Below are 72,089 nucleotides of genomic sequence, written 5' to 3' on the forward strand. Positions count from 1 at the left end.
ATTTCTAAATCTAGAAGAATATTATTGTGACATGGGGGTTCAAGCATGGGTGCAGTTAGGTCGGGAGCTGATTCCACTATAAAAGGATCTAACTGTGACTTCAAAAGTCTGTTCATATTTCCACTACTTAAAGTAAATACTTCCTCTACCCTTATCCCCGTAAACGAGGAAATGGCATATGTCAAACAGTGCTCTTCCTCTGCGGGGGTATCCTTGTTAGTTAACTCCGCTGACTTATTTTGCACTGCTCTATCAGCCGGTTTGAGTCAATCACATTCATTCAAATTCGATAACGCCCCAAATCGGTTTTCTAGGTTAATTTCCCATTCACTAGGTTGGGGGATCCTACCCCACTTGTGTGATACCAGGTTCGACTTTGTTTTTAGAATGCTCGGGTTCCCTATTTTACTGCTATGATAGAAAAAATCCAAAGTTAATGGAACGATGTCTGTGCTCCTACGTTGTGGTGGAAGAAGATTCCTCGGAACCTCGGGGAGTACTTCCGGGTTTAAAAAATGTAGGACTACACAGTCACCTCTGAATTTTTTGACACCGTTCCCTATCCAATCCACCCTTCTTGCCATAGTGATTTCTTCTGCTAGTTGTTGTTTACCCCAAGGGGATATCACCATGTTATTGGATAGCCAGTGAAAAGCTTTACTGATCAAAGCAGCTGTGGGTTCTGCTTGGCCAGACTTTAAGGGAGGTACATTGGCCAGAACCAAAACTAAGGAGGAGGCCTCTACTACAAGTTGGACCGGGCCTTTCTCAGTGCCTGTGCTCATGAATTTGGGTGGTTGAATTTCGATGTTAATTCCCTGGTTATTATCGGATGCACAGTGAGGGGGCATTTGGGGGATTGGGGCCGTTTTTTCCCTACTTTCTATCCCAGCGCCTGGTACATTTACTATTGGATCTACTAAAGGCTGGGGTTGTTATATTGCCCACCATTTCCACTAACTGGTTTATGATACCCCCAAGCCTAGAAACCTCTGCTGTTAGATGATCGATTTTATCTATCAGGGGTTTAACAATATTTTTGATCTTAGAATCAATCATGCTCACAAGTGTTTTAATTTGCTCTTCCTCCAAGGACACCTTCTCACCAGGCTCCCCAGTTGTATCTTTTACGGGCATAGTTTTAGGAGGGGAGACAATCCTTTTCCTACTGGAGCGCAGCCCACTACGTTTGTTCAAGCCCTTTCTACAAGCTCTAACTGCTCTAGTTACTGGAACAGACACAGGGGAGGGTGGGAGTGATTTTTCTTGGGTCATGTTGGATTGTTCTAGGGAATCATTTACCAAGTTAATAGCAGTGGAAATAGTTTGGTCAGGGTTGTCTTCCTGAGTAAATACATTATCAAGGGAGTCATTACGATGTACCTGTATCGGAGCTTCAACCTGGTTTGGTTCTAGTAGGGAGTTCTCTATAGGGATTATGGGGGTGGAACTCAAACCCAGGGATATTCTTCTAGACTTATTGATTGTACTGACTACCTGCACTAGGTAGTTGTCTATGGTATTGGTAGCAGAGGAAGACTTCTGTTTAGACATATTGCGCTCGATAAATTGGTGCCACAGTTATACAAAAAAGCTCAGACAGCGCCAAGACAAGCACTTAACAATATAGCACAGCACCAGCAATACGCAAGAGAAACAACAACAAAAAGTCTTACGGTCAGAGTACCGCGAGGAAGCAGCAAAAGCAACGGATAAAAATCCTGGCCCAGTCCAGTCCCGGTCAGTCTCGGACTGTCTCAGACTGTCCGCCCTTTGTCCGGGCTCCGTCCCGGCCTCCGTCCCGCACACGCGTCCCGCTCACGCGTATTGGGTCCACCTATAATACAGGGAACGAGCTTAAGGGGAGGAGACACGGGAAGAGGCGGCAGGTGTGCGGGATGTTGAAACGCACTGCCTGTTGGGCCTCGCAGTCCCGGTCTCCAGCTAATGTCCAAAGTTCCAAGGTTCCAAAGGCAGGTCTCCTCCAACACGAAAGAACAAAGCAGCAGAAGTCAAAACCGACTGCGAGCGGCTCCCGCGGAGCGGGGGCTGCGAGTCGTGTTTTAAAGGGCAGTAGCAGTGAGAACAGAGGGGAGGAGACACGAAAAGAGGCGGCAGGTGTGCGGGATGTTGAAACGCACTGCCTGTTGGGCCTCCCAGTCCCGGTCTCCAGCTAATGTCCAAAGTTCCAAGGTTCCAAAGGCAGGTCTCCTCCAACACGAAAGAACAAAGCAGCAGAAGTCAAAACCGACTGCGAGCGGCTCCCACGGAGCGGGGGCCTCGAGTCGTGTTTTAAAGGGCAGTAGCAGTGAGAACAGAGGGGAGGAGACACGGGAAGAGGCGGCAGGTGTGCGAGATGTTGAAACGCACTGCCTGTTGGGCCTCGCAGTCCCGGTCTCCAGCTAATGTCCAAAGTTCCAAGGTTCCAAAGGCAGGTCTCCTCCAACACGAAAGAACAAAGCAGCAGAAGTCAAAACCGACTGCGAGCAGCTCCCGCAGAGCGGGGGCCGCGAGTCGTGTTTTAAAGGGCAGTAGCAGTGAGAACAGAGGGGAGGAGACACCGGAAGAGGCGGTAGGTGTGCGGGATGTTGAAACGCACTGCCTGTTGGGCCTCGCAGTCCCGGTCTCCAGCTAATGTCCAAAGTTCCAAGGTTCCAAAGGCAGGTCTCCTCCAACACGAAAGAACAAAGCAGCAGAAGTCAAAACCGACTGCGAGCGGCTCCCGCGGAGCGGGGGCCGCGAGTCGTGTTTTAAAGGGCAGTAGCAGTGAGAACAGAGGGGAGGAGACACGGGAAGAGGCGGCAGGTGTGCGGGATGTTGAAACGCACTGCCTGTTGGGCCTCGCAGTCCCGGTCTCCAGCTAATGTCCAAAGTTCCAAGGTTCCAAAGGCAGGTCTCCTCCAACACGAAAGAACAAAGCAGCAGAAGTCAAAACCGACTGCGAGCGGCTCCCGCGGAGCGGGGGCCGCGAGTCGTGTTTTAAAGGGCAGTAGCAGTGAGAACAGAGGGGAGGAGACACGGGAAGAGGCGGCAGGTGTGCGGGATGTTGAAACGCACTGCCTGTTGGGCCTCGCAGTCCCGGTCTCCAGCTAATGTCCAAAGTTCCAAGGTTCCAAAGGCAGGTCTCCTCCAACACGAAAGAACAAAGCAGCAGAAGTCAAAACCGACTGCGAGCGGCTCCCGCGGAGCGGGGGCTGCGAGTCGTGTTTTAAAGGGCAGTAGCAGTGAGAACAGAGGGGAGGAGACACGGGAAGAGGCGGCAGGTGTGCGGGATGTTGAAACACACTGCCTGTTGGGCCTCCCAGTCCCGGTCTCCAGCTAATGTCCAAAGTTCCAAGGTTCCAAAGGCAGGTCTCCTACAACACGAAAGAACAAAGCAGCAGAAGTCAAAACCGACTGCGAGCGGCTCCCGCGGAGCGGGGGCCGCGAGTTGTGTTTTAAAGGGCAGTAGCAGTGAGAACAGAGGGGAGGAGACACGGGAAGAGGCGGCAGGTGTGCGGGATGTTGAAACGCACTGCCTGTTGGGCCTCGCAGTCCCGGTCTCCAGCTAATGTCCAAAGTTCCAAGGTTCCAAAGGCAGGTCTCCTCCAACACGAAAGAACAAAGCAGCAGAAGTCAAAACCGACTGCGAGCGGCTCCCGCGGAGCGGGGGCCGCGAGTCGGGTTTTAAAGGGCAGTAGCAGTGAGAACATAGGGGAGGAGACACGGGAAGAGGCGGCAGGTGAAACCGACTGCGAGCTGCACAACTATTGCATTTAACCACAGTAATGCACTCCATATTATTCTTTTTTTAAATACATGAATGTCCTTTGAAGTTTGAATATATAAAAAAAATAGCCACCATTTTGAGTCATGGTGATGCACTTAACAGTCACAAACACACTAACAGGCACATGCATCAAGGTAAATTGCATTCGCAAACGGTGCGAATTGCAAAATTCGGCCGTTTGCGAATGCAATTTCCTTTTTTGGGATGCATCATGTTTTTAAATTTTTTCGCAATTTAAGGAATCGCAATTATGTTGCGATTTCTTAAATTGCGATTGCATTTAAGAAATCGCAATTTGTGATTTCTTAAATGCAATGCATTAACATTTTTTTTGCGAGTTCGCAAATTGGAATACGTAAATTACCATGAAGTTGAACTTCATGGTAATTTGCGAAAACTTCCAAAAAGGCACAAAAGTGCATTTTTGAAAGTTTCATTTTACATGCACACACATGCCCTTGTTCTTAAAGTTAAATTTCAGGGGTGCAGGGGGGGGGGTCCTTTGGACACCCCCCCTGCACCCTTGATATTGCATTCTCATTTTGCGATTCCTTAATTGCGAATCGCAAAATGAGAATGCCTTCGCATTCATTCCTATGGGCCTCTAGGCCCATAGGAATCAATGAACAGGGATTCCTTAATTGCGATTCGCAAATTGTGAATCGCAATTAAGGAAACTTAAGGAATCGCAAATAAAATTGCGAATTCTTGATGCATTGCCGTTTGCAAATTCTTAATTGCGATTCCTTAATTTTCGCAATTAAGAATTCGAAAACGGGAAGATTGATGCATGTGGCCATATGTGTCCTTTTAAAATGGCACAGCCATGGGCAACGTATGAAGGCCAATGGCAGTGTCCGTCTCCGCTGTTGACGGTGTACACGGCTGATCGAAAAAAGCTCACTTGCCTCCTAACACTGCAGCCATCAAGACCTCCTTCACTAATGCTGCTGTTTATGACCTCTGGGAGCAACAATGCCAGGTCGAGCTGGTGACAGGGCCTATGCATTCTCGCCAGAAGGAGCTGGAGTTGCTGCTAAAGGAGGTCCTTTCCCTGTATATTAAACAGTGATTGTTATGTTAAACAGTGATTCATAGAGTGCTCAGCTACTCAACAAAGTTTCACGGCGCTGTGACAAAAAAGCTATATGCAAGAACAGTGTACCCAGAACTAAGACTGAGCGGAAGCAGATTAACTTAGCTGTTGAAACATACAAGTTTTTCATTGTTTTCTAAACTCCAAGAGGGAGGTAGATTGTCTCAAAAAGAGAGGCAAAGTATTCCAAGCACGAGCTACTTGTACCTGAAAGGACCGTCCTCCGCAACGTGCTCTAAAGAACCTTGGAGTCAAGATCAGATGTTGATGTGCTGACCTGAGCGATCTGCGCGGGATGTAGTAAAGAACTCTTTTACGCAAATAGTGAGCCCCAAACCCATGCAAAGCTTTAACAGCAAGGGTTAGAGCTTTAAAGAGAATCCTGCACCGGACCGGGAGCCAGTGAGGATTCCTCAAATGAAGAGAAATCCGTTCTCTGGCTCCTAGCTTCAGGACCGCTCTTGCTGCAGAATTCTGCACAACCTGCAGTCTATTCAGTAAGCCCTCAGGTATGCCAAGATACAAAACATTCACATAATCCAAACGAGAGGTAATAAGGGCCTGCACCACCGTCTTTCTATATATCGTTGGCAAGAGATAGAGAAATTTCCAAATCATTTTCAGCAAGCCAAAACAAATACCCGTCACCGCCTGGACTTGTGTTTTCATAGATAGCCTGTCATCCATTCTCATCCCCAGATTTTTGACCACATTGACAGCAATCAAAGGTGGCAACATTTCGCCGGGCCACCAATGTTTCCAAGAGTCCAGCGGAGGGGTGCCAAAGAAGATGATCTCTGATTTCTCCGGATTACATTTAAGTTGGTGCAATTGAAACCAGAGAAATACTTCAGTTAAGCAGTCTCTGATCTTCTGACCTCTAAAATCATCACCCTTCCCACAGGTGAACAACAACTGCGTGTCGTCCGCATAAGATAAAATCTTTGCATCCCCTGCCTCTGCCAACTTTGCAAGGGGGGGATGTGTACAGATTAAATATTACAGGGCTCAAAATAGAGCCTTGGGGGACCCCCACATTAAGGGGCGGGATCCTAGCCGAAAAAGGTGGCGACCAAATCTCCTGTTTTCTGTCCTTTAAAAAGGAGGCAAACCATTTCAGCACTGTGCCACCAAAACAGCACACAGGGGTCAAAACGTCGACTTTTTTTAGGAAACCTACTCATTTTCAACTATGTATTATTAAAGTGTTCTAGTATATGGGATAGGATGTTATATATGTTTACCATTGTGCTGGGTAACAATTAGTTGTACCTTTCATGGGCACATGAATATAATAATGATGATACAGCATATAAATCAAGTATGAAAATGAGGATGTGATTAAATAACATTCCTCTTTACAACTGTGGCACGTGTATTTTATATGAAACCTTTTGTATATATCTCCCTGTACAAAAGTTATACAGTCTGGGACCCCTATATATGTAACACTGAGGGAATCCCCAGCGTAGGGATTCCCCCGAAATGGCTTCACTGCGGGTGCCCACCCCGCTTATTTTATTATTTATATGACGGGTGCCACCCCGTTTATAGGAGCCTTAGCGGGTGCCCACCCCGCTTCTACTTTTATTTTGTTGACCGAGGGAACCTACCCCTCAAATTCTGTCACTGAATGCCGCCGGGGCCTGCCTGGTTGTGGGCGGGCTGCCGGACGGAAGCGGAAATGACACTGCGTCCAACCGGAGGTTGTGGGCAGTTGGTGCGGGGCTCCCGTGAGCTGATGGGAGCCCCGAGGTGTACAACCCGGGAGGACGGGAGCCCACCCCGCCTCCCGGAGCATGGCAGCTGATTCCCGGGTCCCGAGAGGGGGCCCGGGTGAAGAGGAAGGCGGGGCTCTCGAACGGAGAGAGAGCCCCGCCCGCATCGCCGCCCGGAGGAGCCCCTGCCCGAGGAAAAGAAGCCCGGTGAGTGAGAAGGGCTGGGGGGCTTCGTAGGGGCTAATGTTGGTCCCGGAGAATGGCACAATGGCAGGGGTGTATTTAAGGTGGCCGTGGGCCACCCCAACGATTTGTTAACGATTTCCTGAGCCTGAGTGGCTCCAACAGGGGGGACTTAACAGAAGTGCCGAGCGGACACGCCGTGAGGGGAACGGCTCCAGCTGTGCATAGCCCATCTGCCACCTGAGAGCTCCGCCGAGCGCCGTGAGGGAAACGGCTCCTGCTGCCTGCTGCTACTATTACCCGTAAGCTCCGCCGAGCGCCGTGAGGGCAACGGCTGGGTTAAACTACCACTCCCAGCTGCCCCAGCTTTCGGCGCGGGAGTGAGGTCAGCGGTGCGACCGGAGGCGCTTTAAGGATAGGGAGCGCCTCCCGCCCCGCGGGACACGCGCGGGAACGCGCCGGGAGAAGCCCGGGACAAGGGCGGGACCGTCTGTGGCCATCCGGGGCAGGAGGAGGCAGGGCAGTGCCCCTTCCCTAACCTCTGCCTAAGAAGACTACCATCGGCTAAAAACTGTAAGAGGAATTTGTTACTTACTTTGTGACTGGGGGTGTTCTGGACAAAGGCTGGGGCTTGGCTGCTAGATTTTGCGTACTAGTAAAAGTCGCCTGTATAAAGGTCCTATGAGGAAACGTAAATTAATGGAGGGGGGAGCGGTGCTGGTAACCCCCCGAAACTCCGTAAACGAAAGAAAGCAGCAAAGGGGACAAGCCAGACAGCTGGAATTAGCGTAATTGATCGTATCAACAATCTTGTGGATGAGTGCAGGGAGATCCTTGTGGCTGATCAAGGTCATACTAGTGAGGATGCCCCGAGTAACAAGGGAGGGGGTTATACAAAAGCAGTAAATGATTCTGTTGAACCCCCAACAATTCCAGATATGTTTAGGGCAAAAAGAAAACTAAAGAGCGACATGGTTAACCTCATTGGGCGCTGTTCAACTACACCTAACGAGACTCCTAGTAATGAGTGCCCGATTATTCATCTTGACCCAGAAAGTGAGAATTTGCCATCGCCCCCCGCCCCCCAGGTACTTCTTGGTAATAGGTTTGCGGTCCTGGCTGATATTCACAATGAGCTCCCTGCCTCTTTAATTACTAACAACAGTAGGAACCAGGCAATGTCTGTGGAAGTTAGTGCTCTAACTAACCTTGTTATCCTCTTGCGGGACGAAATAGAGTCATTGAAGTCATTGATTATTAATCTAACTTCTATGGTCAATGATAAACGCGAGGGTCTAATAAAGACCACGCCTAATGTGACACCTAAAGCACAAAATTTCTTCCCCATAAAACCTCATGAAGGCAAGGCACATCTAACTAAGGCCATGGTTAAGCATAGCGACTTGACCACGGTGCATGCTACTGTTCCTAGCTCCGGCCGCCTACCCCTGAAAGATAGTCATGAAGGGCCGTTTACACAAAGCACTAGAGGAGAGAGGAGTGGACAAGAGTTAAAACAGAAACTCACTGGTCTAGCAGGTCGGCAAAAAAATCCAACTGGGGTAACTGTGGGTTCGACAATTGCAGAGGCCAACACTCCAGGGAACAAAGGGTACACCTTTTCTAACAAAGCTCACTCCCAAAGGAACAAAATATATATGACCAATGTTCCTAAACTCGAAAAAACGATATTTGGTAATAGCGAGCACCCAGATTCCCTAACTAATAAAGCCATTCACTGGCTGCGCCACGTTAGAGGCTGCCGCTCGGTGATTAGGGAGGATATCTTAGAGGTAAAAAGGATCAGTTCCCCAAATGCCATATGTGACTCTATAGAGTTAACTTTGAAATCTGCATTTCTTGCTGACAACCTCTTTACACTGGAGTTTAGGACCAGTGCCCCATCTCAATCACAGATCCAGCTAAGGAAAACATGCCCCCATATTCTGATGGCCACTTCTAACACCATGGGAAGAGTAAACGTGAGGAATTTCTCTGGGTTAGATAGTAATGATTGACAAGCACTGGTCCCACTGTTAGCAGATAGTGGACATTTGGTGGCCCTGAATGGTGAAGAATACATGGATGCACCAGAGATAACAGTAGTAGCAGGGGGTGAACTGTCGGGTGCTGCCCTCTCCTTGAGTCCCAATCTAGAGGTTGATACCAGGAGTGGGGTTAGTTCTATAATTAATTTGTATCAAGGAAGGTCATGCGAATTAGATCAAGGGCAGTCTACTAACACCTCTGTAACTACTCCCTTAAGACCTTTTGACAGTATCAAGGATGGCATGGGCAAGCTAGTCTCATGAAACATTGCTGGGTTGCGTTCTAAACAGGAATCCCAGGACTGGCTAAGCTTTGTTAATAGTTTTGACATGTGTATCTTCCAGGAGACGTGGCTATGTGAACCATCTTTTGCCCAGGGATACTTAAATTACTTTGTGCCAGCATCTAACGGTGCCAAGGGGAGACCTATGGGTGGCCTGACCATCTGGGTCCGGCAGTGTCTTTCGCTCACTGTTAAGGTGGTAGACACCAGAAATAGAGATATTCAACTTATTAGAGTAGACTCAGGTACTCTGGGACAGCTCGATATCTACAATGTCTATGCGAGGGGGAACAGGGGTGGGAGGTCAGAAGTTTTAGCGGCTTTGGGTTCCCTCCTTGAAACCCACTCTCAGGACAATAACATTGTGATTGCTGGTGATTTAAACCGAACCTTCGAACCCCTAGCTATTGGCGATGATTTCCTTGGGGATGAAGAGGATAGGCAATGGGGTGTCCCCAAATTAGATCTGAAACCTGTTTCTCGCTGGTCCGAGGATGTCATTTGTTTAAATGCCATATGCTACGAAAGGTGTCTAAGAGCACTAAATGGGAGGACTCTGAGTGATAAGGCTGGGGCAAGCACTTTCGACAATGGGCGTCATAGGAGTAGAATTGATTATGTTTTATGTAGCATGACGCTCTGGACCCTGGTTTGTGACATGAAGGTTAAATGGAGGATCGAAAGTGATCATAATCCATTGTGCATAGAGCATAAATGGTGGACACATGCTAATGCGATCTCAAACATCGAGGGGGCTAGTCTCCCTTCGATTGTCCCTACAAATGACATGCGCAGGTTAAGATGGGCACATGTTGTGACCAACCAACAGGCCATTGCTAATATCAACGCTGAAGCAGATAAAGCAATAATGGCCATCGAGCAAATTAATCTGTCTAACCCAGGAACAAGCAATGTGACTGTAATTCATGATACCCTCTTTTCTGCTTTTCCCCCTCCGGTTTCCCAGCCATTTCGGGATGGAGACCGACTTGGAGCGGTTAGACTGAATAGAAAGATGGCGGCCCCTGGAACCCCCGATCGGAGGCCCAGCTCCAGCCAGAGGGCACCGGCCAAGTGTCGTCCCAAAACCAGCAAGGCAATGAAAGAGCACACTCGAGTGCAGCGCAGGATAACAGTCCTCAGCATGGGGGGGAAGTTCCCAGTCGAAGATCTCTATGGAAGACAAATCGAAAGTGAAAGTCAACCGGACCGGTCGTCCCTGTCCCCTCGGGTCGATGTTGTTCAACTACAACTCGGGCACCATGCCATCTCCACAGCCGGGCATCACGGAGACGTAGGCCACAATCTTCGGAGCACCACAACACCAGTTCCCGGGGTCCGATACGGGATCTGAATGCAGATTTCGCCTCACCCGTGGTTCGGCTTCGCGAGGACATCAATGAGGGGCAGGATAAACGACAGGATAGATGCGGGAGGTTACGAGGGTCTAGGGAGCCCTAACCTCACGCGGCCATCTTGGTTGCGCACGAAGCTCCTCCCCCAACAATATTACTGTTAACAATATTTTGTTTACAAACTTTTTGTACTTACCATTTTAAGTATAGGAGCATGATATTGTGTAAGCAATATTTTCGACACAATCTTTTTATCAACGATATTGTTTACCACAGTATTGTGTCAGTGATCCATTTTTGTCCCTGTACGTTTTCATCAGTCAAACCATTGCAGGAAATGAGGACGATTCAGCTAGGATCCTACATCTAGCAGTTAATATTGAGCAGGATCCGGATCTTATTTACACTCCCAGCTGAGCCAAACACAAAGAAGTCACTTACAGGGCCATCAGCCCTCCTTTTGTTAGAATCTGATCCTGAGTGGGAGCTAGCTAGAGCGTAATACTAAGGTGACAGTGGAACAGAGGGAAACAAAGGTACTTAGCTTGTTATCGCTTCACAAGTGCTTAAGAGAAAGTATGATTTGGAGGCAGATTTTTGGCTTTGTTCAACGCTATGAATAGCCTGTATAAATGTCAGCTGTATCTTACTGTATAAGTATTGACATTAATAATAATGTAAATTATTCTAATTATGTGTTTATTTAATTTCTCTCAGAGCGATACTCATCCCAATGTAAAGTGTCAAAAGCTCTTTACATCTAACACACATTATAGAGACAATGGATCATACAAGTGCATAAATCAATGTACAGGAAATGTTACATAACCCAATGAAGGGCTCCCGGTGTAGCAATCAAATATCATCCATATGGGAGGCATTATATGTTAAGAGTGCTCGGTCTGCATAAACACAAAGGCAAAATTTTAAATAACTCAGTGTTGGGTTAGTATGTACTAATATGGCCTTCTTGCTGTTCAAAGAAACCCTTTTAAGAACTTTAGAATAACAAAATATTGAGAAAAACATTAAGGTTCTAAACCTATTGTCAGACAGCCGTTTAGAGGGCCAAGGGGCATAATGGGATTACTGGGCCGAACTCCGGGTGCTGAGGCCTTTTACTCTTTACGCCTCAGGCCACCCTACTATGGATCCTGAGCAACTGGGCCAAGTACCTCTTCTCAAATTCACTCTCAGTGGTAGCAATTGTTGAGCAGTCCAATGCTCCGGGGGGGGGAGGGGTCCAGATTAGTGAACGTGACTCATAAATCAAAGAGCGCACAGCACTGTCAATAAACTAATGTTCATTGAAATACTTATTGTTATATTAAAAAGCACCTTTTTACTTCTAACTACACTTGAAAGGAGTATTACGACACTCATGAGCAAATACACAATCCCCATGAAGTCGGGGGCTCTAGTGTTTCACTGGCAAATCCCTGCCCCACCTGCTCTAGGGAGTGCTCACTAGTAGGTTGTACTCAAGAGTCCACTCCGACTCTTACAAAGTAGTTGAAAGTGTCTTTGGCATTGCAGTGTCTTTAGCAGCGAGTCCCCCGGGGCCCGGTAGGCCCGTAATAAGTCTGGCCCGCTCCAGCACAGAGGAAACATTCATCCTTCAGCATCCCCGGCCGTCATACATCATGGTGGGCTTGTGCGGAGGATGGCTGTGGGCCATTCGAATCCCGCCCACTATTTAAATCGCCCTCACAGGGCGAAAATGTGCACAGCGCCAAAGGGGTTAATCTGAGTGAGCCTGTAGGCTTTACTCCAGTGGCACAACTGCTGATCACTACTCAGTATGCTGCCATCACCATGCCCATGTTTCTTCACTCTTGGTGAAAGCAGTAGCATTCCACCAATATGAGGGTAGTGCTTTGGGCACCCCACCTGTCCAATAAGACTGCAATCCGTGAGACAGGCCTACGTAGTGGCGCACACGCATGATCCATATTTGACTATGAGAACAAAAATAATCATTAGAGATCCAGACAATACAGTTGGGCACTCAAGGCAGGGGTGCACATCTATTACCATGCAGAGGACCTTTCCGTCCCAATACATATGCTTTCCAATGTGCATGTACCTCATTGATACTGCTTCATAGCTCGCTGTGCTATATTACAAGGATTGTAACTTATGAACAGGAATTAACAAAATGAAATTTGGGACAAAAGCTGGAGTCCATTGAACTAGCTACATAAAATACAAATCTGAGATCTACATAGCTGCTACGTTTTCAGTGTATATATAAGTGACATTTTCAGGATTTCGGTGCACTCAAGTGTGACATTTCAAGGCTTATGTGCAACATTGTGAGTGACACGTTGAGTACACCAAAATATGTATGTTCTAGTAATGAGAAAAACAAAAGGGAATTCCTTTTGGGTAATATAAATACATAAAAACTGCCTTGAAACAGCTACATAGATTCGGAAGTGAGTATGACATCTAGGGTACCTAGTTTACTACTGTTGGTGGATAGTCCTAGGTCATGATTTAAAAGTGAGATGTAACCAAAAATCATCCTATTTCTTCAGGTAATGCTAACACTGGAGGAGACTGGACCATTTGGAATTTCCTATATTGCAGGAAACTTCAGTGATTTTTGTTTCAGATTTACCATATCTATAAATTGGAGTATTCTTCATAATTACCCACATCTAATTCAGGCCCATAGACTGGTAGGAAACATGACATCAAGTATCCATGATTCTCAGATTACAGATCAGAAAATTTCTGACAACTTCTCTCTCTCCTCTTCACCCTTCGGCAATTCTTCTCTTTCTATCTATGTTTTCCTCCTCTACATTTCACTTTCCATGCTCTACTTCTAATCTTTTTCCCCTCCTCTCATTCTCTTTCCTCTCCATCTTCCCTCTCGTTTTATCCCCATTTATCTTTTGTTTCCTCTCTCTGCTCCTACTCTACACTTCTTCTTTTTGATATTCTGCTCTTTCCTCTTCTGTTTTCTCTCCATCTCCTTTAGGTTCTCTCATCCCATTATGTCCCATTTCTCTTTCCCTTCTTTTGGTTCCCCTATACTGCAAAACCCTGTCTAAACTTTCAGGTGAAACACTTAGAAACAGAAGAAGCGTTCAAGATCAATGATGACAAAAAGATTTAAAGTGCACAAGTGACCTTTGACCAATTAAGAAAGCAATTATTTATACTTGATTATTAGGTGCAAAAGAGACTAACCCCCAGATTTATCAAAGTCATGTTTTGCGAGTCCTTAATAGCGAATTTTAAGGAATCGCTATTAAAGACTCGCAAAACGGGATGCATGTAGAAATCGCAATATTTTTCGCGATTTCTACTGCTTCCTTATTTGCGATTCGCTAATTGCTAATCGCAAATAAGGAATGGCTTTCCCATTCATTCCTATGGGCCTAGAGGCCCATAGGAATGAATGGGGAGTCATTCCTTATTTGCGATTAGCAATTAGCGAATCGCAAATCAGGAAGCAATTTCAAGGGTGCCAGGGTGTCCAAAGGACACCCTCTTGCACCCCTTAAATGGTAATGTCCACTGGTGTTGCGCACACACAAGTCCCAAGGACATGTGTGTGTGTAACATACAACTTAAAAAAATGCACTAAAGTGCATTTTTCTAAGTTTTTGCTATTTACCGTGTAGTTAGACTTTGCGGTAAATAGCGGCCCCAGATTGCGAATTCGCAATTTCAAAATGGTTCATGAATTGCATTTAAGGAATCTCAAAATCCTTACATGCAAATAATCGCAATTTAGCGATTTCTAGAATTGCGATTTTTGCATTTGGGATGATGCATCCCAAATGCAAAAATAGCGCTCGTCTGGCCCTTTGCGAGCCGATTTTGGTTTGATGAATCTGGCTGTTACCTCCGTAAGCAGGTGTGCCTGTGGGAAGATGCACAGCCGAGGTTAGGTGGTTAGTTTTGGCTGCCCGAGTCTCAGACTCAATATCCACTGCTGACTCTGTCTGCTTTGACTGTTGATACAAGCTGAAGCCTTCCAGGACTGGCCTTTTAAGGTGCTCGTTATTAGTGCAGCTCTCATTGCTGCTCTCATCAGAGACGTTGCCTTTATCTGTGCTTGGTGGGACTGGGTGTCCCGATACAATCTTGAGGCTGTGTTACTGCCCGGTCCAGGATCGAACTGTTCTGGGGCTGGAACAGGTGAACTGGAGGCGCCGGAAGATGAGGATTTGGCCCGGAGTTTGTTTCCTTTCTATTTTTATGTGAAACCATAGAGGGCGTGGGGACCACACCTTCACTGTGAAAGTTTTAAAATTAATTATGAAGTGAACAACAACATGGCTGGGGCCCATGCCGCTGCTCACCATAGCAATGAGGGGCCTCTCCTGACCCGGCTCATAGTGGCCACATTTCCTCGAATACCAGTGTATAGTGTCCTGGCTGCTTTGTTTGCTATAATACACAGAGGAACCTGCAGCGCCTCGTGGACCATAGGTGCTACTGAATGCATGATATCAGCATCTTAGTGTGGTGTTGCGGAGGGTGAGGAGGAGTGCTATGTGGACTCCTTAAGTGCGCATGTATGTGTGGCCGGCCGTCTCAGGCTAATCAAAACACATTCACACTTATGTTTCTCAATATTGAACAGCTGGGTTAGAGAAATCCTTCAGAGTCCCTAACCTGAGCGGAGCGTCTTTCCAGCCTGCTCGGCCATTCCAGCCTGCTCGGCCATTCCCCGTGCTGCAGAGACAGTGTCTGCTGGGACAACAAGGAAGTCCCAGCACTGAGGCGCGACCCGGATGGCAGCCAGAAGCAGGTAAGTTTAACTTTTTAATTTTTATTATGTTTTTTATTATTATTTTATACAGTCCCTTGCCCCCCTCCCCAGCGCACCCTCCTGCGCTCCCCCTGTGCCTGAACCCCCCCCCCACCTCACCACTTTTTAGGTTGCACTGCTCGCTCTGCTAGGCATGCTGTAGTAGGGTATGCTGTGGAAGCCTCGTCCACCTTCCGCCCATATTTGTCATTGGCTCTGTGTCATTGTCCTTCTTAAATGCTGGCTTCTGATTGGTACATATAGGCTTTTTAGTCCCTCCTTGGTACCGCCTTGCCTCCATTTGTTACCGCCCATAAGGCCTGGACCTTTTACTGGTCATGCTACACAGTCTGCTTTATCATGGCTCAGAGCACTATTTTGTTTATTTTTTTACAGTGCTGTCCGCTTTCACTTTAGCAGCCGCACTTGTTTATTTAATTAATTTGCAGTGTGGTCCGCTCACTTTAGCGGCCGCGCTTGGTTATTTAATTAATTCGCTGTTTTCTTCTGCGTGTACTTTGTTTTGACACCTTCACTTCAAAATGGCCTCTTTTGTGTTGTTCTGTCTTACTCGCTCTCTGCCTCAGAAACACATACTCCTATAAAATCCTAAGTACAACCCGCACATAAGTGACCTTCGCTCTGTGTCTGGAGAGAGGCCGGGTACTGGATGTGCCTGAATTAAGGTCACTCTGTGTCCCAAACAGCAACACTGCACAGGCTCTGCCTCTGCAGCTTCCACAGCCCAAACCCCCAGCCTCAAAGTTCAGATGAGGGGCACAGGCGGGTCTAGAGCCAGGCACATCACATGAGGCTTGGTTCTGTTGTGGTGAAAGGTAGGTACTTTTACCTAAACAAGCATTTGCAATGCAATAGGTCTTGTCTTTACATGAGTTTGAGCTATTGACATTGCAAATGACAATGCCTTTTATTTTTGTTTTCACTTTTAAAATATAAATAAAAGGCATTGTCATTTACAATGCCAATAGCTTAAATTTGCGTAAATGCGAGACCTATTGCATTAGATATTTTTTTTTTATAGCAGCCAAAAATATCTGAACTATGTTACTACAACGCAATGATTTGTGGAAGGAATTGTGAGGGCTGTGTGGCTTACATTGGGCCATCTTGAGCCATGTGTGTGCTGACTCCAGAGAGGGGCGTGCTCTGCATGTCACTGTATAGAACAGCAGTTCCCAAACTGCGCCGCGGCACCCCAGTGCGCCAGTAAAACTAACCAGGGGCGCCAGGAGCAGATGCCCATGTAGTGTCAAAAATGAGACGATTTTCAAATTAGGAAGTGGCAGGCGTTTCAATCTTTTATAAACATGCACGATTATTAGGAGCACAGAATGGAGTCCGGAACTAAGCGAAGCAGATTCTAAAAAGAAGAGAAGGGATTAACAGAAGAAACATCTTGCAAGACTCGCACTCCTGGGACTGCAGGATACACAGTGGCTGGAAGCTGTCAGGCTGGTGTAGCTTGGCAGTGGGTTCAAGGTGCGGACTGCTGATGAGTCCCCACTCGGGGGTGGGAGTGCAGGACTGCCATTTGATGATTGGCTGGGCATGCATGTGCTGACCACCTCGCTGGCCTCACAGTACCACTCACCTTGCTGCCAGCGACTGCACATGGATACATGGCAAGTGTATACTGTTAGCTGCCCCATATGAAAGGGAGCTTCCAGTTTCGACAAGCTGTATGTAAAATGTAGTGAAATCAGGCTTTGGTGTGGTAATAATGCAGACATGCATGTGTTTAGCCTGTCAGTTTTGGCTCCTCTTAAAGCAGCATAGAGGGTTAATGTGCCTGGTGCATAGCACAATGTGTAATATGCACATAAGAACACAGATTTTATTTTGTGTTGCAAGATCAGTGCATTTGTCCAAGAAATCCTCCTGTTACTTCAATTTCATAAGCAGTAGTCATCTTTATGTAGCGCAATGAGCTGTAAACTTGCATCAGTGAGCTGCTTTCACACTTCAAGGTGCATTTAGAATGTTTTTGCTTTTCCCCCTCTTTGTTTTGTTGTTCTGTGGTTGCTAAAAAGCATTGGCATCATGTAGTTGTCGCTATTGCGACCCCTGGCTTGCCCATTGCTACCCCTAGCATTGCTCTTGCGGCTCCTGGTCATAAACGCTTTGAAAACTGTGGAAAATGATTGTTATTTTAACATATTCCCCACAGTTAGTTTCAAAAACATCAGCTCGCTATATTTCTTTCAAGAATACCCCATGCTTTGTTAAAAGAAATTAAATACGTTTATTTATTCGTGCTCTTTAACTCTACTGAAATATTTTTTAAACGTGTTTTTAACATTTTGGGACATTAGGTATTTTTCTTTCTTATGTTTTAATAATGCATTTTTTATTATTCCTCCCCATCACGATGGAAGATAAGTATTGGCCTCTTCTGCTACCAGGGTACCAAAGACACTTTGTTTCCGGTTTCTGATGGACTTTGCCTGGTTTTGCACGACTTATAAAGTTGTGTTCATCCAAGGCTGTGCCTACTCCCACTAAGGATGAGTAACATTGCTCAAAACCAAACACCAATCAAAACATTAATGCAAATAGGCAGAGATTATCAATGCATTTACATCCACATACATAGCCATCTACCATGTTCGTCCATGCACACATTCAAAAACGCACCCACTTCGAACATCCATACTCAGAACCATGAACAGTGAGAGACATATCTAGAACATTTATACACAAGCCCACAAAATAACACATTGTGATTATAATACCTTCATCTGCTTCATCCTAATTATTTTCAGGGTGAAAAACTGTAGTATTCCTGAGGCCGGGTTTACACCCCTGCCACCCGCCAAAACGCAGTAACATAATGGGGAGCCACGGCCAACGGCAAATAGGTTAAGGGAGCCACGGGATGAAAAAGTTTGGGAACCCCTGGTATAGAAGACAGCCATGGAAGAGTCATGTGTTTGGCACTTCATTCTTATGTGGAGGGGAGCCTTCCAAAAAACCAAGGGATTGGATGGGGATTGAACCTCAATTATTCCGTCACACAGGAGACCTCCAAGGAGAGGCCAATGATTGAATGGGTATTTCCACTTTACTCTTTCTCTCCTTTGATTCCCACTGTAGAGGAGTTAAAGCTCAGACTTGCATCTTCCTGGTACTGGGTTTTTATCAAAGCGTCAGTCTGCCCAATTATTCATGTCTGCCCAATCGAACATTTGTGTGTGCCCCGTGTTCATGGGTGGTTGGATGAATATTGATCTGTTTACAGAGATGTCTACTGATCTGTTTTCATGGCAGCGTGTATGCATCCGTCTTTGGTCCTGCGTACATTCGTGCCTTTCTATGATGGGCTGTGTGCATGTATGTTGTGTGTCTGCACAGTACAGTAGCCAAACCTTTTGACTTTGCCAGGGTTTTTTTTATAGACTGGAGGCCAGATTGCCCCCTTCTAATTCGGTCACCACTGCTAATGGGTGGAAGGTGCACTAGGAGGGATGACAATCAGTAAATGGCCATGATGACCAGTGTGCATGGGGGCGAGGGTGCTCTACTGACAGCCAGTGTGATCTGTGTCCGGCAAAAGGGGAGATGATGGCACTCTGCAGCCAGTGACACGTGTTCATTCCGTCTGCACGAACTGCCGCGCAGTAAGTTACTGTTCTTGTCTCACGTCTTCCTGCTTGGTATCTTGACAGTTCCCACCCCCAGCCCAGTGTGACGTCATTTAAATTCGATTTCGTAACAGCTAGTTTGCTGCTTCTTTCTTCCATGACTCTCTTTTGTGGCCTTTGTACAGACTGACCTGTGACCTTTTTGCCTCCCTGCAGCGGGTTGAGAGGAAGGAGCTCTATTGTTGACAAATGCAACGTTATGTAGCGCCTAGTGCCATCCTTGTGAGGTGTCTAAACTCCTACCGTATTATTAAGTTATGGGAACAGGTTGCAAACATCTTTTTGAGGGAGTGGGGCTGATTGAGTCGACAGGGTGCTGTTTTATGACTGAAAGTTCTGGAAAGGGTTTTAGCAGCCATAGACCACGGCAATCCTTTAACAAGCATTTGCAATGCAATAGGTCTCGCATTTACGCGAGTTTAAGCTATTGGCATTGTAAATGACAATGCATTTTATTTATGTTTTGGTTTTGTCATTTACAATGGCAATAGCTTGCACTCGCGTAAATTCGAGACCTATGGCATTGCAAATGCTTGTTGTATGTGGTGGCTGCCACTGGATGTGAGTGATAGAAACGCAGTTTACGGGTTTCAGTAAACTGGAGCTTTGAGCAGCTCTGCAATATAGATCTTTTCAGCAAGTGTATTAAACACCAAAGTTATCTTACTGTTATTGTTCCTTGAAAATTGATGGGCACCTGCAGCAGGTGCATTAACCGTGTGAGATATTTTAAAATGCAGCTTGTTTATGATAAACTAACCCATTATAGATTTACTGTCACATCTGTCCTTGTTGCGATTTCTTTGTGGCAGAGTTTTATTTTTTAAAGAATAACTGTGTGACTCACTCGTATTCCACTGCCTTTTTATGCGGCATCATGACCCCCATTTTATCGGATCTCGAAGAATTGTTTCCCATTTTAAGCCCAGAGCCACAACCTGCTCACTTTGCAACGCTGCTCTCTTGTCGCTTTGCAGAGTCACTGCGACATAAACTCTGTACCCTGCGATTCCATGGGTTTCTAATCTGTATGTTCTGGTGAAGCTCCCCACGCACTGCGTGGGTGAAAGGAAGCACTTATAGAGCCGTCACTGGGAGATGAGGACGTAGGAGATTTTCGCACTGTTCTTGGCTGCACGATCTCAGAGCACGGCGCGCTGGGATCCCGTGTAGTCACACCCCCTGCTCGTCTCCCCTCCCTCCCCTCAGCCTGGTTTGTTTTCGGTTTCTTTTCGCGCGGGCACCCTGGCCCCTGCAGCTGCCGCTGCGCCCGGTGCATGGAGGAGAGAGCGCGCCGCCGGGCTGCGCGGAGCCAGGACCCGGCGGAGGGGCGCACCCGGGCCAGGGCCCGGGACTCCAGTGGCCCCTCGTCCCGGGAGGCGGGTCGGAGCCCGCGGGAAGGCCACGCAGGAGTTAGGGACTCGAGTGACCCCTTCTCGAAGAAAGGAAACCGGGGCAGGAGTCCCAGGAAAGGCAGCGCCCGAGGGAGGGAGCCGAGTGACCCCGTCCCCGCCGGGGGAGGCAGGGGCCCAGAGGAGGGCCGCCCCAGGGACTCGAGCGATCCCCACCCCAGGGCAGGGGACAGAGGCCCGGGGGAGAGCCGCCCCGCGGCCCGGCACCCGGTCGGTTCATTCAGGGAGGTCGGTCGGACCGGGGCTCGTAATGAGCCCTCGTCCCGGGTCAGTGGCAGTGTCCCGGGGGCCGGCCGCGCCGGGGCCCTCGGCGACCCACCCTTCAGGGAAGGATGGAGGGCCCCTGTTGGAGGCCGTGCAGAGACCACCGGCGAACCCCTCTCCAAGGCAGGAGGCTATGCTGGGGCCCCCACTGAGTCCCTCTTTAGAGAGGGAGCCAGAACCCCCAGGGATGGGAGCCGGGCCCCTGAAAGTGGGCGTCCAGGGGCACCCTCTGATCCCTTGCCTGGGGAGGGAAGCCGGACCCCCGGGGTAGGGCATAGAGTAAGTCGGCCTATGGAGCCCCCCGAACATTTCCATGGGGAGGGCGAGCGACCACCCGGTGCTGGCCCAGCTGGAGAGAGAGGGGACAGTCCCCCAGGACCGCAACTGGATGTGAGTTCAGATCGTTTTGATCCCCTCTTAGTGCTTTACTCCCCAAAGGTGCCGTTGCCTTTTCCTGAGGTACGTGCCTTCAACAACTTGGCTGAATACGAAAGTTTTCAGCGCCGGGGTGGGGTACCCAGGGCCCGGGCAACAGGGACTGTCAAGACGCGCAAAGGCAAGAAACCTCCTCCGGATCCTGAGCGAGTCCAGCGCCTCAAGAACCTGATTGTCTGCGAGGACACGAAGCCCCGGCCCCCCAGGAAGGGACACCGGGGCCCCAAGAATGTGCTCACCAGGATGCCATGTGAGTGTTTGTTCTGTTAGTATGTGGGAGCACTTAATCTCCCTTCAGTGTATTTTCTTTTCTTATTATAGGTGCATTCTGACGTCAGAACGTGCCTATAATAAGAAAATGACCCACCTAGTCGTTTGTAATTACCTGTTACAGGCGACTCGTGACGTCACTGTGCTCAAGGGGCACAGCGACCTTCACTCAGCAAGGAAGTTGGTGTGCGCGAGCCTAAGCAGTTTGTATGTGTAGAATCAGTTTTTGCCCGAGACAGCATATGCTTCTGTTGCTTGTGAGACATTTGTTAGGTTAAAAGGGGCTTGGAACTTACCCATTGCTTACCTTTGGTTGACTTCAGCGTCACTCATTTGCTGGCTGCTGTTAGGTCAGTGCAAGCCAGCTTCACTTTCTCTTCATGTATTTCTGTAGCATGGACCAATTACTGCTTCCTTTCCTTGTGAGTGTCCTTCTACTGCTCACGCTTTCTGGCCCGGGCTACTTTTTTCTTCTAATTGCAGCATTCATTAAGAGTGCATGTGTTTTAGGTTGTCTCTCTCCTTACCTAGCTGTTGCCATACCTGCTCCTTTCCCGTGTTTGTTCACTTCCACCCTTCCATGCTCAATCCTGTTTCTCTCCGTGTTGTTGCATGCTCAATCCTGTTTCTCTCCGTGTTGTTGCATGCTCAATCCTGTTTCTCTCCGTGTTGCTGCATGCTCAATCCTGTTTCTCTCCGTGTTGCTGCATGCTCAATCCTGTTTCTCTCCGTGTTGTTGCATGCTCAATCCTGTTTCTCTCTGTTGTTGCATGCTCAATCCTGTTTCTCTCTGTGTTGTTGCGTGCACTGTCCAGTTTCTCTCCGTGTTGCGTGCTCTGTCCAGTTTCTCTGTGTTGTTGCATGCTCAATCCTGTTTCTCTCTGTGTTGTTGCGTGCACTGTCCAGTTTCTCTCCGTGTTGCGTGCTCTGTCCAGTTTCTCTGTGTTGTTGCATGCTTAATCCTGTTTCTCTGTGTTGTTGCATGCTTAATCCTGTTTCTCTCTGTCAATGGCGAGCCAGATTTTATCAGGTCTAGCTATTTTTTAGCCCCTGCTAGTCCTTCTGGCAGTGAACCTAAGCTGGAAAGGAACATGTGTTATGTTCTTTCAGAAAGTGAATGAGCAATAAAGATGCCATACAATCTTGTTTTTATCTTGAAACACTTGCTATCTGTTCAAGGAAAGAAGTCAAATGTCAGTTTGTCTTTTTACTAATTGCTGCTTTGAAATTGGTATTTATTTTTCTTTCTCTTACTACAGTTTGGGCTTTTTGTCAAGTGTGCTGTCTGAAGATGTCAGTTTTTTTTTCTAACATAACATTTAAATAGCCTGTAAGTTAATAATACAAATATTTTAAACTATATTAGGAAAGCACATTTATTTTGTAATTAAGAAGTGTGACGCAAAAAAAGATTTAAATAGGAGCAAAACAATTCAGAACACTTTACTTGGTGATGCACAAATAACATATTTGCAGAAACCTGATTTCCAAATATTATTGTTTGTAATCTATATAATTTTATCAGTAAAACTGCATGCTAGTGGGAAATTTTGTTATCATTTCAATGTAAAATCTTCTGATTGCAAATGGCGGTGTGCTACCACTTCATGCTTTAGATACGTATTTAGTAAACGTTATCAATTTTAACCCCTTGTGGGCTCATGACGAGACCAGGCCGTCAGGAGTCACAGTTGAGCTGTGCTCATTACTGCCTGGTCTCGTCATAACGAGACCGCTCCGCCCATGCGCGGTTAATTCCCTGCATGTGCGGGCGAATGCATCAGTGGGCGGGGTCGTGACGAGACCAGGCCATCATGAGCACAGCACCACCGTGACTCATGACTGCCTGGTCTCATCACGAGCGGCGCCACACTCACCCCCTGCTCCTCCCGCACCGTGGGGGAATTAGCCCCTCAGCAAAGGGGTTAAACGTGATTTGAGAAACATTCCTGCCCCGCCGTGATAACAATGCTGTTAATGAACTAAGAGGCAAGTCAGGGGTCATGTGTATCCTAAAGTGGCTAGATTCATATTGTATACGGTGCAGAAATGTAGTCTATTAAATCAAATATGTTTTTTGTACAGAAGGCATGCTGAACGTGCATGTTTGAAGGTGCTCTCATATGTGATAATGAAGAAAATGGCAGCTTAGTGAATTAAAATATTTCCCCAAGACCACATCATTTGAAACCAGTTTATGAGCATTACAATTAGGCTGAGTAGATCATAAACATTTTACTAGACCCCCCCCCCTCCCTCACGATACATATCCGCCACAACTGGGGAGGCTGGGAATCTATTATTAGTCAGGTCACAAGTCATTGCCCCCTAGGTAAGCAGGTCACCCGCCGGTCTATCATCCCATCTCACCCTTTTCATATAGATTTCCTCCACCTGGCCCATTCTGTCCTCTCACAGCCAGTCAACCGCCGGAGGTGAGGGTCTTGGGATCCGATATCAAAAGGAAGGAGTAACGGGCTATTGCTGCTCTAGAAGAGCAGGAGGTCCAAACACGACGTGCCCAAATGTTATGTCTAAACAAGATTGTCGTGTTGTTCCTAGGGAACAGAAGAGAATGACAGTCTGTGATGCAGATGATTTATGGCAGGGTAACCAGGCGGTAGCCCTGGGAATCCATTTTGTTGGCTTTAGTGCCCTCACACACCCTTTCGTGTGTCATGCTTCATCATTTGGGCCTGCTCCTCGTTGGGTCGGCGGTGCAATACCCAACGGGCAACACCTCATAGAGGGGCTCTTTGGCGGAGATCTTTTTCCAACAGCCGTATAGATGAAGTGCGGGTGTGGGGCCAGAACAATAGGGTAGACGTGATGTTGTGTGTTAAAATAACGCTAGTGGTACCAGGAATACTTTATTCAGAAGGGCCACTGCTCTAGTTAAAAGCAATTATTCTAGAGGAGAGTGGTGGAAAATGATGTTTCCAACTGTCATCTAGATTTTGTGTAGTCCGGTCAACATGTTTCTCGCTACTGTGCAATTTGTCTAGCGATTCTTCAGGACCCGGTTGACTATTAGCAAATATCTAATGGTGTAAAACTGTCTACGCTAGTACCCTAGAGTGTGGTGCTTCTATTCTCTAGTAGGCTACCACGTTGGTGGGTAAGGGTAAAATTAATATTATATTACCCTTCTTCTAGTTGTGATTGTCAGTACCTGTTGAAGGAAGAGGGAGAACATATCACAAAACAGATTGGTAACAGGTGCATCAGTGACTGTATTACTTGTGCGTTTAGCATGCCGGTGAAAACTCAGGCGTGTCACTGCACAAGTGTATCAAACCCTCTCACTTGTGAATATTTGGTGAGAGTGTCATGTGAACATCTATTAAAAAATTTTAGAATAAAATATGAACACACATTCGGTATTCGTAGCTCGCAGTTATTCAAACAACTCACCTAAAGTTAAAAACAATCAGACAACAACAGTGTCCAGCGGGTAAAGCTCCAGGGAGTTCTTCCACCACAAGGCTGTATAGAGGAAAAAGCGTAGTGCCTTATGACTTGTATACATATGTCACATGTCTTGGTAATGTTTGTAATCTACTATAAAAGTTTTGTCTTTGATACATATCTTAGATATGTGTACATATATTCTCCTTTTCGGTTCACTGTGGGCTATGCTATTCTAAAGAAATCTCTATTCTATACTCCCGATATAAGGGGATGTTTATTCTCAAGATTTAGTGTAGTGTTCTTTTAGTGGACATGCAGAGATAGCTCAGTCTCACGTTGGTTGATACTAAATAACCACATTGTCATTAATGATACAGTGTTTTTTCGTGCTAGACCCATAGTCGTTGTGTTTCCTAAACTTATTCATGGTGTGCAAAGGCAGGAGTCTATCGCTGAAAAAAGTTGTTCGCATTCAGTTAGGGGCTGTAAAACTTAAGTAGAACCCAAACACGTGGCCCCTAGTGTGTATGCTTGCTTGTTGTGTCATAAACGCTCCTAAATATTAAATGGCAACGTTATTTATTGGTAATACATATTGTGTCTGCTATGAGACCATTACTGCTGTTTGCCCCACGTTTTTTCGGGTGTGTTAGGCAGGAGTGAGGGAATTCGCCCGCATTCAGTCTAATCAAAGCGCATTGTGTTTACTATCGCTGTGTGCGCATTTCTAGTTCACGATATTTTTGTAAAATGGCAGCAAAGGTTTGCAACGGAGTCCCTGCCAAACAGGCTTTTGAGCGGATTAGAGTGTTATAGAAGCGTTACAGTTATTACGGTACTGCGCGCTTGAAACAATTCTTCGTGTGTTTGACGGGAGGGGCCGGGGGTGGGGGGGGGGGCATTTATTTATGGTTGTAGAGGGATGCTAGAGTAATTTCGAAACTGTGTGCCAGAAGTGATTCTGAGGAGGCGGCTACAGCTATTCCAATACTGCGCGCTTAAAACAACTCTAAATGTATTTAAAGGGTGGGCTATTCTGTTACGGTTGTTATGAGGCGCTAGAATTATGTTAAAACTGCGGGCTGGACGGGACTTCGAGTAGAAGGCTACACGAGTTTTGTTACCTAACTACATCTCACTTACATGGTATTGCCTGGGCTTCGCTGAATGCACCTACCCTTTGCCGCTGGAACCGGGTGGAGGAAGTGGGGGGGGTTAGTTCCGGTTATAAGGGTTGAGTCCTTGCTCTGGTTGGATAATTACAATGGGGGCCATCTTGTAGTGGCTAAAGCTTTTACATATTGTGATGTATATAGCCTGTCGCTCTATTTGTATTATGTAAGTGTTTTATACGTGTAGGTTGTGAGCCCTAGGCTTAAATCAAATGATTTGTTAGAAGTCGGTAGATAAACCCGATTTTTATTTTATTTTTTCTCCTCAACTCACGTTTGCATTTGAAGTTGCCCGTGTCGGGCGCTAGTTGTCTCATATTTAAATTATTAAAAAAGGGGAGTTATACTTTGTGGTTGAGTCTTTGCGTGTCTGATGCCGTACTATGGTACCATTGTGGACAGTATTCATAGGTCCTGGGAGGCAACATATCGATCATGCTGAGTTTGTTAGGATAATCACCAGTTAAGGCACTAGATTTGCCGGTGAGGGGCGCTAGCTATTTCAATTCAAGCTTTGGAAGTAATTATACTTAATGGTGGGGCATAAGATTGATTGATGCCATGCTGAGGTGGCATTATGGATAGTGTTATAGGTCATGACAGGCAGTAATTCAGCCATCTTACGCTCGTGGGTTCATTAGATTGATTGTTCTTTAAGGCACAATATACTATGGGTTCTAAGTTCCTCTTGGGGGCCTCGTGAGGAGTAATGACTTATGTAATTATCTATGCAGTATACATATGCAGATTAGGGCGGATGTAATCCTTTAATTGATTTAAAGACTAGCCCAAGGAATATCTTCGTTTAGACCATTCTTGTCAGAAGATAATCTATGAATCCAACGCTGGTCTTGGGATCCACCATCTAATAGTGATGCACCTTTTGGCCAGTGTGATCCCAAGGATTGCAACTTTTCTACTGAATTTCCTGTTTTTCTTAGTAGGCACCAACCCCAGTAGGCAGTATTTTAGCTCACCAGGGATCGCCCAGCCTGTGGCCCTATTCAAGTGTCCCATGACACTGCTGTACCACATGTAATACGTAAATGCCGAGGTAGCGGCTGCTGTTCATTTTCCATGGTAAACCAACTTCAGGGAGTCGTGTGATCTCCACCCCCTTCAGCTGCCTCCCAGGACACAATACAGACTTCAGTTGATTCACATGCAATCCAGAGAGCTCCCTGAATTCCCTCATCACATTCAAAAGGCTCGTAGTCTATATGTCTGGTTGACATAAATAAACCATAGCGTCATCTGCATATAATGACACAACATAGCTCGTCAGTCCCACCTGAATTTCGCCACCTGTCTGTCTGTACGCCACCGGCTCCATCGCCACCGCAAACAGGAAGGGGGTTTGGGGGCACCTGTTCCCAGTACCCGGCTGTAAATGGATCACCTCAGGCACCCGCTCGTACCTGCACCAGTGGCTCCATGTATAGCAACTTAATCTAAGCGACAAATTTGGGACCCAGCCCGCTCGGTCTAACACATGCCACATAAATTTCCAGATGACCGAATCAAACGCCATTCCTATGTCTAAAAAGGTGAGTGTATTGGTCACGTTTTAGACAAGGCACATGGAGTATGTGATACAGTCGGCACAAGTTGCAAAGGAGTATAGGTTGTTTTTTCACTTCCCTGCTTACTCTGCACGCACTGCCTGTTTCTGCAGCAGCGCACTCTCCAAGTTTGCCAACTTTTCCTCCTGCGGTGTCAGGTCCCATTCTAGCGTTTGTCGGATGCTTATAGTTGTTGCCATACCTATTCCCCTGTGCACCACCTTCATTGCGCCCGACTCTGTCGCTCTATGTTGGGTGCTCTCCCTGATGTGAGCGCAGTAGTCAGTCCAAACTTCTGCAGTCGTCCCCCTGTAGATCGGGTCAGTAAGGGCCTCCGCCTTCATTCACCATAATGGGACTCGGAATACCTGTCTGTCTAAAGAGCATGTCAGAAGTAGAGCTAAGTGGTCAAAAATGTATCTGGCTAAGTAGGTAGTGTCCGTCACTGTATCGCTTCTGTCTGCGTGAGGAAGTAGTCCAGCCTACTGTGCTTGTCCGCACCTGGTTTGTACCAAGAGTAGACACAGATTTTGGGCCCTCCAGATGTCTATTAACCCCGTTGTCTTCATTATCTGCTTCAGGGTTTCCGTGATATTAGGCTTAGTACCCAGCTGCGGGGTGGGGTGAAGGGGGGAGCCTATCTACTTCACCATCTAGCACACAGTTACAATTCCCGGCCACAATCATCCCAGCAGGCAGAAATCTCTGTGCCGCCGCTAGCACTTCCCCAAAAAAAGCTCTGTCACCTATATTGGGAGCTTAGACATTCACCAAGCAGAGATCATGTGCGGCTAGGGTCCCATGCAGAATATCATACCTCCCTTTTGAGTCCACACATACCTATGATTTGTGGAAGGGGACTCCTGGGGCCACACATAAGTGTCCCTCTTGCGAAACCAGGGGAAGAGGTGGTATAAATATGCCCTATCTACTTCCGCCGCATTGTTGGGACACAGTCACCCGATAAATGCGTTTCCTGTAGGAACACAATCGATATCCGATAGCGTTTCAGGTAAGTGTATATTCTATGGTGCTTCTTGGGCCTGGTCTCCCCTCGAACGTTCAATGTGATCAATTCTAGTATGCGTCCTGATGTAGAATGAAACTTTACCGTGGCTATGGAAGCCTTACAAACATACAGCTACAAGCACTCCTCCCTCACCATACTAGGTGTCTTGCCTGTACAGTTATGGGACTGTTCGGAGAGGTAACATAACAATTCTCAGTAAGTTACGCATGTAAGTTTAGTCTTACGCTTGTGAGTAACTTTACTACTTATGGCTGTAAAGTTACATAAAAGTGTAAACTTGCATGTCTCCACCCTCTGAAAATGAGTGAAAAGAACAGCAAGATCTTGGGTCGAACTGGGAGTGATCCCCTAATGAAAAGAATGTTATAGGCACAGAAAAATTCAAGGCCTGTGAGTTTTCAAACCAGCTGACCAATGTGCTATATCTGCTGTGACGTCTGTTGCAGACTATCTATGCTGTAAGAAACAAACCTCTGTACTGGGCTTATGGAAAAGTGGGGGCTCTATTAAAACAGGCATGGTTTGGAGGTCATTTTTAGGTCTCGACTAGACTGTGCATGTGCTGACTCGAAGAGAATTGTTGTATTCAATATGTGGGCTTCAGCCAGCCCATAGACTTCCCATTTGCTGGCTCCATTGTCGCTCTCATGTTCTTTCTCCCCATTTGTCCAGTATTTAGCCCTCACTGAGAGCATTGGCCAAGTGCCGCTATCTATCCAATGCTCCTATTTTAGGACTGTTTTAGGAACTACTTTTTTCGTTGTTTAAGAGCATTTCACACGAGCGCTCGTGTTTTCACTCTCTCTGCTTCTGTAAACAGGCTCCTAAATCTTGTTCATATCTAGTCACATTTGCTGTACATAAATGTCAGACGCCGTTTTCCGAGGGTGCCTCTTTACTTTTCTTTCTTTAACTTCAAAGTGAGAGGATTTTTTTTTTTAATGTCCTGTGTTTCTTGCCCGCTCCCAAACCCCCTCCCGCTTTGCTGCTTTACACGCCATCATATTGGGGAATCTATTTGGCTGCCTTCTCAAGTGCAAGGAGTAAGAAATCCAAACTACAGCATGCGGAATAAACAGCTGCTTCGTGGCGCATTTCCAGGCCGAGCAGAATAGCGCTTACTATAATAACGTTCAAGTCCTGTTAATCATGTTCAAAGTGTTCCAAATATTGAGCCAGTGACAAAAAGTGAACGCAGCTGAACTGCATAATTGTAGTTGTGCAGGTAATTGGGGATTTAAAATCGAGCATGTGACTCTAGGAGTTGCATCCCGTTCGCTGTGAGCTGGCACATCTGTGGGTCTAGCATCCGGTATCAGCGCAGACGGTGTGGCGCCAGGGCTTGACTATACAGATCATTTAGAACTATGGGAAGTAAAACATTACTCTTACAAGCATGCATTTCAAGCATAATGATTGTTTTCGGAACCTCAACAGAATGTTAATGTCCTTCTTTTTTTTTTTTTTTTTTTTTTTTTTTTTTTTCCCGGACGCTAAAATTGTACATTTGCCACATATCCAAGCACTCTAGATTTAGAAGGCAAATAAAGTGAGTCACAGGCAATTTAAGCGGCTTTCCCAGGATCACACGGTCGGTATGTCGAAACGTGGGTTAGCCCTCTGATTTCTGCAATAAAACCGTTCAAAGCACAGACTGAATTTACAGCAATGTAGTGGGAAAAAATATACCTGTGTTTTAAATCAAAATACATGAAGCTTGATTTAGTTCCAAAAAAACCTCTTGGTTTTGCTAGAGATGTTTCACAACAGTTAAGCTGGAAAGAAAGCAAGCATCTGCATCACCAATTGGCGAGCATTTGATACTTTTTTCTTTCTTTTTGTTTGGTGAACATTTGCAATAGCTGTTTAATATATGTAACGTTATTAAACAGAAACTGTCTGAGGGTGATGTGCGTATATATACAAACTACCCATCACAAAAATAAAGGTTACATGAAATGAAAGCTGTGATTGGACTACCAGCCCTGACACTGCATTTAACTACTTTCTATGCAGATGTTTGCACGTGCTAGAAAAAAAACCGCTCTTTCTGACAAAATGGAAAACCTTTGCCTGAAGTGGGTAGACCTACTGCCCCACGCTGTAGGCTGTGGTGGACAGGAGCAAGCTGTGGGTGACTCCTCAACAGCCCAGTAATCAAAAATAGTTGACCGAAAGCCCCTTTGTGGAACGTACATGATGTGTGTATTTGTAGTATGCATGCGCTGTCTTGAAGAGACTGTTGTATTCAATATGTTGGATTCAGCCCGTACATAGGCTTCCCATTTGCTGGCTCCATTGTCGCTCGAATATTCTTTCTTCCCATTTGTCGATCGCATGCATGCATCATGCCTTTTGTGTTTAGCCCTCCCCAAGAGCATGGACCAAGTACTAGTATCCATCCACTGCTCCCATTTTAGGACCTACTTCATTTTTTGAGCACTTCATATAAGCGCGTGTGTTTTCACTCTCTCCGTTCTTCTTTTGCCTCTTTCAGTATTCTTCCAAGAGCTCCGTTTCTGTAAACAGGCCTGTAAATATTGTTCTCATTTCATCACATTTGCTGTTCATTCAAAGACTGAGGTCAAATGTCAGACGCTGTTTTCCGAGCGCGCATTTAAAAAATGTTTTATTTAAATGTCCCGGTAATGCTTGCGCGTTCCCCAAACTCCTCTCGCTTTGTTGCTTAAGTGTCCTCAAAACCACCTCCCTCATCGCTGCTTGTTCCTTCTATTCACCATTGCTTGTCCCGTCTTGGTATTGCAATAGTGCCAGATATCAACAATGTCTTCCAGCAGCGGCGACCGGAACTCTTTAGCAAGAATGAGGGAGAACGCTCGGTCTACAAGTAATTACAGTCAGCCCTCTAAATGTGCACCTTTTACCCATCCATAGCTGCCAAGGTTTCAGATTGCTATGTGTGACATTTTCATAATTTCAGTGTAATTATGAGTGACACTTCACTGACTACGAGGGATACTTATAAAGCCTGTGCGGTAGGGGGGACCAGAGGCTAGCGTGGATCTGTCTCCCTCTGCTACAGATCCGGAAAATTAGATAAGGCGTGGCAGTGGTGAAATCAAATAAACTTGAGTGCACTGTTTTCCATATTTAGTGGTAAATTAACTTTGCAGGTACTTTCTCTGGAGAATTCTGTTCTGACTGTTTTCGACGTGGCACTTTGAGAAACCTTAGGTGATTTATTGCGATTTGGAACAACCTTTCAACATAACCCAAGAGGTTGTGACCATTACCAGAAGTCAAGTGAATAACCAACATCCATGTGCAACCACAGAGGTCACAATCTGGAATAAACCGCACAATAACCCGGACTAGCAAACTTTACATCATTAGCATGGCAGGTTTTATTTATAGTGAGTAAACAGGTCAGCTGACTCGCGGACTAGGCGGCACTGACCAGCATTGGGCATGCCTCACAGGAAAGTCTATGAGTAGTCTGGCTGACTGAGGCACACACTGGTGACAGAGCCAGCTATGCTGTTGAGGCATGAGTACATTAAAAGGGCCCTGCCAATAAACAATATCCTACATTTAGAAAGAGGTGGGAGCACACCGCTTCACCTGCCAGCACAGTTCGCCCCTTAGCATTATGGTAAATGCAGTTCATGGTATATGCTCACTTGAATATTTATTGGAGTGTTCCACCAAAGTTGGTGCAGGTTAGTGCTGTAAATCTCTAGACACGTGTTTCTGGATGTCATCAGTAGAGATAAAGACAAATTTACTCTGGGGTTGTTGAGCAGGCTGCCACAAACCTTTTAGGTCTCAGTACCTTTCACAGGCGCATCTCCACACTGTCGTCAGCTCAAGGGAGCCCTTTCAAACAGAAAGGGGTGGGAGCACACTGCTTCACCTCCCAGCATAGTTTGCCCCTCAGCATTATGGTAAATGCAGTTCATGGTACATGCTTACTTGAATATTTACTGGAGTATTCCACCAAAGTTGGTGCAGGTTAGTGCTGTGAATCTCTAGACATGTGTTCCTGGATATATCCTACAGTTACCAGACGCATATACAGTGTGATTCATTTCAGACTGCGTGCAGTTCTTAAGCCTTTTTATTTCATCATCAATCTTATTGTTGTGAGTGTGTGACTGTGAAGAATGGCCTCGGGGGAATTTTTGCTAATCGGCACGCAGCGTGCTATTTATTTTTCATTAGAATTAAAAACAAAAGCAGAGAATACCTCACTCTTTGCTATAAGGGTGGCAGGTGAGTGCTGCGATTTGGTAAACGGGCTGCAATCAGCATGGCTCAGATACTCCTGCGGACCGTAGTCTCACGCAAGGCATTCAGGGCGTCTCAGCTGCACAGACTTGAATGTGGTGACAGTGTGCTGCTCGGTGGGCTATTGAGATTGAAGCATTCCGACCGATTCAGTCACTCTCAGCTGGTGGCTGCCAGTATGATGATGGGTCTGGTCCGGATCATTCCTTTGATTTACGGAGCAGAGGCGATCTGCCTGCCGCTGCGCTGCACTGCCAACAGCCAATGACCATGAACAGCCGCTCGTGCTGCGGCGGCAGGACGTCCCGCGGCTGCCTATTAATTAAAAAAGTGTGTTTGACAAACTTGTTCTCCAAGGCTTACCCTCACTGAACTTATGTTTGTCCTAGCTATTGGATGCACAGACTCCTACCGTCAGGGGCCAGGTGTCTCGGGTGAAGAATATCCTTATGTATTGTTACCAGAGCAGCTAGAGCTGCCTGCGAGCAGCTGGAGCCAGCCCCCAAGCCTGCCGGGAGGCCAATCCAGACTGTTTAATGGAAAATTTTGCAGCGCTCGGCTTGACAGCTGAGGAGGCGCTATAATGCATGACAATGCATTTCAGTGCGGTGATGCGGATCACCACACTGATATGCGTTGGTCTGACGCCTGGTGCGTGGTACTTGGGATGGCTGCCCATCTATGCACCATCACTGGGTTATTGAAGCTGTTTCTTCTGCTATCTCGAAGGACAGTTGTATTTGCGTGCTCATCCCCACCCCCACGCCCTCTTCGCTGCTTGAACCGTCCTCCCAACCCCTCCCTCATCGGGATGAGGGACAAAAACCCTCAACACACACTTGTGCTGTTCTATACAAAATATAATTATCCCAACAAAAAAATCATTAGCTTGTACATTTAATGTGATACAGGGTCAAATGAAGTATGACACTAGTGCAGCGCGTTCTGTGCTTTTTCACGTAGTGTGCTCTGAATCATTTAAAAATCCCCAACTCAGATTTCCCCCTCATTTTTGGGACTATTGTTAATACAAGTGTGGCATACCGTGCATGTAAGACGTACTGGAGTGTCTATCCAGACACTGTAAAATTAGAAGCTCTCCCTAATTCATACATCCAGGTAATCCATCATATAACTGCACTCTACGTTATATAGATCTGATTTACTGGGATTGTGTTATTGACTGCAATTCTTTTTACATTTTCATGCTCTTCCATGTGTAATGTATGGTTTCTGCCTGCAAATGTAAATCACTGCAAGATTTTGCACATTGTGTATCAAAGTAGACACATTCCAATCTGATATTGGTTGTTTACAAAATGAATGCCTGCAGCTTTCGTCCTCCCTCCCCCAGCAGAAAGGAAGCAGGCCTACTACTGCATTTTTTTTTTTATTTAGGAGCGCTGACCACGCCCTAGCACTTTTTTTCCATGATTTTCAACCAATGCTGTACAGCAGCCATGCTGCTATACCACATGGCTAAAAAACATTGACAACGCCAAATGCTCTTGCATTGGCGAGACCTGTTGGCTTTGCCAATGCTTGTTTTTTGCCCCTAGAGAAGATTTTTAATTTCTACCTCGATCACTCCGGCTAACTCTTGCATGACCTCTTTCTTAGGCTGTGTAAGTCATAAAGACGACTCAACCCTTTCTCTTCTAGTGTACTGTTGATTCCAGGTACAGTACCCCGTCGATATACATCCGTGCATTCTTCAACTAGTCAAGAATTTTGTTCCAATATTAGCTTATTGTATCATACTTAACCCCCTTAAACACATCGCACCAAAGCTCCTGACATGCCATGCAACAAATGTGTGGTTAAATAAAAATTTTTTTTTTTAAACAAAGTACTGGTAATTGCGAGAAAAAACCAGCAGCGTTAGTTCTAAAACAGGACCTTATCTTTCATGAATATGGAATATACTTGTATAAAATTATGTTTCCCAGAGTAAGAGAGACCTTACTAAACAAAAGAATTGCTAAGGCACGTGTATATTTTCTCACGAGAACTAATGGTGATTATTGTTCGGCTAATAGTACTGGCCCACCCAAGTTATCCAAGATAAACGATTTTACAGGTTCATTAAACTCAGTCATTAGAAAAATGTTGATGGCCTAGATAGCTAGAGGTGTTTGGTTCTTTAATTTACTCCAGGGTATACAGGGTGCAAAAATTGGGATTCACGCACTTGTCTTTGAAACCCAATATGTTGCTGGGACGTGCCTCACAAATGGCTACACCCAGAAGCCATTGGAAGAGAGGAAATGTAGGTAGTTGCTGGAGGTTCGTACCCTTTAGTACTGCAATGATTTATTATTGGAGCGAAAAGAAATATATCCAAGAGATATTGTGTTAGACAAATAATAATCCCTTTATTGTCTTGTATGCACAGGTTAATGATGCAAAAGAAAACCATATCATTAACCTGTGCATACAAGACAATAAAGGGATTATTTATTGTCCAACGCACAATATCTCTAGGATATATTTCGTTTCGCTCCAATAATAATTCATCGCAGGACTAAAGGGTACGAACCTCCAGCAACTACCTACATTTCCTCTCTTAAATTTACTGACTAGTAGATGGCATCTGTTGAGCTTTTAGGAACAGTGCGAGAATGGTTCTTGAAATTGCAAAATTCATGATTGAATTGTCATCCTTACTAAAGACTATCCTTACTGCTTGCGAACCATCCGTCAGCTACCCTTCTGGGTAGCGGACCAACTATGCTGTATATTTTGATGCCATTAATGCTGTCATTGCCTTGAAATATTCTAGATTGTTGATCTGGTTACTTTGGGGGCATTAACTCAAATCACCTCGGGGAGGTGGTCATGGCCATATGCTTTTTGGTTCTGACTTCCATGGCCTAGCTGCCTCACTTGCTGGAGCGCAGATTGCTTGGCATTGGTCATTGTTGGATGAAGTACTGCTTGCCTGTGAAAATTCATGTTTCGTCTTAGCTGTTTGCCATTGGATGGTGGTGGGAGTGCTTTCACCACATTATCCTTTTAAAAAGGGTGACATAGGTTTATGCCATCTGCTGTCTGTCTCAGATACACAGTCTAGTTGAAAAACTAAAGTACCCTCTGTTGCTTCTTTGGGAAAGTTTGGCTCGCTTTCGGAGATGCTGGTGAGGGGTTTGCAGGCAGTATTGTTGATGTGCTCCTTCACATCTTATGATGCAAGTAATTCATTCGTCTTGACCTCCAGTACTGCATGGAGCTGTTTCTGCAGCAGTTATCTGCGACAGTGTTTTTTTTCGCAAGTGTACACATGTTCAAAACTAAGGGGGTTCTTATTATACTGGTGCTTATGCTGTTGCACCTAGTTGCTTGTGAGCTGTCCAGCACACATTAGGTATCCATACTGGTCTGTCAGGAAGGCCAGAAGGGCTTTTTTTGGCAAACCGCTTTCTTTAACCCTTATTCTTCACTACTGCCTGGAAAAATGTTGGATGTCAGCAAAGGATTGATTAGAAACCTAAACCTTCTGACTTTTCTAGCATTTGTTGTTTTCTGAAAAGATGCAGTTACAATGCTGTGATTGCGACTTCCCACTCGCTAGGCCATCTACAAGTGAGGCTGGGTAGAGGGTTCAGACAGCAATAAAACTGTACACAGGCAAGGAGATTGAAGTGTATACAAATAATGCATCCCTTTGAAAGCAGAGTGATTTCTCAAGAGTTACACCGAGTGGGTTAACACTACTTTAATGGGCAGATTAATGTTCCTGAGGCAAGCAAGGCTTTATTATGAGTTGCTGAATTGATATGTTTGTAGAGTTTGCATGAACTAAAAAAATAACACTTAAAATGTAACAACGCAAGGAGTGTAGAGATGAGCTCTGGGATGATACAGACTGAAGTTGCAAGTATGAAGCTACCCTAGGAGCCCCGGTTGTATGCGGGTTCCTGCTAGGGAAGCCATTGATTGATGCCTGGCGACAAGTGGTTGCCAGAGTTTATTGTAATGGACATGCATGTGACTTGAGAAGAGGGATTCTTAAGGATTACTGCAATGAGCATTCAGAGATGCAATTTAAATTTGTAAGCAATAGAGGACATTCTGTGAATCAAACAGTGACTCTGCGCTTTTCTCCCCAGTGAATGATGGGAGTCCTCTTGGCGAACTTCACCGCTGTGTCAAGGATCGAGTGAAGGTCAACATCCACGTTCGTACTTACAAGGGGCTTCGAGGCGTGTGCTCTGGTTTTCTTGTGGCCTTTGACAAATTCTGGAACATGGTAACTATCAAGCATGCAGCCATACTGTGTCGCTCACTTAAAAGGACCCAAGCAGTACGTGCAGGTATTAACAGTATTCCCCTGCTCTTTCTCCTGATGCCTCCAAGGTATAAATAAAATGCGTTGGTAGTGATCCAATTAGAGGGTTTGTCCGGCAATGTTCATAAGTTTGAATAGTAAAGGAGGAGGAGTTATTTTACAGTAGCATTACATAAAAGCTTGCCAGAACAAAATACTTCCCAATCATATTTAATTTCAGTTGTTTTAATACATTTCTACAGAAGGATTTCGAATATAAAGTTTAGCGTGACGCAACTTGTAAAAACTGTTTAAAAAAAAGTAGTTACACACCCATTATTGAATAAATTTTTTTATCTATCAGGAACAGTAACTCCGTGAAACCTGGTTTTACCTCCAATGTACAAAGTGGGCAAAAGTTAATATTAAAGACCACGAGACAGAGGGAGAAATACAGGATACAACTTGCCTTAGAGTTACGGCTCATCCTTAACTAGATCAATCATTATGGACGGGTTGTATGATAGAGGCACACAAGGCTCAACCATGTGTGCCTCTGTCTTGCAGCCCGAACCACGAATGCGACATAACCATGCATTTCTTTACCACGCAATTTCGTGGTAAAGGCATGAATGTTAAGGGTGTGTGTGGCTAAGTTCCCCACTACTCTGAGCCACCATGCCCTCCCGCCCTAATCCCTGAATTACAAACCCCCTACCAGCCCCCGCCATGATCCCTAAATTACAAGCACCCTACCTGCGCTTGCCCTAAGCCCTGAATTACAAAGCCCCTACCAGCTCCCCTCCCTAAGCCTTAAACTACAAACCCCTACCTGCCCCTGCCATGAGCCCTAAAAACTGCCCATTTCTTAACTACTGCTCCCCCAAACCCAGCCCTTAAAGCTACCCCAACCCCCTCCTTCCCCGTACCCTAGACATGGCCCCAGCCCCACGTACCTGTCCGAGTCCGCTTCCCGTTCCGACGCTCCTGTTCCAAGTTCCCGCCCATCCCGAACACTAGAGCGCATTTGCTTAACCATGCATATGCGTGGTTTAGGCAAATACCTTGTTCGGGTGTGCGTGGATACCCTTGCAGGCTTCCGGAACTCGTGGGTCTGGCAGCGTACCTGCGTCACTTTGAGGATCTTTCCGACAGCCTTACAAATATCTGGTTTCTTCAGGTATTCTACTGAGTTTTTTCCCATATAGATTTACCATTGTTTCCCATGCAAAGAGCGCTTTACAAAAGATGTACCCCCCTTTAGCTGATGCAAATCAATATGCTTTCTCCAGGTGTGTGAACTTCAATCTGGTTGTCTACTGTGCCAAGGTCTGCACACCCCAATCCCACCAGCTCTTTCGTAATAGCCTACATTGTTGTCTACTTTTGTTGTGATTTCTGACATCGGTCTGAAATTACCAGTGTTACTCCCTGAAACATTTTATGTGGACTAAACTATCTGTAAAGCTGTTCTTTAAGGCAAGCCCTTCCATGGGCGCTGCCTGAACTAATAAATTTAAAAAAAAGTTTGCACGAGGGAGGAGGCAGAGAAGCACAAATGGATGGAACACAGAGGTCAGGTGGCGGTAGGGATGAGAACATGGAGGATGTGGCTGTGAGAAGAAGCACATGAGTGTGAGGCGACCACGAGAGTGACTGCAACACAAGGGAGCAGGAGGAGCACACGAGCGAGAACCGCATGGGGCACCAGGAGGGGCTTAGGAGGAGAATACAAGAGAAATGCAGAGCCCTTGGTGAGGGCACACAGGGGAGATAAAGCGAGAGTTGTATAACGCATGCATTTCTGGGGTGTTTTACCAGAATGAATTTAAAGAGTTTCCTAAAAGTGGGCAGTGGAGGGATAGAAGCCAGCCAGTCAGATGGTAAAGAAGCAATGCTCCATGGACAAACACATGGTCCTGCTGGGACACAGAAAGCCATGAAATAAGAAGCAAGCACATTGGTGACAATAAAGCAAACCAACTTTAAGCAGTGAGCAGGTTGCAAGCCCCCATAAACCAATTTGGCCACAAACTCCTTAAAGGGACCCCCAACTCTTATGAGCAGACTCTTTTCAAAGAAGGGACTTATAAAGTATTTCTGATCACTCTGTAATAAAGTCAGTTCCATTGACAAAATCACTTCTCCTTTGGAAGTACAGTAGTTACGCCAGGTTGTGGGCCCCCTGAAGACTGCTCGTTGGATTGACTTTAGTACTGGACGAAGGGACTTTCAAGCCATGAACTCTTGGATGTGCTGATAAAATCTATTATTTGACCAACTTAAGACACTTAAAAAAAAAAAAACATTTACGATTAATACCTCCCAAAATGTATCTGTTGAAGTCAGTACATGATTATGTAATTATTTAATCGTTACATATGCATAAATCAGACTCATTTGTGTACAAGTATGTAATATCAGATGATGGGGGACCCTCGCCCTGTTCATTACAGAAATTAAACCAAAATTAGTCCTCGGCTCCCTGATTATTACTGTTCCCACCCACAATGCTCCAAACATGAACCTACAGATTCTTAGATAGTGTTAACAAAGTTACCATTCAGAACACACTACATTATGGGACTGCAGCTAAGGAGAGATTAAATGCTTCATTAACAGAAGCCATCCACCTTCCTCGAGAACAGAGGGTTGAAATGTCTTGCCTAAAACCAATTGGAGCAGGCCATAGACAGCGCAAACGTAAAAGGGAGTTGTTGTCCAGACCACATTGGTCATGCAGAGGTTGTTTGCGTTCATCATTTTTCACCTACTCCTAATCACTTTATATTGCATATTGGAACCCGAATCTCATAACAGGACGCAAAACATCTTGTGAATAACAGTTTAGAGCGACTTTGGTGTAAGATGACAATCATGTCGACCCACTTTAAAAGCTGCTGCAAACAATATTTATATTTGAGGATGACGACCCTTTAGGATGTAGTGCTATCTTAGTCCACAGCAGAGTCCATATGAAATGCTAACTGTTGAGATAGTCTCTCCAAGCCCCATATTGGTACTTTAGGAAGCCTCGCCAGCTTTCATCGACATTGCAGTTTTGCTGAATTCTAACCTCAGACCTACTTGCGGTGTCGTTTGTGTTGAATTTAAAACTTTTCGTTTTTCGTGAGCAGATTTAGTATTGTATCTGCAAATGTAAGAGACCATCTCACGGTCTCCAAATTGGAGTGGATTTTTATTGGTAACTCCCTTCACAAGACCCCATCCTTCACAATGCCAGTGCAGTTATCATTCACTTCCTAGGCTGGGTTGATATTCGGTGGTAGTGCTGCTCTGTGCTAGCCTTGGTGCCTCTTATTTGCAGTTTTATTGTGTTCTTGTTTTCTTCCCTAGGCACTGACAGATGTGGATGAAACCTACCGCAAACCTGTGCTTGGAAAGGCCTTCTACCATGAGCCTCAGCTGACTCTTACTAGGGTATGTCAAGATGAAGACCTGGTGCATCTTATGGTCATTTCATATGATCTCTGCATAGATTGGAGTTGAGGCGTCTAGGCAGGTACGTGTGAAGTGATCGAGTGGACAGCGGGTGCCGTAGCTGCATGGTAGGTGTATGCAGGTTTCACCAACAAGACAAAAGGTGGTGCAAGTACAGGATGAGAGGTGACAGTCGGAGCATGAGTGGGGCTACTAGTATATGCAGGGATGGTGTAACATCAGGACCCCGCAAAACTGACAGTAGAGCATAATGGTCTGAGGAAGAACTGGGATTGTGTGGCCCAGGAGGGTGGAATGGACAGGACGCAAGCACTTCTGGGGAGGAGTGATGATGTTGGAGCTGAGTCTGTAATGTTAAAAGGTGATGCTCCATTACTGAAATAGTGGAGCCCTGTAGAACAGAAGTGAGGTACATTGACAGTGCTGTATGTAGGCTTACATGTGGAATTAACATGCAGGTGCTGAGGGTCAGTACGGATGTACGTTGTTACAACGCAGGTTGTAACAACGCATACCTTTACCACGCGGCCGCTACAACGCAAGTCGTTACCACGACTTGCGTTGGAGGGCGCGGATTTAGGATTTTTATAATTTTATATTCCAACACCAGTCCCCGTGGATACTTGGGAAGGTGTTGGAATATAAATTTATAAAATTCCTTATCCCACAGCGCCCTCCAGCGCAAGTCGTGGTAACGACTTGCGTTGTAACGGCCGCGTGGTAAAGGTACCGCGTAGTAAAAAATTTGTGGTAAACATTGTTTACCGTCAGTACTGATGAGCCTTGGCAGATGTGTGCCTGCGATGGTGACGGCTGCCCTAAATGTCCCCTCTTGCTTTATACTTTAAATTACAAACTGCACCTAAGTGGCCGAGATGGACAAAGCATCCCCCTTTATATATTGGTCTGCACACATTTTTTTTTTTTTTTTTTTTTTTTATAAAAGTTTTATTTTGGTATTTTGCTCAAGAGTGAAAGAAAAGGTAGAAAAGTAAAGGGAGAAAGAAGGAGATGAACCACATAACAGGCGACATAACGCCACATTTCCCGCACAGGGGATGCCAGGAACCCGGCCATAGCGCCCCCCATACAAATAAGATATGTTGCCTCACATATCAATGTTCGTGGTCACTAAAGCAATGAGTGCGGCAAGTCCGTAACGAGTGTCCATCGGGCTCGAGAAGGCGTCCCCAAGGCAAGCTGGTGTCAAATAGGAGCGCCGCTTGGACACTCCCACATAGAAGCATGTCGCAACAAGAATAACAACAACCCTCCAACGTCCCCCCAGTCCCCCCCCACCCACACCCTTCCCCTGGAGGTGGCGACCAACATCCACACATCACAACCACCCACACCGAATGGTTAAACTTGAAATAGGTGTAGTGCACGAAGTGCCGGGGGACAAACTGCAGAAGGGAGACCCCGAGAGAGGAACCTCACCAAGGGACCCCAGGTAAATATGAAGTTCTTGAAGTTCCCCATAAATATATCCGACAATCTCTCCATACTCAAAAGGCGCCACAGCCGTGCATGCCACAATGAAATAGCCGGAGCAGATGGGCTCTTCCAGGCGGTCGCTAGCGTCAACTTGGCCGCCCCTAAACACAGCCATACCATGCGTTTATCAGCCCTCGTTTGATGTTCCAGTAAAGGATCCCTTAGCCCCAGCAGGACATACTCCATGGAATTCGGAATTGGATAGCCCAATATGTCTTTAATATGGGACAGAATCTCAGACCAGAAGGGACGAATGCTGGGGCAGTCCCACCAAATGTGGCGAAAGTCCCCTAAGCCACCACAGCCCCGCCAACACCTATCTGAAGTAGTCGGAAAGATCCGATGCAGCCTAGAAGGATACAGATACCAATCAAACATCAGTTTAAAATGAGCCTCGCGGAGGGATGCGGAGTGGTTATGCCTCGTCACATCCCGCCAGAGGGTCCTCCACTCGGCGTCAGAAACATCCCTACCCAGGGTAGCCTCCCAGTGGGCCATGTAGCGAGGACGGGGGGAATCCGTAGTATCAAGTAACATCCGATATAAGAAGGAAATCGTCCCTTTCATCTCAGACGTGCGGAGAATGAAAGCTTCAAATTTCGTCAGCGGTCTTACAGCGGCGTCCCCAACTGTAGTTGAAGTCGCCCAGTGCAAAAGTTGAAGATGACGAAAGCGTTCCGTGGGCGGCACCCCATAATCTCGCATACAGTTATGAAAAGTGAGTGGCGCCGTCCCATGGAACAGGTGAGTAAGAGCTCGGCAGCCGCCCTCCCTCCAAACCTCAAACGTTCCGCCCGACAATGCCGGGGGGAAGGCTGGATTAAAATGAATAGGAGTAAAGGGAGAAGGGAAGGTGGTCCACCGGTCGTCTCCGCTAAGTGTATCCCAGACCTTCAACACCGTGCTGGTAGGGGTGCTAATGTACGCATTCCTGGGGCGGTCAGCCTTGGGTTTCCACGCCAGGTCCCAGATGGATCTGCCGGCCACACACCGGTCCATATGAAGCCAATGCTTTTCCGAGAGCCGTTGCGACCATTCAACAAGGACCCTCAACTGCGCCACCTTATAATACAGGACCATATCCGGAAACCCCACCCCCCCCTCCGAACACGGACGGCGGAGCACAGCATAGGAGATTCGCGCCCTGCCACCCTGCCACACATATTTCAGCATCATAGATTTTAGTCGACGAAAATAGTCTGACTCCACCGGAATAGGTAATGCCTGGAAGAGGTAAAGAAGCTTAGGAAGGAGGACCATCTTGAGGGCATGAACCCTGCCCAACCATGAAATGAACTTGGGCTTCCACCTCTCGAGTTCCGTGCGAAGCACACTCAACATGGGTGTAAAATTGGCCGAAAATAAGGCACCTATAGTAGACGTCAGGTGCACTCCGAGATACATCAGCGAGGAGGTCGACCAGGACAAGGGGGTAAGTGCCCGCAACCGTTGCACCCCTGCGGGCGGGAGAGTCAAGTTCAATATATATGATTTGGTAAGATTAACTTTAAAGCCTGCAACCTTCTCAAAGACAGAAAGCACTGTATGAACATGGGGTAATGACAGTTCCGGATCCTTAAGAGAGAGTAGCACGTCGTCAGCAAACAGCGAGATTTTATGCTGTTCCCCGGCGAAGGGGATGCCCAAGATGCCGTCGTGTTCCCTGATCGCAAGCGCCAAGGGCTCAATACTTAAAGCGAAGAGGAGTGGCGAGAGAGGACATCCCTGACGCGTACCCCGTGAGTGACGGAAACTGCCAGACCTGTGGCCATTCACCAACACCCTCGACATAGGGTTGCTAAAATTGGCCTCAAGCATCTGAAGGAAGCGAGGGTCAAACCCAAAAGCAGCGAGAGTATGACGCAGGAAGCCCCAGTCGACGCGATCAAAGGCTTTCTCCGCGTCAAGACCTATTAAGACCGCCGGAATACGGAATCTAGTAGCCTTTTCGATCAGGTGGACCACACGCCGCAAGTTGTCATGGGTCTGTCGCCCTTTGATGAAGCCGGACTGGTCCGGCTGCACCAAAGCCGGCATCAAGTCCCGTAACCTCCCCGCGAGAATAGAAGAGTACAGTTTAGCGTCTAGGTTGAGGAGCGCTATCGGCCGGTAGGAGGCGCACTCAGCACGGTCCTTCCCGGGTTTGGGGAGAACCGTGATCAACGCTTCGGCCATCGTGTCAGAAGTCCTGCCCTCCGATGCCATGGAATTAAAGAGGGAGACCAGGAAGTCGCAGAGCTCAGACGCAAATGTCTTATAGAACAGAGCGGTGTAGCCGTCCGGGCCCGGGGCCTTGTGGAGTTTCAACGCCTTAATGGCGGTCAGAACCTCCTCCCTGGTAATCGGGGAACTCAACATGTCGTTCCACTCCGCGGAGACCTGTGGCAAAGGGAGATCCCTCAGGAATGCAGATTGAGCCTCCGAGTCGGGGGCGTCACCTGCATAAAGAGTGGCGTAAAAACGGCCAAAGATGCCAGCTTTGTCCGCATCACCATGGTGTACAGAGCCTGCCTGGTCGCGGATTCCCCCAATGTAGTCTTTTTCGCGCTTATCGTGGAGCTGCCGCGCCAAGTGCCGCCCAACCTTATTCCCCTGGGAGTAGGAGATGCGGCGGAGGCGGAGGAGAGTGAACTCAGCCCTGTTATTATAGTGGGCCTTCAATTTCCCTCTCACCGCCGTCAGTGGGCGGAGAGTCACCCTGGAGGGATTGGACTTGTGCGCCTGTTCTAAAAGGGCAAGCTCCACTTCCAGGGCCTCCCTCTCCGTCCTCCTAAGTTTGTTGAGGTGTGCGTTGAGAGCGAGGCAGGTGCCCCGCAAGGAAGCCTTGCACGCGTCCCAGGTCACATAAACCGAGGTATCTGAGGGCGGGTTAAGCGCCATGAAATCTCCGATTGCCTTCCGAAGTGCTTTACAAGATTCCTCATCTCGAGTGAGTGCCGCCGGGAAGTACCATTTCCGCCAGCCGTCCCCACCCACACGCCATTGCAAGCCAAGAGTCACCAAGCCATGATCAGAGAGGGAGATCGAAAAGGTATCAGAGAATTGGGCATCTCCCCTAAGCGCCTGGCTAATAAAAATGTGATCAATACGGGAGTAAGACTGATGTACTGAGGAAAAGAACGTATAGTCCTTAGTCTGTGGATGTAGGAAGCGCCAGCTGTCCACGAGACCCATAGCCCCCATTTGTCGTTGCGTCTCTACCGAAAAAACCCCTGACTCCGCCCGCCGCGCACCTGAACTGTCCATGCTCTTGTCCCAGACCATATTAAAATCTCCCAGGAGGAATAGGTGCCCTTCCACAAAATTCCCCACCCTCTCCAACAGCTCCTGCAGGAACCCGTTTTGGCCAGCATTAGGGACATACACAACTACAAAGGTACATTGTCGACCATACAGGGACCCCTTCACCATGAGCCAACGGCCCTCCTTATCGCTACTTACACCCAGAGGCTGAAAATGGAGGGACGCCTTGAACATTAGGGCCACACCTCTATGCTTAGTGGACGCAGATGCCCTGTAAATGAGGGGAAATTGTCGGTGACGAAGCCGAAGTTCGTCCCTCCTAGCAAGGTGGGTTTCCTGGAGGGCCACTACATCCAGATGATGATCTAACAGGTATTTCCAGAGCTTTTGACGCTTTTGCGGGGAGTTGAGACCTTTAACATTCCAAGTCCCTACAGCAATAGGCATGATGAAGTTGGGAGACATCGCTCTGGGAGCGTAGCAGCAAGGACCCCACCCCAACCCCCACCAGGGACATCGCCATTCCACACTCATCCGAACCAGGCCAAACTCCAAGCATTCCCCTCCAGTCACCCCCACTCCCCCCCCACCCCAGCAGAACAGCATAATCAGTTCCCCCAGAACGAAGCACACCAGGCGGCCCTCCAAACAGACAGCCCAGGGGCCAAACAGCGAGGCACCTCGCCACCATCAGCCAGGTTAGTGTCCAACCCAGAGGTACAAGGACCCACCCGTCTAAGAGGCGCAGCATTCCCACCCGCATGTATCCAAAATCTATCAGGGGGCCAAGAGGCCCATATGAGGCAAAGAACGTTCCAGAAGGCAACCCCGTGCAATGGGCCGTAGAGGAGGACACACTAAACGCAGACCATATCACGCAAACACAGCACCCGGTCGCCACCCCCTTCCCAGCACCCCCCCCACCCCCACCCCTCTACTATCCCTCATGTCCCCAACCACCCCACACATTAACAAACTGAAAACAATACTCAACAGTCCCAGTGGTCCATAGTTCGCGGAGCTCCGGCCACTCCTGGGACAGGACAGGGAGACCTCTCCGGTTCCTCCCAAGTTCACGGTCTGGGGAGTCTTCTCCAAAAGTACATCCATTCACCCAGACCGGGGGGGTCCGTGCCCCCTCCAGCGCCGATCCACGCGGAGTAAATCATCTCACGCTGCCCCAGAGCTGGCCTGAGACGCCGGCATCGTTGCAGAGGCCACAGAGGCCACCGCGCTCCCCCTCTCCTGCTGGCTGGAACTGCGGTCCGGGCGCCCCCGAACCGGAGAAGAACCCACTCTGTGCCATGAGGAGGACCGTCGACGCCGCCGGGACGGAGACGCATTCGACCTCTGTGACGGCGTAGTATCCTCCAAGCCCAAGAGGTCCTTTGCTTCCTGGAGGGAGCGTATCTGCACTAATCTATTCTGCCACCTGAAGATGATCCTGAAGGGATGTCCCCAAGAATACGCGATGCTGTGCTCCCGCAGAAAAGCGGTCACCGGCCTGAAATCCCTCCGTTTTTGGAGTGTAGAGGCCGCCAAATCTTGAAAGAGCTGAGGGCGGTGATCCCGAAACTGCAGCGAAGTGATGGCCCTGGCTTTACGGAGGATACGCTCTTTCACCTGAAAGTCATGAACACAGACCAGGATATCGGGGGGCGGCCCCCCCCCTCGCCTGGGCAAGCCAACGCGATGAACCCTATCCATCTGGATTTCCTTCACATCGTCTTCGGCCAAGATCTGTAGAAACAGGTCCGTCACATAGCCACGGAGGTCCCCAGCCTCGCCGTCCCAAGGCACCGCTTTAATACGAATGTTATTCCGACGGGAACGGTTCTCAAGGTCCTCCGTGTGCGCCTGTAAGTCCAAGTTCTGTTCTGTAAGACGAAGGACATCCTGTTGCAGTAAGTGGACATCATTGGCCGTGTTCAAATCATGGTCTTCCAGGGTCGCCACTCGTTCCCCAATCCCATCAACATCCCTCCGCACTTCACGGAGATCAGAGGCCAGCTGTGCCCGCAGCTCGGAGATGTCCTCCTTAATGGAAGCAAAAAGTTCGGTCATGAATGCCTTGGTGGCCGGGGCCTCGTCATCGGACATTCTCGGTGACCCACTCGCCCCCGGGGAAGCCGGCTGCTGCGAAGATTTAGATGCTCTGTCTTTCACCACTCTTCCCTTGCGGGCCTGGTTCGCCATACTGCCAGGAACCCCACACCAGGGCGGACGAGTCCTCAGTCACCTCCAAGGCCCAGCCGGGCAGCACGACTCTGTACCAACCACTCTGCACCCGGTCGTCAGTACCCCGAGGGCCCCCGTGCGTCGCAGCCCCAGGGGACAGCTGAAAAGCCCCCGAGGAAGGGTGCGGCGGGCAACCCAGGCACCAGAGAGGTAGGCGTGGGGATGACTCACCTAGATGGCCGGACGCGGCAAGCAAAATGGCGGCAGCACGTCTGCAAACCCGACCTCCTCCAGGACACCAGGCGTCATTCCGAGTCCCACAGCCCGAGAGTCCAGCCGACAGGCTTCACCAAAGCCAAGGTACAGGGAGCTTGCCGCCCCCCTAGAGCAGTTCCTGATGGGGGAGCGCAGCAGGGCAACGCAGTCAGATGCAGGCGATGGCCACCCAAATCCAGCAGGAGAGCCGACCAAACCGGCCCCCTCCCGTGCTCCGTCCAATTCACTTCCAGCCCTCCAGGCACCGCTCCACAGTCGCTCCCCAGATGTGCCCAGGCCGCAGCAAGGGGTCGAGGCCCGCTTCCCTCAGCCTCCGGGAAGGGCGTGGGGCGCCACCAGTCCACCCAGATGCCCTAGCTCAGCAACGCCGGTGTCAGCCACTCACCCAGGCCCGCGTAGGCGGCCCGCCGGGGTCAGCCGGGGGGGGGGGGGAGCCGCAATCGACTCCAAGCGCCTCAATTCCGCAGGCAGCTGTGCCCCCCTACCAGGCCCGGGCCATCAGGGTGCCTCAGACGTTCCTCCTCCACGTCAAGAGATCAGGCCATGCCGGGGTCCCAAGCCCAACAGTGCATCCCCGGTCCGTGCAGTGTCCGGGAGGCGCCGGAGCCCCCACCAGCCCTCCGGCCTGCTCTGCGGAGCCTTCGCGTTCCCCTGGGCCCGGGCCCTCTCCGCTCCACCGCTCAAAGCGCCCGTTACCTCCTACGCTCTCCGGGCTGGTACGCCTCCACCCGCTGACAATGCGGTCCGTCCCAGGCGTCCGGGGCAGGGGGGAACCCCCGGGTGGGTAGCGGGCGGCCCCTCCTCACAGCCGCGGCCACCCCGAGCCTCCGGCCGGCCCCCAGGGTACGCGAGGCCGGGGATCTCTAGGCCGCACTTCTTCGCCGCTCCTGCAGCCGCTACGAGCGTCCCAGCTTCCCGCCGGCGGCACCGGACCACTCCGCCTCAAGTCGCAGACCTCCGCCTCCCCTTTGGGGTCAGTCCGCACAGGCAGCACCGAGCTATCAGGAGCTGTGCTGGATCGGCGCTGGAGAGGCACGGAAAAGCGTCCTACTCCGACGCCATCTTGGCCACGCCTTGTTTTATTTTTTTAAGTAGCACAGTAGTTATTTGTGGGTTTAAAGGAATCTGGAACATCAACCCGACTTTCCAGTATAAAAACACCCAAAAGATAAAAGGAAATATAGACATTGCATCTTTAAAGCCCGACCACCTTTGAACATCCCTAGTTGAATGATCCAAGATGACCCTGTGGTCCAACTTGATGGGATAACTAGGTGCAGGGCCGGTCCTAGGCCTTCTGAGGCCCCGGGCGAAAGGGAAGATGCGAGGCCCCCCTTGTTGCATATTGCGTCACAAGAAGTGACATCACAGAAAGCGACATCGCAGTACTATTGATCTTATTTGGCATCACTGAAGCTAACTAATGTGGATATCAGTAACATGGACAAAAAGTAGAGGGGATTGAAAACACGTGAGCAAATATCAATTTATTATAAAAAGTAGATAAAATTAAATATTGCAATGAAACAAGGTTGAGAGAATGAACACAATGCTTGTTGCAAAATGCAGTGAGGTCACAAACTCCAAACCAGATCGCTTGTAACCACAAAAATGTTTGAACATCTGGCCCATGGCTCTTCTAGCTGACAAGTTAAAACTTTTTGATTCTGCTGGTTTTAGTTTGAAAGTGAAAATTACATAGATTGGTCCAAAGATCGCCGACCTTGCACCAGGAAGCTTAGCACCTACAACAGTGATTACTCAGGATCAGGCACGTTGCCCATTGGGCTCAAAGGGCTTCAGCATCTTTTTAATTGAGATTTTTCAAACAAAGAGTACAGGCACAGTATAGAAGAAAGAGGAGCAATCGCATAGTGGGGTATGAGGACTGTGAGACGGAACAGCATGCTTTGCTATCAAGTTGTAGAGTCAAGGTACCATCATGACGTAACATAACATAGTAACATTTAATCTTAGTATCCTAGGTCATAGGTGCTTGAGATGAGTAAGGAGCTATAAGAGGACTGGCGAGTGTTGAAGCGCAGAGAATTCTAGAGGAGGCCACCTCACCTACCGGTAGTGAACAGCAATGTAGAGCAGACTTTTTGTGCAGTGGCGAGCGTTACTATTACGTAATCTTTAAGGGTGTGTAATATACCGACCTTGGAAGGTTAAAAGTGTTAGCTTGCCTAGGCACGATTTACGTGTAGGAACCGCAGGTCAGGAGTGAGCATCTGATTTACTGACACATCTTGCCAGTAACGCATAAAGAGCATCTTCTGGTCTATGCCGTACTTCAGGACTAGAGGATAAAATGCATTTTGAAGCAATATGGTTGAGATGTGATAGCATGGCCATCGAAATGATCACTGCAAGAAGTCACTCAGCACCACCACAGCACCACTCAGCACCACCACAGCATCAGCGCCACCTCAGCATCACTCAGCACCACCACAGCACCACTCAGCACCACCACAGCACCACTCAGCACCACCACGGCACCACTCAGCACCACCACAGCACCACTCAGCACCACCACAGCACCACTCAGCACCACCACAGCACCACTCAGCACCACCACAGCATCACTCAGCACCACCACAGCATCACTCAGCACTACCACAGCATCACTCAGCACCACCACAGCATCACCACAGCATCACTCAGCACCACTCAGCACCACCACTCAGCACCACTCAGCACCACCACAGCCTCACTCAGCACCACCACAGCCTCACTCAGCACCACCACAGCCTCACTCAGCACCACCACAGCATCACTCAGCACCACCACAGCACCACTCAGCACCACCACAGCACCACTCAGCACCACCACACCACCACTCAGCACCACCACACCACCACTCAGCACCACCACAGCATCCCTCAGCACCACCACAGCATCACTCAGCACCACCACAGCATCACTCAGCACCACCACAGCACCACTCAGCACCACCACAGCACCACCACAGCACCACCACAGCATCCCTCAGTGCCACCCCAGCATCCCTCAGCACCACCCCAGCATCCCTCAGCACCACCACAGCATCACTCAGCGCCACCCCAGCATCACTCAGCGCCATCACATTATCACTCAGCACCACCACAGCACCACTCAGCACCACCACAGCACCACTCAGCACCACCACAGCATCACTCACGGCCTCCACAGCATCACTCAGGGCCACCACAGCATCACTCAGGGGCACCACAACATCACTATGCGCTACCATAGCATCACTGAAAGCCACAGCATCACTCGTCGCCGCCACAGCATCACTCGTCGCCACCACATCACTCCGCGCCATCACAGCATCAATATGTGCAACCATTCAACAACAACTGGTTCAAATACATTCTCTCAATGTTTCAAGCTTTATTACAAATGTCACAAAACGATGTTAATATTTCACTTCTGTTCTTGGATTTTCTTCACAATAAAATACACTGAACATAATCTTCACAAAAGTTATTTACAAAAGTTTAAGCTGTTGCCATTATAAATTACAATCACTTTTATTTAAGTATTAATTAATTAAAAAATTAAAAGCCATTGTTATTTGTAATATCAATACATCTAAGTCACGTAAATACAAAACATGTTGCTTTACAAATGCTATAGGTGTCACATTTGCGAAAGTTATAACTATTGGCATTGTAAATGACAAAGCTATTAATTTAGCTATTTTCAAAACCAAGACATAAATAATAAAATTGTCATTTACAAGACCAATAGCTCAAACTTTCCTAATGCGAGACCTATTGCATTGCAAATGCTTGTTTAAAAGGTCCACTATACTTAAACGGCAAGGTGCTGTTCTACTAGTAATTTATGAACGTGGTTTCCACTGCAACTGATTTTGCTTAACTTACTTTTTCATGTCTCTGCTTCCTGCCCAATAGCCACCGATGGCTACAATGCCCACATTACAAAGATGATAACAATTTTGTAGTCCAGGACAGGCTCATTGGAGGCATACATTGCCACCTTCACTAACTTGCCAAATGTATCACCAATATATAAATGAGTCCTGCTTAAAACCTACACTCTTTCTGCGCTTTCTGAAACAGACACCGAAGGCTACAAGGCCCAGGGAAGGGGGCCCCCACACCATGACCTTCCAGCTCGACACAGTGCTATGAGGCCCTGGGAGGGGGCCCCCCTCCCCTGGGCCTTCAAACCGTAACAAGGCACTTCCCAAGACACTGCAGAGAGCTCATCAGAGAGCAAAAAAAAAAAAAAAAAAAAACGTCAGCTGAAGGGGTCTGCTTCAATTGTAGCTGTACCTAGCTTAGATGGCAACAGTAAATATATTTTCGATGTGTATGTAATATTGCCCCCCCTGTCAGATCAGTACAAGTCAAATATTGCTTATGCATACATTTTAAGATACAAGACACTGCCCTACCAAGATTCGAAGTATAACAAAAGCCAGTTGATCTGGCTGCTCCCTCCTCCCCTCACCCACCTTCTCTTACCTGTGTCCGGCTGGTGCTCGAAAGAAACAAAGGGGCCTCTGTTGCTTGGATACAAAATGCCCAAACAGAGCCGAGAATGGCCGGTACTTAACCAAGGCGCCCGAGGCGCTGCCGGGGGCCCTGAAGTGAGCTGTGAAAGTGTGACCTTTCACAGGGGCGCGAGGCCCCGCGAGGCCCTGGGCGGCTGCCCACACTGCCCATGCCTAGCGCCGGCCCTGACTAGGTGGCTCCGAAGATCCAGATGAAAATGCACCCTAATAGCCCCAATGGGACTAGATTAGGTACATGGGAAGGTAGGAGGCAAAGGTCCAATTAGCAGGATCAGTTGATTTTAGTTTATCGCTGTTGACTTCAGGCTTGAAATGTAGGGAGTATGCAGTCTCAAGTAGCAGGTGAACTGGGTTGGGACTAATAATAGACATGTCTGCAATATTTATTGTACTACTATGGGCGAGTCCCTATGGAATACACGTATTGAAATCTGTTTTCTTTAGAATAATGAAAGTACTGACGTAATTCTTGGTGGTTTATTATTTGTTTGCTTTAATTCAACCTTGTATTGTGGACAGTTTATTGTTCTAACAAAGTCTGTGGAATAAGTATTGTTTAATTGTTGGAAAACCTTAAAGATTTTTTTTTTTTTAAAGTCCACAATGTCCAACTTGAGGAATGGGAAGAAAACATTTTTGCAGTGCTGCATGCCCATATTTTTTCACGTGGTAAAACTATGTTAATTCCTATCTAGGATCCGGACACAGGGCATAAATAAGTGTGATTTTAATTTCTTATCCGGCTGGTTTAAACTAGGATCAGGTTTGTCCTTTTCAAAGAATCGTGCGCTTTCCATTATTTACACAGATGTAACAATGACAGTGTGTAAATATGCACATTACTTTTATTTAACCACTTGAGATACGTTTAGAACTTGTACGACTTCATTCTTTTGCCCAGAGAACACGTTACATTTGAGGAGAGCATTTCACCTGGAGACTAGGGGAGTTATTTATTGTGAAGACAGAAGGCCATAGAACACATAATTAAGGGCACCCGTTGAGCAATTTGTGAACACCTCAATCCTGGATCACCACCCGGTTCCTCCAGAATAGGCTGAGGTGCATCTCCAGAGCTGTCTGTGAAGACCTCGGTGCTGGAATTGCATGGGTTGCCTCCGATGTTTGCTTTTTAGAGCTTTGCGAGGGTTCTAGTACTACAGTGCTTTGAGCAGCTGCAGAGCAGAACAATGGTGAGGCAACAGATGTATGTGGCAACAGCAGAAGTACTGCAGGTCGTGTTTGAGGTACTGGCAATGCTGTGACCAGGAAATCCCCAGAGTATGCGTAATTGTACCCTTGGTGTAATGAGACGCGTGATAGGGAGAACATGCTCTGTGTAACCAAATCTTTGCTCATGTATTTTTCTTGCAGCTCTTTGACCGACTGAAGCTGCAGGAATCCTGCAGGACCACCGCTGGGGAATCAACTGAGCCTCAAGCCTCCAAGTCGTCTACATCCAAGGCAGAGAAAGACCAGGATGGGACTGTGCCTGGAAGGTACGACACTGCCAGGCGAAGCAGTAGAAGGCAAGGGACCAGAAACAAAGACGAAGAGTTGTACACACTGCCTGAAAAACCAACTATCTCAACACCACTGGTGAAGCAGAGTGAGAGCAAGAGCAGCACAGCTGTGAAAGGGCAAACACTGACGAGGCCGCACAGGCCCAAGGTGGACTATCAGAAAGTGCACACTCGACACATAAACCAGATGTTTATCAGGGGCGAGAATATATTGCTGGTCCATTTGGCAAAGTGATGGGCACAGCTAGATAAGGGACTCTTTGCATCTTCTTCCGGAGGACGTGTGGCGTGACTAGGGCCCTCATGAAACCCGAAGACAACTGTTGATTGTATGGGAGAGTTTACTCTGCCTCTCCTCAATGTGCCAACAAACCTACAGCCTACACATAGTCCTACCTGTACCAGTGCCCAGAATGGAAGTGTTCTGTTCTTTCCTGCATGTACAGAGAAAGTGAGTGTGTGGCCCTGCCACTTCTGCACACAGAGCACGAGTCCATTGTGCATGTAGAGAAAGATCCAGATTTGCTCCTGCATGCATAGATTAGATGCAAGTTAACAATTGCATACACTGAGTCCTATCTATACGCTTGCACAGAGGTCGGTCCCCTTCCTGCATGTGTGATAGAGTGGAGTTTCCACAGAGGTCTTGTATCAAACATTTGCAGCAATAGACCAATATTGAATCCTCCCACCCCTTACACCTGCATGCTCTCTAGATGCTCGCTTGAATCACTTACATACACATAGGAGCTCGGATAGTTCCCACGATGGAAGAGATTGGCATCATATGAGCTTGGATAGCTATTCAATACAGAAGAAGAGCCCGGATAGCTTAACGTGCAGAGGGATTTGATAGGTTATCGGAACTTGGCTTCCTTGTGTATAGGAAAGAACCGTAGATGACCCACAGAGGAAAAGAAAAGGAGGTTTAATTCCACAACACGTAGAGAAAGGTTGAATCTCATTTGTATTCCCTTTCTATCTCTTTCTTACTATCGCTCTCTATCTGCACCAGCTCATCGCCTCCTTCTGAGAAAGAAAAGCCAATGGTTGAAAAGTAAAATAAGTCTACTTACTTGCATGTGCAGGGAAGAAGTGTAGATCACAAGATGGTGTAGACTTCCATTGCGCTTCATCGAAAATGAGAGCAGGTGCACATTGCCCCTTTGTCAGGATGGGGCTCTGCTCCTTGGCACCTGCAGGGGTATTTTTCCTGCTTCTTTCCAGGGTATTGCTAATATTTTCCTGCAAGTGCTTGGAGATGTGTTTTCTTTCTGCACAGCAATAAAGACCAGGCTTGATTACTTGCTTATTGCTCTTCCCCTTTGATAGCAAGGGGATATTGCTCAGCCTCTTCACGCTTGCGTGGTACTTTTGCAAGGCGCTCAAGAGGGCGCTAACTCGAAGTATGATTAAATAAACCAGATACCTCATGACCTCTCTCATTGAGCCATCTACATTCCGAGGGGTACCTGCTATGTTGCATAGTAACCTCAGAACAAGTGTGCCCTTGTTCCATAATAAAGCTTCAGGGCTCGCTAATGGTGCTGAGGACCTGTCAAGTTGAAGCTCCCTTGCACTGTATCTTTGGGGAGGCCGTCCGATTTGGATAGTTTAACTGAACATTTGTCTTGCTCTCAGTCTGCAAAACTCAGTTGGGATGACCAGAACCAGCATATCTTGAGCAGCGAATCCGCTTCAATAAATTATGTGTGGAAGCTATGTGCTTTTGTGGCTTTTTCTGCGTTTCTTTGTCTTGAATGCATTGCTGACCGGCTGCTGAAGACACAAGCAATTGACGTGGTGCAGAGAGTGTTGGTGGTTCTAAAACACAGAATCTTTATTAATACGCATAACCATTAAATGTCTCCATTTTTTTAGTAGGAGGAGCCCAGAACGTGAATTAAAATTCCAATTTGAATTGAAAATGAAGCTTAATAGACAACTGGGCTGAACTATTTTTATTTGTTCTTGTTGAAAAGGAAGTAAAACTTCAAGAAATTGATGCAACTAGTCTGCAGTCTATAAGAGGGAAACATTGCCACATTCGGGATTTAAAGATGATTTGTTTTCCTCTTACTTTCTCCAATTCACCGTAGTGCTGCTGTAATCTCTTCCTGCATGGATAAATATCCAAACCCGATGCCTATGCTCCGACCTTGGTTTAGAGAAGGATGATAACATATAGTCCTCTTAAAGGCACTGCAGCAGTTTTCCTCAAGCCGCAAAGCCCTCCCTTATTGAGAAAATAACGTATCCACTGCTATTGTGATGATTTTATGTTACCAGCATCTCCTCAGGTAGGTATATAATTCGGACAGGATAACATCACAGGTTCGGAAAATGTCAATCTTTGATGAATATCCGTGCTGGGCAGACATGATTATAGACCTTCTAAAAAACATTGTGTGTATAAACACTGCTGTCGTCCCCTGTCCTGTTAATTAAGGCTCATTTGTTTAGTTTGTCAAACTGTGTGCATAATGCGTCTTCAGTATTGTTTAAATCGACCATATCCGCCTCTCGGGTAGGAGCATTTATTACCATCCAGCAAACGTCCCTCCTGTGAACCCTGCAATTCTTTGATCTTGGACCCAAAAGATGTGTCCTGAAAGGAACCCATTAGGATTAACCACTATAAAACGCCTTGGGACAAGGGACAGAAAAACTGAAGACCTGCAAGAATGACTATCAATTGGCAATGGCATCCAAGAGGATGAGGTCGGCTGTACCGTGCCCAAGTCTCCGAAACAAAGTAGAATGGATGTCTGTTCTAGGTAGTTTAATTAATATATATATTATGTATAATGGTCAATGCTGAGATGTGATGCCAGTGATATTCCTGGTCATGCCAATGATTATGTCCCAATTTTAAATCTGAACTTCACAGCCAGATTCTGCTGCCCACTGGAGACCTGCACTACAAACCTGTATTTGTCACTCTGCCTTGATTGTGGAATGCATGTGGATATTTCCACTGTGGAGTCTGCTGCTTGTATGACGTAGTTTACTGTTGGGAAGTCAAAGTAAGACTCCGTATTGGCCCATCTTTTCCAATTAATACAATAGTATGCCTGTTTCAGTAAATCTGATATTAGTCAGAAGAAGGTCATTTGCCAGTTAATATTTTTAGTAATAAACCTCAGAGCATCTCCATCAACGCTGTTCTCGTGCATCAAATGTTAATACAAAAACAGTGTAGGGAAATTCAGCATTTTTTACATTTGTTACCGCATACATTGAGTTCACCCCACTGAGTCTAAACATGTAGGAGGGTGGCGCGGGTCCCATGAACCAGGCAGGTATAATGAACGTGCACAACCCAAAAATAAGTTTATAAGTCAGGGACACAGGACTCTAGAGATAGTCGAATTCTCATGATGTACTTGGTTAGTTTTGCCATACTAGATTACTGCACCAGGACCTCCGCTTACAGAAGTGAAGCTGTGTAGATTGCTATAAATAGCTATAAGCACTTTGGGAAGATGGAGAATGAGACCTCCCAAATTAATTAAAATGGAAAAGCATTCCTTTGGCTCGCCATGTTATTTCTTTCCGATAGTAACCCTTGATGGCTATCCAGACAAGTGAGAGCCAGAGCTCCTCAATGTAACTCCCACTTTAATTCCTTGGGACACCTTTTGGGGGGAAGGGGTGGGGAGGAGTTTGTGGTGCCGATGTTTAGTGTGTGAGGTGGTATAGCTCTGACCTAAGTCAGCTGCATCACCAATACCCACAGCTGAAAGGGATGACCACAGATGACCTTTCGAACATGACTTTTGCAAAATGAATGACTGTTTTAGGACTGGTGAAGAAACAATATTATGCCAATTGCCACTACTCACAGCAGGGACAGGGACATTAAATAGAGTGCTCCTCTCGAGTGTTTTCTGTTCATGAAATGATCTATTTGCTTTTAACATATCGGGGATAAAGCCTGAAAATAAAACTAAGCCTGACTTGTTTGTATTGGACCATGCCCAGTGATCTGCTTGGTCTCAGGATCACATTTCAGTGGTAACAGTTTAGGAGTCTTGTAATGAACATTGGTTGGAGAAGAGCTTACCCATTGATCTGTGGTCCATATCGGCCATGAAATCTGACAAAAGATCCCGCTCACTGTGTACTGAGCCAAAAGACTCAGCCTGTCTATTCATTCCTCCACTTTCTCACACTCTGCTCCTTCCTTATGGACAATAATTCTGTGACACGTAATTTCCTGATGTGATTTTTTGGTGAAGTTGGAAACTGGCTGCATACTGAAATTTCAATGTTCCTGTTGCCCAGGAGAATACCCAGGTTTTTCCACATATAGGTTAATGATGACTGGTAATAATATGTATCATTGTGGCACTCTGAAGGTCAAAGGTATTTGGAGGTGTTTACCTGGAAGGGTGTGATCTGTTGTTCGAGTAAGGAGAAACCACTAAAATATAGTGCCATCACATCAAATTCTTGCAGTGAGGATGTTAAATAGAGTTCGATGATCAACCGAGTTGAAGAATGCAGAGAAATCCAACAATCGGAGTAGATGCAGGTTGCCATTTACACTGATTTGGAGAGGAGTGTTAACTACTTGGATTGTGGCTATCTTGGTGCTGCATTTTTGTCTGCTTTCTCACTGGTAACCCTAGTAACCATGGAAGAGAGTGGTCTTGATTTTTCCAAGAATTATCTTACACAGCAGTGGGAGGTGGGAGATTTGTCCGTAGTAGGCAAGCTCTGATGGAGAGCCAAAGATGATATTTCTGCGGATGATGTACCGGCAAAGTCACCATCTACAAAAAGATAAAGCTCATCAAGTCCATAAAACGTAGGCCTGATTATTCAACATGTTAACTTGCCAATTTGTGCAGTCGTTTGGTTGGTGCAATATATGAAAAAGGCCCAGAACTCCCATACCAGGAAGTCTGAGAATCTGGGTCTCCTGTTTCACCAGAGGTACTGATTTTCCAGCTCTTCCTAACTTTGCTTAACTCGAGAGCCTACAGTCTTGGGCATATTAAAATTGGATGTTACTGTGTTATGTGGTCCATCGAAGGACTTCACTTGATAGTAATATAAAAGCAAATACCTTCATCTCCACCATAGGCTCTTCGAAATAACCAAAATCATGTACAGACTTCTTAATGTGATGTCTTTTATGACACTTCTTGAAAATGAGAAATCCTTGTAGGCTTCTTAAAACACCCCTCCGCTACAACCATCTATTTTCTTTACGAAAAGTTTACAAGTTCTTATAGGGATATTATGAATGTCCTGTACATAACAGTGGAGCTTCAAGTAAGTATTCAGGGGCATATTATCAAGGGGGTTTATCTCCGCTTTTTTGGCTTTAAAAGCCAAGAAAGCGGAGATAAAATTATCTCCCTATTACCTAGCTGTTGCTAACACCAGTTAGCGACAGCTAGTAGGAGATCGCGACCATCTTGGTCCCCACTTTGCATGCCAGTGATATTTATCACTAATGACATGCAAAGTGGGCGTTCCAAGATGTTAGCGACTGGAAACAGTCGCTAACATCGCTATCTCCTATTACCAACTTTTGGAGATATTCGCGATAAGCGCGAATATCTCCAAAAGCTAACACCTGCCCTGAGCAGTTCTTAGCCATGTTATCCAATGGGAGGTGGATAACATGGCTAAGAGCCTTAGCTCGGTAATGCATGAATATCGCTGACTTTTCAGCGATATTCATGCATTGCGGCCGTTTTTTATCGCATTTGCGATAAACCTTGGTAATACCAAGGTTTATCTGCGATAAAAATCGCCGCAGCTCAGCGGTAAAATTTTGTCTCTAACCAAGCAATAGCGATAATTATCGCTATTGCTTGGTAATATGCCCCTAAGTTCGGTTTCCTCCCTTAAGACTGAGTTCTAGTACAGTGATTTTTACATTTTTCATGTCTTACCGTAAGTATTTTCCATAATTTTATACGTTGATGATCATGAACAGTGAATAGTAACTAAGTATGTGTTCATCGCTTTTTCAACCATTTATCTCCGATTCTGATGGGTCTGTATATGCCAAATCTATGAAATATTGTAGACTGTGTGCAGGGTCTGTTCTTTGGCTCACCTGATTCTTCATAAATGTTTGGAAGAGTAACGATGCTTTTTCAAATATGTCTGTTCTGTTGGGAACGGTTGTTGTTTACCAGTCATTGTAGTGAGAGGGCACTTGGAATCCTCTCCTGAGTCTTCCAACAACTGTGTCAAAGTATTAAAATCCAGTCCATTTGATTATCTCTTTGATTTGTGTTCTTATCTTCATCCAGAATGTTTTGGCCTCAGTGCACAGATGTGTATTAGTGCCTCTTACCCCACATCCCTTCCAGCACACATCAGGTGTTTCGAACATTGGGTGTAGACTTACAAGAGTTGGGTGCCATCACATTGTTAATTTAAAGCGATTTTCTGTATGTTGTCTGCATATGGCCTTATTGCCTTCATTCTGTGAAAGAATTTGAAGCTCAGTCCTTTTTTTGTAACGCTTCCCTATTCGTGAGAGCTGTGCAGTGAAATTGTAATGGGTATGGGGTACAATTGTCTGCATGTGATGCTGGCTAATAAATGGGTTTCTTGTAGAAAGGCGATTGCTGCTTCCTAAGTCCAACCATTTTAACATTGCATTTCGTTTCATTGGGAAATTCAGCCTGTGTTTTTAATGTAATTATATTAATTAGTGTTTTTGGTGTCTATGTTGAGATTCTCCAACATGATGTGTAGGATGGAAAGTATTACAAACATGTTAGCGGTATTACAACATTTCACAAATTCCATTTATATCTAACATAATTTCATCAATCAAATTCATCAAAAAGATAGTTGAATTGTAAACGGTCTGGTGAATATATGAATCATATTATTGATTATCAAAAAGGACGTAGTTATTTCAATTACTCGTCCTCTCATGTCCCTTTTTAGGTCTTGCGCCTGCGATTGCAGGGGCGAAAACCCCTGCTGTCGCAAAGCGAGTCTTTTGTAATCATTTCAGTCCTTTTCGCTTTCAAGGACTAGGCAGAGGAGACAACAACCTGTCACGCGCACGCAGCCGGCCGGAATCGGGTCAGGTCGCGCGCGTGAACACACGCTCCGATCCCGGCCGGCTGTTCACAACACATGAACACACGCAGGCAGGCACACACGCAGGCAGGCACACACGCAGGCACACACAACACACACACACGCGCACACATCCCGCCCCCCCCACTCACCGGGCTCTTTTAGCATGTTCCGTGTCTCTGTCTCTCGTCAGCCAGTGGGTCAGTCTCGATCCTCGATCTACCTCCGCAGCGCTGGTCTTTACCCGGGCTCCCTCCTGGGACCTGGGACTTCAGATGCCGCACTCCGCTTTGGAGCCGGGGCTCGGAGCGCGCATGCGTGGGCAGCCCCCGCCCTCACTCTCAGCTCGGCTGCTTTCGGTTTCGTAAGTGAGTGATGTCATCGCGTTATTCTTAAAACTGAAGGGTGCATACGAAGACTCATCTGCTGTCTGCCTCTCTGGATTCCTACTCCCACAACGTTATTATGCAGTTTTATATAAAGTGAACTACTGGAGTGATTTACATGAGCCCCAAATTACAAAGCCTTCACCCGTGCCCTGGATGGTGACCTCCTGATGGCCGGAGGAGCTTCGAGGCAGGCTGGGCTTGGAGTGGCTTCAGGTCACCCACAGCCGAAGGGGGTGACATCTGTTTTCTTGGCAAGAGAACTTCGCTGTACTTTGAGCGGGACATTCTGGTGGCCCCACCCCCTCCGGCGGCTCTGTGTCTGAGGCATACGACTGACGTCAGCAGAGCAGTGTGCGAAGCAGGTGGGGGTTAGTGCGAACAGGGATTAACACGGATGGATTCTGAGAGGTTAGAGGGGTTGGGGGAGTGGGTGTTGTTCTGTTGACAGCACACCATTGAAGAGGCCTCGAAGAAGGAGTAATTAGGCAAAGTCCCTCTGTTTCTTACACATTTGCTTGTCCTGTAATGGCAGCAAGTTTATTCAGGTGGGTGTTTTGGATTTCTTTGAATGTGTGTTTATGTTTGATTATATCTGACCTTGTAAGCAACAGAGGCTTAGGGTACATTATATGTTTCAGTGTTTGCAGAAGAATACACGCATTGGCTTCATCCCCATGGAAAAATACACAAAGTTTGTCCGATAAATGCTTAGAGACGTGTGAAAAATATGAAACCCCCAAATGACTTGCGGGACATATATTTATTATTTTACATGTTCCTCACCATTCAATAAAAAAAATGACATCTATTTTCACAATGTTCTGAAAGCTTGTGAATAAAGTTTGTTTTACAGTTTATTATAGGAATGTAACACTTCCAGCAGTGCGAAACAGGCAATCAAAATAGCGTCCTTAATAATTGCCAGTCATACTTTTCTAACACAGAGGGACTTCTTACGTCGATGCGTCATAGAATTCAAATTCATCCAGCGAATGCCTCATTGCATTTTCTCTGTAGACTCCCTAAATGAATATTACCCAATCGTCCACTTGGTAGGCTAAACTCTGCATTTTAAACATTACTTTGCAGGTGCGTAACAGTGCGAGGAGGACGGGGAGGGAGCAAGGAGTGCGCTGGGACTCCGGGAGGGAAGTCCCACCGGAGGGAGGGCCATCGAAGCATCTGCGGGGCTCGGACAGAAGGACCGTCCGGAGGGGGCCCAGCCATGGCGGACCGGCCAGGGGGGGCTGCCTCTCCCTGCTTAAGACCCTCAGCGTCCTGTTCTGGGTGAGGTGCAGCGCCAGCGTGTCTCACAGGGAGGAGGGAAGGATTGGGGGTACTTCCCAGGTGTCACCTGCCCCGCTACCAGCACCTATGTTAACCTATTCTGCCACCCAGCGGCTCACCTATCGCCGACCCTAATGGCCCCACTGCCCTGCTGACAGCCGGCCTTATTACCAGTTCCTCCTGCATCCCGCCCCTCTCACCTGCCCTGCTTACAGCAATCTCCCCTGCCCCGCTTACACGTTGACCCTTTCACCTGCCATGCTTACAACCACCTCCTCTCCCCTGCCTACAACAATCAGCCCCTTTCCACTGCCCTGCTTTGAACCACATCCTCTCACCTGTCCTGCTTACAACAATCAACCCCTCTCGCCAGCCCTGCTTCTAACCACCTTATCTTGCCTGCTCTGCTTATAATCGGCCCCTCTCCTCTGCCCTGCGTACATCCACCACCCCTTCCCTGTGTACAACAACCGGCCCCTCTCCTCTGCTTCCAACCACCTCATCTCCCCTGCTTCCAACCACCTCCTCTCCCCTGCCTTCAACAATGGACCTCTCTTCGCTACCCTGCTTACAACCACCACCTCTCACTTGCCCTGCTTACAAACGGCACCTCTGCCCTACCCTGCTTACAGCCACCATCTCTCACTTGCCCTGCTTACAAACTGCCCCTCTGCCCTACCCTGCTTGCAACCACCATCTCTCACCTGCCCTGCTTACAAATGGCCCCTCACCTCTGCTAACCTGACACCCACCCCCCTCGGGATGGCGCAGCCCTGCTTCCCAGCCAACGGCTCTTGCGCCTCATCCTCTCGGCATCACTCAGAGGCACAGCGACCACAGGTGCAGCAGGTGCAGTGGCACCGGGTCCCAAGCGGCGCATTAAACCCTGACAATCTCTCATTTTACTCCCGCCCGAGCAGTCGCAGGGCCCGTTTCCCATGTTTGCACCAGTGTAGTGTAGGTCCTATTATCCCAATAGGCTCTGCGCATTGGAATAATACCTCCAATAGTATAGACCTAGACCAGACGTTAACTAGGTCTTCTACTGTCGATATTAGACTTAAAGTTTTGGGTTTGCCAGCTAGCTCAGAGTTCACTAGAAACTTTCTCGAATAGGCAAGGAGGAGTTGAACCTCCCTGGATAGACAAGAAGGGATTTAGGGGCCGATTAGGGTGGCGGACGGACTTGCGTCCGTCCGCCACCCCTGAGTTGGAGGGACCGTCCGCATGGGCAGCGGCGGTCCCTCCATAGCAATTAGGATGTGACCGCCACCCTGGCGGTCACATCCTGTATGTTTTACATTGCGGCGGATGCTGCTTGAAGCAGCATCCGCCGCAATGCAAAAAACGAAAGGTGTGCATTTGCATGCACAAAGCGGCAGGCACCGCGCGGTGCCTGCCGCTTCGTGCACGCAAGGGCAGGGGGGTACCATAGGTGCCCCCCATGTGCACCCCCCACGCAACCTTCACCCAGGGGGCCCGCAACGGGCCCCCAAAGTGACTGTCCGTATGCTTTTCCACGGCGGAAAAGCCGCCGCGGAAAAGCATGACTCACCTTGCATCCTAATATGGCTGGCGGTGTCTGATAGACACCGCCAGCCATGTTATTGCTTTTCCGCCGTGGTCGCCTTCCGACCGCGGCGGAAAAGCGGCGGACGGATTGGGAGACCCACCAGCCATCCTGATTTGGCGGTGGGTCTTTCAGGCCTCCTCGGCGGATTTCCCGCATACTCCGGGCCGGCGGTGGCTTCCGCCGGCCCGGAGTATGCGGGAAATCCGCCATCCTAATGACCCCCTTAGTTTCTGACAACCATAGAACATGACAACTTTGCTCTCCCCTAATCAAGAATGTATCTCTAGAGTCGTGTGAAAACAAAAGACAACTTATTTTACTCAGTCAGTACGTGCATTCTTAGTTTCACCAGTTTGTAGAGAAAAGGAAGAGAAGGGCGTGTTCAATTTATATGGTTTCTAAGCCATATGGTGTTTTAAAATGGATAAAATAGATATATACATATAAATCATTTGACTAATCGTACTCAACTGGTGCTTCTAACTACGCCTACCCCAGTGTACCTGACCTAAGCCTAATACGTGGGCGGGGATAGAAAGTAGCAGTTTAAGTTAAGTTTGTTTTGCCAAGTGCCTGACTCAAGAATTCTCTGCAAAGGGTTATTCAGTTCTGTACCTTGAATCTAGGATGGTTGAGGGATGGTATCTCTCGTCTGTGGTCTCGATATTCCAAGCTGCCTGCGAGGGCTGCTCGGAAGCGCCGGAGCTGGATTTCTCGGCAGGAGAAAGCAGCGTCTCGTTCTCAGCGCGTCAGGAAGGCGGGGCAGCGCCAGTGGGCTTCGCTCTCTGCTGGGCTTCGGCAAGTCTCGCTGCTCCGATCTCGTCACCACCGCGTGTGTTTGCTTAAGGCAATATCGGTAATATTTATACCTGTAAGGTGCCGAGATTGACGTAAGGATGGACATAGATACGTCAATAAGGATGTCATACGAGCTGGTCGTTAGTACATTCTTTTACTGAAGTTCTTTGAGAAATCAAAACAATGGCCGCAGGGATTTTCCCAGGTTGTCATAGGTTTGATTTGTTTTGAGAACTCCGTATGCCTTATCAGGGGCTGGAGGAATATTGCTTGCCTAATTAGATGGCAAGCGTTATGACCTAATCAGATAACGCACTCCTGTGCCGTGGTCTGGCTTAATCAGATAACGGTTTCTGCATCATGGGATGGCTGCTAGTTAATTTGTTAACCAGAATAGGGTCAGGAATAGGGGGATCTATACAGAACCTATAGGAATACATCACACCCACTCCACGCTAACTATGGCCATATTTACGAATCTAGGCATAGTAAAACACACTGTAAAGTATCGTGTATACCTACCACCCCAAAATACACATAATGCATTTCGAAATTATGTAATATACGGGAAAAAAAATAGTCACATGTACTATATGCACTCAAGCAGTAGAATAATGCTAAATTAATCACGCATATGTATACATTATTAGTAATCGAATATGAGAATTACACATGAAATGGCTCTTAATACAGAAGAAAAGTTCGAGACCACTTCATCACAGTTCAAAAAATATTTATGAACATACCAGCGGGCAGCTAATGTCTATGAAGTTTCTAAAAACAGAAATTAGTTCTCTAAGAATAGTTCTTACTTTAAGCAGAAAATAAGTGTCCCGAAAAATTATAAAAAATATTTTGGGGCTGCTAAAAAAAATTGCTGTCCGTGGACTGGAGGAAAAGTTGATCTTGCTACTTTATTATTAAAGTTGAAGGCCAAATTCAAGGTGTCGGGAACGCCGTGTGCTAGCTTGTTCAAGAGTCATTATTTCTGCTCTGGTGAGAACATCATATCATTGAGACTGCTGAAGAAGCTGTCAACAGCTTTCTGTGAGAGTTCCACTAACTCGGAAAAAGATGTAACCATGCATTCATGTGCATGATTGTCTCCATTGACGTTTTGAGTAGTATTGCTGACAGAAGGTTATACCTGATCGATGCTGCTTTCATCTTGATCTTCACTACCCCTTAATCGTAGTGGTGAAGTTTCCACGAATGCCGTCATCCGGATTGGCAGCCGTTGAGGGCAGCACAATGCATGAGCCTTTACCGGACCCAACAATGTTTCTGCATCCATTGGCGCATCCGATTGTAGCGTCAGACAGGTGTCCAACACGCATTCTTCTCCGCACAGCATGCACCTTAATACAGGTAAAACACATCTTTGCCATATCGGCCGAAATGAAAGAAACCAAGTCATGTTCAGGTCTCTAAGCCGGGTTAGTCCCAGGATTTTTGATATCCGGTCCCGGTATCCAATGGCTCGGATTGTTTCTTCCCTTGTCGCAGGTGTTTTGTCTGTGACATGGTTTGCCATAACGAAATATAAGGACTAAGAATAGGATTCCTGCAATTAGTCCCAAAATGAGGGGAACTCCTCCAAAAATCGAATGGACGAGGTCTGGAAAAATACCCAGTATGGCTTTGAATGGTGTTAATGCCATCGAAAATACTGTCTTAAATACATTTGAGACTCCACTGGTATCAGAAATATTTAAGATTTCATTCAGGATTTCTGCGAAATGTATGGGGGAATTAGTTGATAACAATGAATGAATCTCTGCAGTCGTCCTTGCGACTAGGAGATCATACGTTTCTTTTGATGACGTGAGCCTGGTCGGCGTCTGAAGAAGCACTGTTTTCATTCTGCTTAAAGTATCAACTCGAATAGAAGTAATTTTCAAGTTAGGCCATGCCCTTGCCTCCCTGTCTGGAAAGGAGCTGGGGAACAATAAGCGTCCACAGCACATGACCTTCGCAGTCGTACTTATGAGATAAGGAACCCCGGGCAGTAGACTACAACATCTGCGATCCACAATTAGAATGTAACTCCCGTTATAGAGTCTTGTAAAGAATGGTTCTATCTCTGTTGCAGGTGCGCCTAGCTGGTGACATGAAAGGTTATTTGAGTTCCCTTCACAGGCTCCATGCAAACTAATTCCATTACACAGAAGTGTACCGCTTAGTGACCTTGCACAATTATTGCCACTAAGAAACACTTTCTGTCCTTTATTACTGACACATGCATGTGAATAGGGCAAGTTGTTTAGACTACGTTGGACACTTATTAGATGTTTGACCCACCCAGCTCCCGAACCTAATACCTTAGCTGTTATAGATCGCTCTATGCCTTTGGTTTTTTCTTTACACCATCCCGTATCCCTCAGGAAGGAAGTGAGAAGATTTCCGCAAATGCAATGCTCATTCTGGCCAAGCACTCCTCACAAACCCGAGAGGCAAATGGGAAGATATTGGTCAGTACGTAGCATGCTTCTAGCGTATATGCCATTATAGACTTGCAAATCTTGATATAACAGTTCTGGCGTCAGCCGAAAGTTGGGGTCTACATTATAAGTGAAAACTAGTCTCTGTATGTTAATACGACGCATTTTTCATATTGGGAATTATTTTTTATTGTTGATCCTTTCTGGTGTGAAACTCCAAGGTAATATACCGTTTCTTTCACCACTGCGATTTCTGTTACAGTTTGGGCAGTTTTTTACAAAAATGGTATGATGCAGGCTCATGCCTGGCCACCAGTACACTGATTGTAATTCTTCCAGAGAATCTTTTAGTTTGAGGTGTCTGAGACCCTCGCCCATATGTGCGTCTGCTATTAACAAGCCTCTCCTGTCCATGTTTGGAATCACTCTATCCCCCACTCCAGGGATTCGAGCAAAAGGAACGGAGTTCGCATCGATTATGTATGTATATTTGAGTGGGTAACTGATCGGTAACGCTGAGCAGTCGCCTTTTGATGAAGTTTTCACCGCCAGCATTGTTTCACCGTCAATGTATTTTACTGCACGCTTTTTTCTAGCTACGGAAGCCGATTCAGTTGCTACCGCTGTGGCTTTCTCAGCCAATGAATTCCCTGCAACGTGAACGCCATCACGCTGATGACTCAGTGTATGTATCACGTGAGTCTTTGGTAGTTCCTTTTGTAAAAGAACTATTTGTTCCCAAAGCAGTTTTTGCTTTATTGTTGCACCTGTGCCATCTTTGTAACCGTTTTGAATCCATTTCTGTAAATCGCTGTTATATGATTTGACGCAGTAATACGAATCGGACACTATGAGTGTCGGGAATTCGCGATCTGCATTATCTAGCGCCATTTTCAATGCTATTATTTCAGTCTGTTGTTCTGAATTAGTTTCTACTGAGTGTGTTTTTGTTAATAGAGGTCTTAGTATACCTCCGCGCCACACTTCTTTTGTAATCCCACATGTGGGGTTGTATGCTTGTTCTCCCCAAACGGATGGTTGAGCATGTCCGTCTGTATAGATTACACAAGCGTACTGTCGCAATGGCAGAATGTCGATTGGCAGAGGGAATATTCTTTCATATTCTATATATTTTAATTCCTCTAGTTCTGGATCAAAGTAGTATTTTACTTTGTCCATTGTAATGGAATTCACCCATTGTATCCATTCCGGATTCAATGCTGTTGTTGGTAAATTACACGGGGTTGTTAATGCCTCAAAGGCTGATTCTGCTGTTCTGACTGTGATGTGTCTACCGTCAGCTTTATCTTTTTCTCTAGCTATTGCGGTTTGAACTGCATGAACAATGTTTTCTTTAATGCTGAATTTCTTTTCAGCTTCTGTGTACAAGTGTGATTTGAATGCAATTGGTACCTTTTCTCCCTCGTTAGAGGTCAGGTATGTGAATCCGCATCTTCCTGGGATGACTCGAATCACAAGGTTGCGTGTGTTATCACGTGTTTCTAATTTTGTTTTAATTAACATATCTGTTTGTAAGGATCTCAGAATTTCTGTGTGTTTTTGAGTCCAATTTGTTTTTTTAAAATCTGGTTTTATTAGATCATAAAGGGGCTTGACCCTTTCTGCGTAATTTGCAATGTATGTTCTTCCGAAATTTAGGAAACCTAGAATTGACTGTAGGTTTTTTAGTGTTCTAGGTGCTTGGAGTACGGCACATTTCTCTAGGAAATTGTCAGCCAGGCTTTTGCCTTCACTTGATAATTCATATCCTAAGAACAGGACTGTTAGATGGGCAATTCTAGATTTTTTTAAAGTTGAATTTGTAACCCTCTGCTGCGAACCCAAGTATTATGGTGTTCACTCTCTTCAAGTGAGTATCCAAGTCATTATCTGTTAGGTATATGTCATCGACATAAGATAATGCTTCGTCATCATATGTTTGTAGTAACTCTGTTACTCTCGCTGAGAATAATCCTGGGCTGTTCTTGTACCCCTGGGGTAACCGACAGAATTCTTTTTGAGCGCCATTTATTGAGAACGCTGATAAATATCTGCTCTCTGGTGCTATATTTTGACAAAAGAATCCATTAGAGATGTCTAATGTTGTTTTATATTTTTTGCGCACTATGTTATTCATTAGTGCAGCACTATGCGAGTTTTGTACTGCAAAAGTTTTGCAACATGAGTTAAGGTGTCTGTAATCCAAAACTAGACGATATGAATTGTCTGGTTTGGAGACAGGAAACAAAGGGTTGTTCATTTGTGAGGTGCAAGTTTCAATCACCCCCTGGTATTCTAGTTGATCTAGAATTTCTTTTACCTGTTTTTTAGCTTCTTGCTTGATTGGATACTGCCTTTGTGCAGTAGGTTGTGATTTTAACTGGATTTTGTGTGGAGGAGATTCCTCATCCCATCCCACATGATTTTTATATAAAGCAGGAGCTTGAGCTACTGCCCACTTTCTTGCAAGTGTATATTTTTTATGAATTGGAATATGATTTGAGAAGGCAGGCATAATTATTTCTTCGCCATGTGGGCACTCCCTGACAAACTCTGGTGGCCAATCTTTTTCAGCTAGAAGGATGTCATAGCCCTTGGAGAGATTATCCCAAAAAAGGCCCCTTATTTTTCTAGTCTTATCCCCTTCTATACGTAAAGTTATTTCATATATTTTGTGAGGTTTGCTAACTCTGGTGTCTCAATGTATTCATTCGTGTCCACTGTCTCCAGATGATTCATAAGGACTTTGCGTGCTATGCTCACTTCTGCTGCGCTGTCTAGCATTGTCTGAGCCCACTCTCCGTTTTTCAGCTGTGTCCTCAGTATTCTCGGCATTGTTGAATACTTTAATACTGGCTACCTTCTTCTTTGGAAACTGTAATTTTTTATTTGGATGAGCAGGTTCCTTGTCTTTGGACTTGACGTGCCCTTCCCTGGGTTCCGATCGTCCTCTTCTTTCCGATTTCTGCGAGGAAGTCTGAAAAGATTGAGAGGGACGTGTATCAAAATCTTGCTATCTATCCGGTTTCTTTATGTTATCCCTATTTCTAAGGTTGTATCTTTTCACAGAGGGCTCCCTTTGGGGAGACTTGGGTCCTTGGTCCGGAGATCTTTCTCTCCGCCGAGGAGACCTTCCTCTGGACTGGAATCTCTTTTCTTTTGGATTGGATTGTTTGTTTCCATCCCAGTTCTTCTTTTGACTGTTTAGATTATTTTTAATAAATATTTTTTCAGGACTTTCAATTAGTTGGGGCTTCACTGGTATTCCACCCAAACTATCTCTACCTAGTTCTTCATAGGATTTTTCTATAATTCTGGCAATTTCAGCTGGTTGGTCTGCTATATCTGTCTCTTTTAACCTCTGGCGGATCGCCACATTCGCTGCTTCTCCTTTTATGTTGGCTAGTAATATTGCCGAGACCTGCTTGAAGTCTTTTAGCAATTTCATACCGAGAGTTAAAGCGGGTTCTGGACCGTATTCGTCTTGAATTTGTTTTCGCACATCTGGTGTTACTGACATGGATGGAACTCCATGTGTTTTTGTGTAAATGGAAGCAAAGACTGTACCCCAAGTGTCACAGTCCTCCACGTGTGGTGCGATTCCCATTGGAAGACAGTCAGAATCCTGTGTTTATCCACAGGGGTGGTGTCTGGAAACACCGCCTCTATTTGGGTGATTTTTTGTGCTAACCAGAATGGTATTTGTTCCCGTTTAGCTGGTACTTTACCTAGGCAGGACTGTATGTTCTGTGGTGTAATTTTATTTGTGTTCCCCTGATGTGGGGTCAGCTGTGGAATTTTAATTACTGGTTGGATAGTTGAAGTCCGCATTACATATTGGACTAGTTGTCTATATATTTTAATTAATTGTTTTAGTTGTACTAAAACATCTGCTGCAGACATTCTTTCGATGTCTGGATGTGGTGTGTATCCGGCTAGGACCGGCCACGTTGCTCCTGGTCTACCTAGTGGACCGAGCCTGGTGATGTGATTATTATGTTTTAGGGCGCCATTAAACAAGAGCAGGTGCTCTTGGAATTTGAGTGGTACTTCCACTTCCTCTAAAGGAGTGTACTCATTAGGAGGTTCCTCTATTTTATAATAGTGGAACTCCTTTGTTACAGCATTTGCTGCTGGAAAGTTTATCCATGAATAGAATACCTTTGTCTGCCGATATTCGTGTGCCTCAATTACGAATATGACTGTACCACCTCTTGGTGTCAGTCCATTGTCTATAAGTTTTAACGTTATAGATCTTCTTATGTTGACCGGGATGAGTTTTATATCCGGGTCTGCTTCTTGCATAGTATTATCAGCTTCTATTAGTTCAGCTGCTAATCTAACTCTCTCTCTTTCGTCATCACTTTCTGGCATTTTACTGTCAGGAAGGTTATTCTGTTTGTTTGCAGATCAGGTTCTTTATGGAAACAAAGATTAGATGCACAATATTTTGGAACAGTGTATCCTTCAACGTTGATTGAACCAAGAACCATACATAGGAGTTCCCTCCTGCGAGGTTTGGCGGATTTGACCTCTCACCCACTCCAGACGTCTTTGGAGTATTATGGGAAAAAGGGGTCTGAGTGAAAGAGCACGACTGAGTTACTCTAAAGTCTTGCGTTAGTTTTATCGCCTTTCCAAACACGTTGGGCGCCATGTAGTGTAGTTCCTATTATCCCAATAGGCTCTGCGCATTGGAATAATACCTCCAATAGTATAGACCTAGACCAGACGTTAACTAGGTCTTCTACTGTCGATATTAGACTTAAAGTTTTGGGTTTGCCAGCTAGCTCAGAGTTCACTAGAAACTTTCTCGAATAGGCAAGGAGGAGTTGAACCTCCCTGGATAGACAAGAAGGGATTTAG

At 46.7% G+C, this 72,089-nt stretch overlaps 1 protein-coding gene across 1 annotated transcript; it reads left to right on the forward strand.

The window, feature by feature from the left end:
* The first annotated feature begins 20,001 nt into the window (after window positions 1-20,001).
* LSM11 (LSM11, U7 small nuclear RNA associated) lies at window positions 20,002-55,392 on the forward strand. The gene is made up of 4 exons (XM_078653722.1): window positions 20,002-21,250; window positions 36,803-36,942; window positions 40,318-40,401; window positions 53,522-55,392. The coding sequence occupies exons 1-4, from the start codon at window positions 20,167-20,169 to the stop codon at window positions 53,903-53,905; spliced, it is 1,692 nt and encodes a 563-aa protein (XP_078509848.1). The 5' UTR covers window positions 20,002-20,166; the 3' UTR covers window positions 53,906-55,392.
* The last annotated feature ends 16,697 nt before the right edge of the window (window positions 55,393-72,089 follow it).

Source organism: Lissotriton helveticus, chromosome 7, assembly GCF_964261635.1.
Source record: "Lissotriton helveticus chromosome 7, aLisHel1.1, whole genome shotgun sequence".
Lineage (NCBI taxonomy): Eukaryota > Metazoa > Chordata > Amphibia > Caudata > Salamandridae > Lissotriton > Lissotriton helveticus.

Coding starts and splice junctions, on each gene's coding strand:
- LSM11 (XM_078653722.1), top strand. CDS start 20,167: ATGGAGGAGAGAGCGCGCCGCCGGGCTGCGCGGAGCCAGGACCCGGCG. Junction 21,251..36,802: donor TGTGCTCACCAGGATGCCAT/GTGAGTGTTTGT, acceptor TTTTCTCCCCAG/TGAATGATGGGAGTCCTCTT. Junction 36,943..40,317: donor TTGACAAATTCTGGAACATG/GTAACTATCAAG, acceptor TTTCTTCCCTAG/GCACTGACAGATGTGGATGA.